The sequence below is a fragment of the Nanorana parkeri genome, unplaced genomic scaffold (assembly GCF_000935625.1).
Source record: "Nanorana parkeri isolate BGI_ZX_2015 unplaced genomic scaffold, ASM93562v1 scaffold49, whole genome shotgun sequence".
NCBI classification, from domain to species: domain Eukaryota; kingdom Metazoa; phylum Chordata; class Amphibia; order Anura; family Dicroglossidae; genus Nanorana; species Nanorana parkeri.
Window position 1 is genome coordinate 1,564,956 of NW_017306317.1, and position 63,919 is coordinate 1,628,874.

Consider the following 63,919-nt stretch of genomic DNA (forward strand, 5'->3'; position numbering starts at 1 on the left):
AAAAATGTTTTCCCTACGTTATGTTATAAAACATCTATTCTTACCCATATTTTTGGTAAAACATAAAAAACGGGGTCACGTCGAGTAAATAGACAACAAACATGTCAAGCCTTAAAATTGCGTGCGCCCGCAAAATCGCAAAAAGCGACCCCGCTGAAAATTGGCCATAGGCGACGCTTAAAACGCTTGTAGCGCTCATCAGTTTAGTGTTATCAGTAATTAATGGCCCTAAAATTATTACTCACACTCCGACGTTTGCGGTTATATGTAACATGTGCGGCACAATAGGCGCAATCATTTTCGCACGTAGGCGCACCTGACGCATATCTGCATGTGTATGTGGGGAGCGGAGGACCTAAAAAAATCTTTTTTTATTTTTTTATTTTTTTAACCACTTCCCGTCCGCCGTACGTTGAAAGACGGCCGGACGGGAGTCTCCTGGATGCGGGTGGGCTTCTTAAGACGTCCTTCATGCCCGCGCCCGCTCGTGCACACCAGGGGGCGCGCTCGAACGGGAAACCGCGATGGCCGTTTAAATGGCAATTGCCGTTTACATACAAGCGGTCCGGCGTCTGAAAAGACGCCCGATCGCTTGTATGAAGCAAGTCAAGGTGACCCCCCTCTTACCTTTTCCCGCCGCCGTCCCCGCGATCCCGGGCGTCATCCATCCCGGGCGATGTGGTCGGCTCTGTGCACTGAGAACGGAGGGAGTTCAGTACAGATCTCCCTCCGCTCTCCTCCCGGTCTCTGAATGCAGGAAGTGATGTATGTTACATAATATCTGCATTCCCCGGTCACTCTCCAGAGAGAAGCTGAGAGCAATAATTTTAGGGCCATCAATCACTGATAACACTAAACTGATGAGCGCTAAAATCTTTTAACCTCCTTGGCGGTATTCCCGAGAAACAGTGACAGCTGCTGGCAATACAAGCGATCGGGCGTCTCGAGACGCCCGATGGCTTGTATGTAAAGCTCCCGGCCGCCCGTGTAAATACAAGGGCCGGCCAGGAAGCTGCTCATCGGGCTCCGCCGTCCTCTCGTCTGTGAGTGGATTTTTCAAGCCCTGTGTGTATGTATATATATATATATAAGCCGGTGCCGGCATCTGTCTTCCGTGTTCCGTCCCTTGCGAGCTGACGCGTCGCATGGGGGCGGAACCGGCGGGAAATTCGGAAAAACCCTGGAAAAAACGAAGAAATAAAATAACGAAAAAAATCCGAAAAAAAAGCACCGAAAAATTTACGAAAATCAAAATAATCATACCGCCAGGGAGGTTAAAGCAACGCCCATGGTCAATTTTTGTTATGATTTTTTTTGCGATTTCGTGGGCGTGCGCAATTTTAAGGCTTGACATGTTTGGTGTCTATTTACCCGATGTGACCCAGCCTTTTATATTTTACCAAGAAATTGGGTAAAAATAAATGTTTCCTAAAAAAATAAAGGGAAAACAATGTTTTTTTTAATATTCGGTACTTTTTTGTTATATAGTAAAAAATAAAAACCCCAGTGGTGATTAAATACCACCAAAAGAAAGCTCTATTTGTCCCCCAAAAAATGGTATAAAATTAGTTTCAGTACAGCATTGCATGACGGAATAAACGTCAGTTGAAGTACCGCAGCGCTGAATACTAAAAAATGGCCTGGACAGGAAGGGGGTGTAAACACCCCGGTCAGCAAGTTGTTAATGCTTTATTATTTTTATGATTCCAAAAATAATTTTTTTAAACACAACTTTATTGCTATCACATGGGGGGGCTAAGAAGCCCCCTATGTGATAGCCAATTTACATGACAGTTCCTCTTTATGGAGACATCAGGAGTCTCCAAGACCCCTAATGTCAGCTAGGGACCCCCAGAGAAGCAGATGAAGCAGCTTCTGTAGCTGGAAAGTGACACTGAATGCAGGAAGTGATGTAATATACATCACGTCCTGCATTCCGGGAGTAGGACCCCAGATGCAAATCGGTAGTTGTCATCTGCCAGGCTCCCACTTGGATCAAGTGAAAGTGGTACAGCATAATCCTCAGATGTCACCAAAAGAAAAATAATCCATTGGTACAGATATTTTTGTACCATGCTATCGATATAATCAACTTGCATTAAAAATAGGTGTGCAGAATTTATCTATTTACAGTGTTTGAGCTGGCAGCCTTGCAAGGAACCCATGTTTTTCTTATTTTTGAATAGGGACAAGGTGATGTTTAGACCTAGAACTTCTTTATGTTTAAGGAGTGCCCAGTAGTGCACCAGCACACAGACAACTTTACAAGTGAAAAAGAAAAATTAAATGATAATTATAAAAAGTAAATCTGTACTATACCGTAAAAAAGAAAGAAAAATCTACTATCAATGCCTCCGACTTTAGGCCTAAAGTAGTTACAGTAGATTTTTCATCCAGGGAGAATCTGATTGCCTGATCTGATTGAAGTAAATTTTCACCACATTCCCTAAGCTAAGAGAAAAATTCCCTTGAAAAGTGGACAGTCTATTTGACTTTAGTAAATCAAACCCTATGTCTTTTTTTCAGCTTAACTAAATATGTAAATATGTTGGACCAATGTTTCTGATTTTTCTTTTGCATTAACCAATAACCTATCCAGTAACTTCACAGAATGTTTGATGCCACTCCATATTTGCAATGCATTTGTGACCTCCGGTATCTCTGGGTACACGTAAACACATGTGAGCACACGAATATTTACATATATGGGTGTATATACCCTATAAATTTCATGTTGTTATTTCTCAACAGGAGGCAAAATTGGATAAAACTTGCTGTTTTCAGAAGTTTGAAAATGTGTATTTTTATAAATACAGCTTCTATTCTGTTGTGTCCACTAGCCATTATGTTTCCATCTATTCACTATACAAGTTTCAGACATCCCATAAGGCTTTGTTTGAAATTCATGGAAACTGTCATGACTAGCACAGAAGGAAGCCAGACCACTTATCATCTAAGTTAAAACAACATTGTTGGAATATCACGGCAGGGTGGCTGTTTACTCAAAAGGCAAAGAGACAAAGACAGAGTCTTGTAGAGTTGAAAAGAAGTTGCATCTCTGTAGTTATCACTGTTGCATTGTGTGTTTCATTACAGTTTTATCGTCATGTTGTAGAGAAATTTTCTGTTTTGGAATGTCTGTTATACTATCAAATTCATATTTAGATTTTAATACATATTTATGTGGTTTGGTCTATTTGCAATATACAGTTGACAGAAATGTATACTATACTGTACATTTCAGAGATGCATCTCAATTCCTTAAAGATTCCTTAAAGTACAAGGGTGAGGTCAAATCAGCTGCACTTGATGATTTCATCAAACTGTCTGGAATTATCTAATCATACACATGCACTTTTTGTTTGTAAACCAAAGGTCCTCATACTTTCATAACAAAGAGCCAACATACTCACCTGTCCTCACTCCAACTCTGGTATTCAGTGCCTGTCAGAAGCTGAGGAGTCATCCAACTCCTCCTCCCCAGCTGGCTTAAGCCGGGAAGTTCAGTTGCTCAGTGTTCAAGCAATGTGCTGATGCTGTGCAGGTGTACTTTAGACAGCTCATTATCCTGACTACTGCTGCAGTCTGTTCCACTCTCCTTTTGGCTATTTGCTACATTTCATTCCCCTCTCCATCTTGGCAGATCATCAGCATCTGATCTACTCACATTTATTACAACTCCTTTTAAGTCTGCTAATCCTTTTGACTTCTCAAAACGGGAAGTGTAACACATGGAACGCACTGTCTACTCTGTTGCTGTGCATTGGCTACCTGTGCCTCCATATCCTAACTCCCCATACAGGATATGAGCACACCTCAGCTTCTAAGAAGGCCTCCATGTTGTACGGCCAGCACAAGTGAAGTCTGTCTGCAAAACTGGAAGTACTTCTTACTCGTTACTTTATTTTCTAAGCTAAGTGAACATACACTTTGCATTGGACATTCATTTTATTAAGTGAGCAGTCTTTACTGCCTTATGAAATCAACTTCAGTCTTTTGTTCTGTATGACTGTGTTTAGAAAGTGTGCAGTCAGGGAACCAAGCAGTTGTTAGCTGTATTGTGGCTTGTTAGGGCAGAATCAGAACAAAACACTTTTGCACTGCAGAACTGTTGGTCCTTATAAAAAGGCCACTTAGTGACATTTAGGCCTGGTTCACACTTGAGCCTGTTTACACACAGAACACACATTTCAATGCAAGTCAGTGGCAAGAGTTCACACCTTAGCTTTGCACTGCACATACAAAAATACTTGTAGCGCAAAAAGATGCAGGAGCTATTTTCAGGGGGATGCCGCATGGCTTTGGTCCCTTAGACATCACACACGGAACTAGAAACGCCTAGCCTTAGATGTATTGATGCTTTGATATACCAAGATGTACAAGGTAATAACTTTTTCCATTTTGGTATGAATAGTGATGCCAGCCAACTGGTCTAACTGGTTAAATTATAACTTAGAATTATATAGTTTTATAAAGTTAAGAATACGTCACAAATCATTATTCTGCACTGATAAAGGAGAACAGTACATTACATGTTAAAAAAATAATCAGCTATATGGAGTGGTCCCTTGTCCTTGGGTCACAGCCCAATGGTGAGAATAGACATAAGGGTCAAAGGGCACAGGTATTTGAGATATTATATGGCCAAAATTATTAACACCTAACTATGGTCTCAGGTTTATGAATACTCCAATTGCTATCAAAACCTGAAAATATTACGTACTGCACTTCAACAGTATATATACTGTATTTTGTTACCTTATTTGCTGTCTTTACAGCCCTACTCACTGATGGTCACATTTATAAACAGATGTACTCGTGTATCCTTATGATTTGCTCTCTGGAAAAAAAACCTATTTATGCATATATTTCTATATGTTTTCTTTTACTTTTTCACTTGTCAAATAAGACATGCTGTAATTTCCATTTATAACAGATAAGCAGCACAATGCAAGCATATGCTAAGACCTCCCATCTATATTTGTTGTCTAAAAACAAATGGCACACTTATTTATTTATCTCAATAGTGAGATGAAGATCCCTAATGCAGACTTTGCAATGATGTTGTTAAAAGGAAGGAATAAATGGATTGTATTTAAAATTGCAGGCTAATGCAAGCCCTGTAAACATCTTTTATGCATTGACAAGAAAGATCAGAATTATTAAAGCCAGAACAGGGATTTATGAATATAACATTACAAAAGTGGTTACATATAGTACTACAAAATGTCCATGTTTTGGTTTATGTATTGCGTCTTTCATATTAACTATGTTGTTTCAATGTAAAAGTATGTTTTTAGTTTGAATAAGAAGTGCACATTAGAATTCTAGACATAACTAATTTCATTTTTGCATTCTTTCATCTGGGGAAAGATAATTTGTGTTCTTTTCATGCTTTATACTGCACAGGAGAAAAATATGTAATAATGTTAACCCACAAATTGCTGTTGTCATGTTTATATACCTTTGCTGCTTATAACTACAATACTTTTGATATTTGACTTTCTCCTGTGTGTAAAGTAAATTAACTTTCTGTCTATCTGTATGTCTGCCTGCCTCCCTGGCTATCTATCTATCTATCTATCTATCTATCTATCTATCTATCTATCTATCTATCTATGGTAGAGCAGCGTAGGAAACTAAATATTTTAGTATTTCAGAGGCAGAGGCTTGCCAGAAGAACAATGTTCAAAGAGGGTAGAGGTGATTTTAGAGATTGAGAAATTATATAATGCAACTTAAATGTCAATGTAGGTTTTATTACACTGCGATTAAAATTTACATACATTACCCTGTCTATTCACTAGCTGTAATCAGACACTGCATGAGGGAGAACAATCAGTTTAAAAAGGCTGCATGGGACCATTAGCAAAGCTCTTAGAAGTTGCTCCATTGGCAAAGTGCCTAAACTATTCTTGTGATCCTGTTCAGGAGGTTAACACCTGCCATTCCACCACTTTTTTGTTTACATTATATTTTTAAAAAGAAGTACTCCACTGTCCTGAAAAATGTCAATCTGGCACATAGTGGCATCAGTAAACCCAGGCACTAGGTGTAATGCCAGGTGCTCTGGGTCTCAGATCTGAGGCTTGTTGTAAGTCACATTGGTTCCTCCTCCTGAGCCCAAGACTAAAATATTGTGGATCTTGATGCTGTAAGTTCACTAAAGCCTGTGAAAAGACCAGCTACACCTCTTGAGGTACACTGTAGTTGAAAAGTGTCATGGCATAGTTCCAGTTACTCTACTCAGAGGCTCTGTAGTTATAATATCCAGAAGATACAGGTGAACATTATCATAAAGATAGAAATGATAAGTCCACATCACTTCATTGCAATACATACACATAAACGCCTAATTACTTATGCTTTCTGTTTCTTTATCAATAGCATTATCAATGTTACCTAGATAATAAACTCACAACTAATTCACATACCCTTAATGCATTTTAGAATGACATACCTAGTTTTGAAAGTTAGAATGGATTTGGAAAAGTGAAACACCATCTTTATTTCTTGAGTAGCCAGCATTCAACCATTTTCAGGGTAGGATATACACTCTCTTCTGTACAGAAGATGGGAGAATTTGCATTCTATATTTGAGTAAAAAGAAATACACAAAAGGGCTTATAATATGTTAAAGTGTCACAGAAGCCCTAATATCCATTCCAACATCTCATAAAAGTAAAGAGCCAATAACATGTATGCACTGAAGTTCACTATTTAACCATGTCCACTTAAACCACAGTGGCAGCTGACCATACCCACAATTTGTTGGAGCACACTGCCTTAATTTTTTATGTGCCCTGAAGTACCCCATATCTGTTAGGACTCTTGGCACATCAGGTTGTTATCTGACTGTCAGGAGGTTCATAATCATGAGGGCCCCCTGCTATGCTAATAATAATCAATATGCCCACAGACATTACGCTGCTATCACAGTATAATATTCTCTGTGTTATTAATATTATCAGATACTGACTATTTACATAAGTGTAAACAGAGGTAAGCCGCACAAAGCTTTTATTTATTTTATTTAGAACTCCAGCCAAATGTGAGTGTAGATATAAAGAAAATGACAAAGACAATTACTTTACATTTTATTTTTCTGGTGATGTGAGACATAATAAATGTTGGTGGATCCTGTAAATGATTATTTAGAAATCATAAATACATCAGGGAATGTTTTAAACTCCATTCTTCTTGTTAACACTACTTTGTAAGTTTTATAAAGTGGGTAAAGATCCAAAGGACTCTTAAATGATTAAGCAGGGTTAGGGGGTGGGATTCCTACCTACCTTTACCAGCCGAATGAAATTACATGTAAATCCCCAGTTCTTGGAATTCCTCAATCTTACAGTTGCAACTTCAGCATGGTTGGTGTATTAGAGTTAAATTGTAATGTAGTAATGTAATACTGAGAACCTTTGGTTGGGTGGATGGTTGGTTGGTGGGTTAGTTATGTTTTTCCCCCTTTTTGCCTTTGTAGAGTTGTGTTGTGAATGCATATTTATGTTTGGATTGCATTTTGCCAGGTAAACATTCAAACATGAATACTGATCACTAAAGTCACACCGAGTACACTGACTAAGTACTAAGTGCTGTAACCCCTAAAAGCAAAACAGATTACAGTTTTAAATCTGTTAAGATTTTGTCTGATACATATGCATGTTTTTTATCTTTAACCTCCCTTGCAGTATGATTATTCAGTATTTTAGCAACCCAAAAGCGGTACATTGTTTTTCATGGAAATATGTTGTTTTACATTGTAGGCCTGTGATTCTTAGTAAATCTTAGGAATAACTCACCTAAATCTGTCCAAACAAGAGTCCAATAGACATCCCGGGTATGATAAAGTTTGAAAAATGAAATCATAAATTATAATATAACAAATAATTAGAAATAATTACACAAAACAATAATATAACAATAATACATTTAATTAAATAATGTATTCAAACAAAAAACACTGACATCTGTCCAAGCAAGGGTGCAATATTACTTCAGTAAACATCTCGGGTATGGTAAACTTTGAAACACGGGACAGCACAAAGTCTGACGTCACAATCGGGACAATGGAACCTGGTCTCTTTTCTGATTTTTTTGCCGATGTCACCGCGCTACGAGCAACAGCCTTGTAGGTGCTGACTTTCTCTCTGTTGGTGGGATGTAGTCCATGAACTGACGACCAGTCAGGCGTTCTGGGTTGACAACGCCAACAGCACGACGTCCAGATCTACTCACTGATGGCGTTTGGTGGTTCAAAAAGATTTGTACGGAAATTTTCCAGATGAAGTCTGCATGCATCACAGGCTTGTCACTTTGTTTTTTTAGCAGAACGTAGGCATTCCACAAGCACTGCTCAAGAAGATGCCTGAAGATCTTCTTATAATATTTCTTCTACTGTTTCCGCATTGCTTGATAGAAGGTCATGGCTTGGTCGGCTCTGTCGACACCTCCCATGGTGGTATTGTAGTCTATTACTACTTGCGGCTTCATGACGTCTCTCAGACCTTTCGTGCGTACCATAGCAGTGGAGGCATTATGCACAGTACTCATTAGGCACACGTCTTTTTTGTTGCGCCATCGCAGTGTCATAATTTTGCCTTTCTGCCAGGCAACTATTTCTTCAGCCTTCAGCTTCTTCTTGCCAAACACTGGCGGCAAGTCACGTCGGTTAGCCCTAACGGTTCCATAAGCATCCGTTTTGTGTTGGAAAAGGAACTCATACAGTTCTGGAGATGTGTAAAAGTTGTCCGTTGTTACACATTATCCCTGATTCAGCAATGGCCCTCTGAGTGAGAGAACGGATGATGTTGCCATTCCATAGCTGCTGTATTTCGCATCAAATTTGGTTCCTTTTCCAGTGTATATCACTGAGTTCCAAATGTAGCCAGATGACAATATGCATAGCATATAGGTTTTGACGCCAAATCGTGCTCTCTTTGATGCTATATATTGAATCCAGCTGAGTCTTCCCTTGTAGGCCATTAGACTTTCATCTATGGTGATGTCTTTCTGGCACATAGGTTTGTTGGAAATTCCTCACAATCATCTGAGATTCCTTCCAAATTTTTTTCAGTTTTGGGGCGGGATGAGTGGCTTCGTCGAATTCCTCATTGTCCGCGAAGTGTAAAAACTTCATGATGAGGGTAAACCTATACCCCGACATGACCGTGCCAAAGAATGGAGTGGCAAGTATTTTATTGGTTGTCCAATACCACTTCTGCAGAGGTTTCCCCACCACTCCCTGAAGAATTATTAGGCCCAGAAACTTCCAGATGTCATCTCTGGTCACTGGTTCCCACTTTCTGTTTCGGGAAAACTTCCGATGCAGAGTTGCTGATTGTTCATTGTACCGGTTGGTCTCTGTAACAATTTCATCAATAATCTCATCGGTCAGAAATAATTGTAGGTAGGCCAAGGGGTTGTCATGTTCCACATCTACCTTCCTACCAGATGCTCCAGTAAATGGGAATCTTGGGGGCGCTGCATGATCCGTACCACAATCAATAGGGCACCAAGTTCGCACATCACTTAGCTCGGGCACAGAATCCACGCTTTCGTCACTTTCAGTGTCTGACAACGAACTTCCCCACGCATCGCTGTGGCTCAATTCAATAAGTGATTCCACATCACTATCGCTATTTTCAAGCTGCTCAAAAACCGCTTTTGACCTCAGCGGACGCTTGTTTGATGCCATGGACGCTCTCAAGTTTTCCAGGCAAATGGAATAGTAAAAGTGCAGGCAGAACACTGGTAATATCTCTAGTAACAAAACTGAGGTGAAAGAATGTGTTACAGTAACGTAATAGCACTGTTTTCAATGTATTACAATGTATTCTGTATGTATTGGGTGCTTTTACGTTTGAATTTCCCGCTGGATCCACCTCCCTACGACACTGACGCTAGCGTACGCTGGAGACAGATGCCGGTATCGGGCGAAGAAGACGCTGCGGGGATCGTGGGACGAGGTGAGTGAATTCAGGGTATACCCGAGTGTGGCTCGGGGTTACCGCTCCTGGTCAGGAAATTTAGCCCCGAGCCACGCTCGGGAATACCACCTGGGAGGTTAAGTACAATATGCTCATGTTGTTTATAATCTGATTGAGCAATGTTAGACAATTCAGAAACAACATGTTGGGGACATTTAAATCTATTCTCAGAATAGGATGTATGCCACATCTGTAAGGTTTTCTAGTGGAAGTGGGAAAAAGTCTTAAAAGGGAAAATAGAATTGGGTCAAGTTAAGCAGCATTTAGACCTGTGTCTGGAGGTTACATCTGGTGGTACCACATTACTGATTTTTAACAAGCAAAAAAGTGATAAAAGGTAAACTAGTGCTGTTCACTACTCGCACACATAAAATATGTAAGCCATAAAGAATTACACAAGCTTGTAAGTAAAGGTAAATTCTTGGACAGCAATGGTAAATGTACATGTAACATTTATAGAAAAATCATTACACACAACACAATGGGGTTGATATAACAAAGGCAAACAGTCTGTTCATTTTGCAAAGGAATTTTCACTTTGCAAGAAAATTTCCCTCAACTTAGTGAATAACATGAGGCTCTGTTGACTTCCAACACCCAGTCATGTGCAAGTAAATACTTTTTTTTCTTGTTGGTGAACAGGTACTCTTTGCAAAGTGAATTTTCACCACAATAACTTATCTAAGGGAAAATCCACTTGCAAAGTGAAAATTCTCTTGCTAAGTGAACAGCTAATTTGGCTTCAGTAAATCAACCGCAATAGTAGTGCTTAACTGATGATCAGGCATGCTAGTATAATAGTCTATTCAACAGACTGCTCTCTGGGCACAAAGTAGACAGCATTACAACAAATGTTTTCAGTTTGTGTTGTTTTATCACCACTACTTGAGAGTTTGATTGCACCTTAGCAACATTTTTAATAGTATTTTAATTAATAAACTAAAAATGCTTCTCGGGGCGTGGCCGGGATGTGAGACTGAGCAGACGTGTCTCACTGCAGCTCCCGACATCCGTGCTACATCCTGACCCTTAGCTAGCTGACAAACCGGCCGAAATACTCACCCAGTACTATGAGCGAATCATGCAAAGTTTGGTTTGCAGTGGTTCCAAACCCATTGATATCCAGAGGTGGCCAAAATCTCTTTTTTTTCTTTAACCTTTTCAAGGCCATTTTGCAAGCTTTTGGGGAAAAGGGCATGGGTAACTGGGCACTGCTTTGGTGAACATGTACCAATAAATGCACTGTTTTTAAAAATACCGCAGGGAGCAGTTTTTTTAAAATATAAGGTTTGAATACACAATTCCTTAAATAAAACGCTTCATGGTGTAGGATATACCCCAGTTAAATAAAGTGACATTTGGTGTAAAAGTAACATCCGGTGAAAAATTTACATTTGGTCCCCCCGAAATGCATACACAGTGGTCACATAATTGGGAAGCCCAGGAAATACCTCCAGCATTAAGAACCTCTTAAAGAAAAATGTCATATGCATTTTTAATTATGTTAGGGAGTGTTAGCAGCCCCAGCCAGTTGTGTGTGTACGGGGGTGGGGGAGTTAAAGCTTCTGGTGACAGGTCCTCTTTAATAAGACATTTGGGTTCAACAGATCCCATATGTCTCCACTTTATGCTGGAGAAAGAAACTAAGAAAGGGTCCACGTTATCTTTCTCCCCCCAGCACCCAGCACTGCACAGAACTCGGAGACTACCCAAAAGGTGACGTACAGAACTGCATGCCACAAGTATTCCTATGATAAATTATTATTTACTCTTATGTAAATATGAATTATCCCTGTGACAAATTATTCATGGACCAATTTCTCCAGTTACCAGTTGCTAGAAAATTCTTTGAATGTACTTATGCTGTATCACAATTAAAATTCATAATAATTGATCATACTCCCAAGAACAGGAGAGGTAGTGGTCATGAGCTGCTTCTTAAAGAAGAACTCCAGGATTTTGTATTAACCCTTTAAAGGGTTAAGTGCTTGTTTGTGTCCAGGTGATAAAATAACACAATTATACTCACCCAAAGCTTTGAACTGGCCAGCTGTCACAGCACCCACCCCCTCAGGCATGTCTTCCCCTCCCTGCAGCATTGGAATCTTCTTCAGCGTCCTTATATCTATACACATGTATAGACGTGATGATTTACAGGACCTTAGACCGCTGCAGAGGAGGGTGAGAGACGTTGGAAGGACCGGTCTAAGAAGAAGATGGCTTGGAGTTTTGGATGAATCTACCTTTTTTTTTAACCTAGACATGAACAAGCACTTAACCTTTGCAGCGCGGTGGTAGCACTTCCTTTATAAAAACACAAAACAAAACAGAGCTTAATCTACATATATTTACAATATGATGTGGCTTATTTTGTTATTTTTTTCTGCTTTTTTTTAGGTTCAATGTGCAATGGATACTCAATCCCAGGGGTCCTCAAACTACGGCCGGTGGGCCACATCCGGGTGTCAAGGCCGGGGAGCTGCAGGCCCCTACCTTTACTACCTCCCGGCCGGCCGTTGTAAAAAACGGCCGGCCGGGAGCTCTCTAGATAGGCCACGCCCACTTGTGGGAAAGCTGGACATTCAGTCAATTTCGAAACAGGCAGCGATGCCTGTTAACATACAAGTGTATGAGCCCGCTGAGCCCGTGACCAGCATAGTGCCTCTGTCACAGGGGATCAGAGGGAGTCGGTACAAGACCTCCCTCCGATCCCCTCTCCGCTGTAAGAATGCGGAAGTGATGTATGTTACATCACTTCCACATTCTTGTGTCACTCTCCAGCTTCAGACGCTGGAGAGAAGCTGATGAAGCAGATCTCTGCTTCATCAGCTTCTTCAGGGGTCCTAGGTGACATTAGGGGTCTTGGAGACCCCTGATGTCTCCATAAAGAGGACCTGTCACATCTTTTGCTATCACATAAGGGGGTTTCTTAGCCCCCTATGTAATAGTAATAAAGTTAAGTGGAAAAAAATAGGAAACAAAATTAAAGATTAATTTTTTTAAAGTTACACATAAAAAAGAATAAAAATGTATTTTTTTTAAAAAGTGCCCACCCATACATACACGCATGCAAACATGCGTCGGGTGCGCATACCTGCGAAAACTACGGTTGTGCCCATTATGCCGCACATGTTACATATCGTCGCACATGTTACATCGCCGCGAACGTCGCAGTGAGAGCAATAATTCTAGGGCCATCAATCACTGATAACACTAAACTGATGAGCTGTAAAAGGTTTTAAAGCGTCGCCTAAGGTCAATTTTGGATATGGTGTTTTTTTGCGATTTTGTGAGATGCGCGCAATTTTTAAGCTTGACATGTTTGGTGTCTATTTACCCGACGTGACCCCGTATTTTATGTTTTACCAAAAAATTGGGTGATAATAAATGTTTCCTAACATAATGTTAAAAAAAAACCTTTTTTTGAAAATTTTCTGTAATTTTCCCGAAATATAAAAAAATTAAAACCGCAGTGGTGATTAAACACCACCAAAAGAAAGCTCTATGTGCCCCCAAAAAATGGTATAAAATTAATTTTAGTACAGCGTTGCAGGACGGAATAAATGTCAATCAAAGTACCGCAGCGCTGAGCACTGAAAAATGGCCTGGACAGGAACGGGGTCTAAACACCTGGTCTTCAAGCAGTTAAAATAGGCCCAGCCGCCCTAAACAACATATAGCAATCAATCGGCCGCCCGCCCGCGGATTCCAGGGAGAGATCATCATTCCAACCGGCCCCGTCTGGGTGTCAGGGAAGACACACAGGCTGTTCCGGAAGCTTCAGTGTTTGGCCTGCGCAGCTGCGCTCTTTCATGTCAGGGCGCATGCCGAGGCAAACCAAACGTCTTGGTTCCTTTTGCAGCGTAACGCCATTCACACCAGAGCAGCAGCTGCTGGAACGCACAGCAATTGCTCACTAAAGTTCCCCCTTTGTTCTGGGATGGGAGGGGGCGTGGCAGTGTGGCACCACAGCCACGACCCCCCCCCCTGTTTTTCAAACTATGATCCGGCCCCCAGCAATGCCTGAGGGACAGTGAACTGGCCCCATGTTTAAAAAGTTTGAGGACCCCTGCTCTATCCTTTGTGATGAAATACTTGCCATATACACAGGGGCGTACTAGAAACCTCGGCCCCGGTGCAAGAAATTATTAAGGCCCCCCCCCCACCAAAAAAACATGATTTTAATATTTAAAAAAAAAACGTATGTACGTTGTGACTTTCAGGGCTAGTTCACACCAGCCCCAGTACGTTCGGCCCGATTCGGTGCCGAAACGCACTGAATCGCATCCCGGCCGGCTTACTGCATTCTGGGGTAGGAGGGGGCGTGGCGGTGCATTGAAGTTTATGGCACGCCCCCCGGCCGCAGTGCGATCGCCTGCACCGGGAGGCGTGGCAAAACAATGCCAGCGTTATGGTCCCCTCTAGGCCCCCCCAACTAGCGGAACACAAGGGCCTGGTCGCAAATGCGACCACTGCAACCTTGGTATTTCCACCGGTGCCAGTATCTGCAATCAGTATTGGGGCATTCTCACGAGTACTCGTGAAAATGCCCAGTATTGGCACTGGTGCATCCCTACTTAATAATGTAATCTATTGATGGGACTTGTAGTCCTACAAAGTTGGTGCTATTCTGCATTGCTGTATAATCATTATACAGCAATGCAGCATACTACCAGCTATGCAGGACTACAAGTCCCAGCAATACATTCTAATGTAAATGGTATCACCAGCCTCTCCCCTGCCCCCCCTTCCTGGTCCAGCCTTCACCCACACCAGTCTTACCTGACTCCTGCAGCAACTACTTCCTCTTCTTGACCAGGGGGCACATTCTACTGACATTCTATTACACTAGTGCCCCATCTAAGGGGCGTGTCCATGATTGCCTGTGTTCAGAGGAAGGAGACGTAGGTTGGCTGACACTGACATCTAGTGGTGGAAGGGAATTCAGCTCCGGATTGAAGGTGAATATTGCTGTAAAGATTATTATGGGGTCTATTCACTAAGCTGCCGAGGGCAAAGACCGATCTGAAGTGAAGTGAGCCGAACGGCTGATTTCAGCCGTACATCGGCTGAAATCAGCCGTACAACGGCTTGCTTCGGGTCGGCCGAAGGGGTCCTGGGGCCGAAGCTAGCCGAAGGATCGGCCGAAGCTATGGCTAGATCCTTCGGCAGCTTCATGAATAGACCCCTATGTATCACCTGCCATGCTGAGCGTCAGTGACAGGTGTCACAGTCCGATGCTGAGTGCGGGTGACGAATAGATTCTCTGGAGCTGGAACGGTAGACGTCCCAGGCTTTTGGCATACACAGATCTCCGCTGTAATATTCTAGTGTTTGTCTTGTCTATTCAGCACTTTATAATCTGTCATCACAAACAGTTAACAGCGTGGTATTGTATAAACTGAGATTTCGGGTTGGGGAAGGAGGAAACAAACAAGCAGATTAAACTTCGCCTGGCGGTGCCTGCAGTGCTGTTAGCAGCTCCGCCAGGCTGACAGGTGACTGACACAGTCTCTCTATCCCCGCACAGCCGCCCATACATGCCCTTCTTCTATTGCTGCGGGTGGCAGGGAAGGGAGCCGCACTATCTGAAGGGGAGGCAATTGCGGCGGCATGAGGGAGCTACTTGCCGTCTGCTTCCTCTCTGCGGCCCCCCCAAACAGGCGGAACGCCAGGGCCCGGTCGCAATTGCGACTGCTGCGACCCTGGTAGTTCCGCCAGTGCATATACATTTACGTATTCTTCGCCTGTATAATGCATGTTGATGTGTCTCTATATTGAATACATCTGTTGCATCAAGCTGCTTGTTTGACAAATTAGCTATTCACAATATTTAGCAGTTCCTGTTTGCATGTATCCTTGTGCTAGAAAAAATGATGCTGGAATAGTTTTTGGCATGATGAAGGGCTGACATAAACCCAAAACTCTAGGTTTTTGTGAAAAACTGTTTTCTGGATTTTGTACACTAACCAATGTTTTGTTTGAAAGACAGTATAATGGTAATGGTACTACTTGATTGTACAATCTCCTTTAGATCCACAAATAACTATGTAGTAGAAGGGCCCGCCTGATTGGATACAAATTGATTGGATAGATTAAGTAGGTCCTCATATTACAAAGATTTGCTAAATGTAAAGTTGATTGTACAAAAATTGTATGGTAAGATTGCAATGTGTGTGTGTTGACCGAAACAGACATGCGCAGATATGAGGATCATTGCATAACCAAGCACAAAGCAGAGACAGACTATGTAAAGACAAATACAGCTGCCCTATTGTATACATATACACACACACACACACACATTACTATGTAAACACTACTAGAAGGTAATGATGGAGCTGAAAGGAAATATCTCTATGGGTGTCCAGGATATCGACGTTTGATAAAAGCAAAATACACTTTAAGACATATGATTGTCTATTACATCTGGAAGACCACATGAAAATAGAAAGGGTTGTTATTCATTTATACCTAGATTAACAAATTCCACTTGTTTAAAAAAGCATGTTAAAGGGTCACACAAACCAAAGTCACCCCACACCTTCACTGTTGCTGCCCTTCGATTGCTATGCAAATGTCGGATTTCTAAGTCAATATTTGCAAATTACTAGACACATTCCCATGTAACATTAGGCCACCTAGGCACTGATCACTGCATTATGTAATGAGTGTGCACATTTGCTCCATGCCCAGAACTTTATGTATTTCATTGGAGGAACTTTGGCAGGAGACAGCCAAATACACCAAATGTATCATATGAACTAAAAGATGTTGATATTCAGCTATAGCACCACTCTGCATTGTGAAACCCTGCACATCTTTCAATTAAGTCAATTGAACTCATTCTATTATTATAAAAAGGTAAAACAAACTGAAACATGATAGTCCTGTAATTCTGCACAGTATATTGATTTTCAATTTTTAAATCTGTTGTTCACTTGTTATTCAGTTTAGTCCTAGTACAGTTAAAAAATAAACTTAGTTTAGTTTTGGGTGATTACACTTTTTTAAATCTAAAATTAAGTTTTATGCCATCCAAACATTAGTTATTAGTTCAAACAAACATTTTCTTTAATCTATTATATGTACGAATATATTTGTTCAACGTGCAAACAAGTATACAGTTATTACTTTTGTAAAGAATTAAGGTATTGTTACTTAATATTACATTGTTTACTGACAGACTGTTAATATACTTTATTTATGCATGCTCTTTTCAGCAAATAGTCAGATCAATCACATTCCAAAGCTTTTATTACTACATCAATAAATAAGGTGCTCAGCCGTGTGGTATGCTTGTGGGTCATAAGGACAGGCATGAAATCACTAATTTATCATGTATAAAACTAATGCCATGATCCTTGGCTGGAGATCAGTTGATATTTCAGCATAGCATCACTGCCAGTAAAATAAGTGAGTACAGCTAATGCAAGATGTTTAAGGTCAAACAATATAAACTAAAAATAAATAAAACACACAATGTATTGATGGAGCACTTTTTCTCTACACATTTGTACAGTGTAAGGATAACAGACAGGCTTATTTAAAAGTAGGGATGCACCAATATTGGTTTTTCGGTATCGACTACGAGCACTGATATTTTTTTAGGTACTCGCTGATACCAAATACAATTCCCGGAAATCCTGTTAAGGAAGCCAGGAGGCATGTAATGACTCACCGCCCGTCTTCTGATTTAGATACCTTCCTCAGAGGCCGTAACATACAGGGGTACAGGTACTCTTAAAAAGTAGAACACACAGGGACTCATATACACACATGCACAAACACACACACACATACACACACACACAAAGCTTGATCTTGATTCAACCTCAAATACTATGTAAACTATATGTAAAAGGCAATTTAAAGATTAGATCCCCACAATCATGAAATTTCACCGGTCAGTTCACAGTAGTGAGAACTAATAAGAACTAATAACTAAAATAATAAAGAGTACATTATGTAATTTATTTTTGTTTTAATTTGAAAGGGATGTGCAAAATATCCTCTGTGACGGTTTTTATTGTGTGCATCACCAATGGGGAGATTTAACCTCTCTTTGGGGTTGATTTACTAAAGGCAACTAGACAGTTTACTTTGCTCATTTCTCAATCATGTCCCTGCAGAGAGCTGTGACTGTCACTCACCGCTTCCTGCAGGGATTCCCCTGTCCGATCTTCTAGCGCTGACTGGAGGAACGAACGAGGGAGGGGTGGGTACAGCTGGCTCTGCCTCTAGATAGGCAGAGCCAGCTGTCAATCACGCAGCTGGGTGGATCTCGACAGTAATGTCGGGATCCGCCCTGGCTGCGACGGTCTCAGTATACCACGAGCTGTAGCTCGCGGTATGCTGAGCTTTGGGTCACGGGAGGATGCTAGTTTATGTCCTCCCATAAACCTGAGGAGAACTATGGGGAAAAATAATTACCCCATAGTTCTCCTTTAAAACATTTCCTATTCTATCCCAAAAAAATGTTTGGGCTCTTCATGCCCTTTAAGCCTAATCTAAACCAGTATGGGGAGACTAGAATTGTTATGACTGGCAGGCCTTCTCCTGAAAACTAAATTTCACTTAATTTCCAATAAATATTACCCCACCCCCCCTCAACCAGTAGGTAAACAGTTGGGCATCATTAGTGGCGGCACACAATTGTAGGAGAAACAACAGTCAAGTAGTTAGGACTGTTGCTTCAAAACCTGTCACAAGGCTTTTGATAAATGGCCAACTCTCTAATCCATTAAACATGCAGAGGGGCAATCCTGTTTAATTTGGCACTGGATCCTATATTAAGATTATTGGAGTCCTTACGGGACTTTAAGGATATTAAAGTTGGAAGGAAAGAGGTGATAATTTTGATTTTGTAGATGATTTATTATTTTATATTTCTAACCCAAAGATGGCATTGCCTAATACACTCTCCCAGAAGATTGCTTACGGGTATGTTTCAGGATATTCTATACATTTGGAGAAGTCAAAAACTTTGTATCTGGAAAGGAGTCCCTGGTCCAGGTGGAATTCAATATACTGTATCATTTTATATGATGTAAAGAGATACCTTATTTGGGGGTTTATATTACTAAAATGTTTGCCTGAGGAGGTTGTTTCAAATCCGATTTTATATTTAGGTTGGACTGTATGGCACAAACTTCAAGATAGGCATCAGTTACACAGTCATCCTTTGCTCTGCTTTCAATTTTAAGGAAACTTGGATTTCCTCCATGCTTCTAGTAATCAGCTTTTTAAGGAGTGGGCAACCCAGGGACTAGCAACAGTTACGATCACAAGCTGTTTACTTTTGCAACCATCTTGTAGAGTTTCCCCATTCATGAAATGTGAATTATTTACTTTTATACAGATGCTTTCTTATGCAATATGTATTTTTAAAAATCTTTCACCTTTGAATTGGGAGAACCCCCTATATTGGCTGCTTTTGAAAACCTAATCCAAAAAAGGGTTCAATAGCTAGCTTGTTTAGGTGCTATAGATTGGATCTGGATTATGCTACACCGGTCTCTCTAAGTAGACCAATTACTTTCTGAATAAATCCACTACTGAGATTTTTCAATCTTTTAACAGCATGGAGTACAATTACAATAAAATAAACACATTTACCTATAGAGAAATGGTATTAGGAGTCTATCATGGAGCCTACAACACTCTGCATAGGTCTTATATTATAGGCTTTAGTTGCTCTTTTATATATTTGAAGTTTGGGCAAGCATAAGCAGATTTATATCACGCATTTCGGAGCTGCCCTTTTGGAACGATATTGCTCAGTATACTCTGCAAAACTAAGTTAATTATTTACCTGTGCCAGCAGCTTGGGTGATCTTTGGAATCTTAGATCTGCATGGAGTGAGAATTACTGATGGATGTAGAAAGCTACTGTCTACGTATGCAATCTTTTTATCCTGACACCATCATATACTAAGAGGATTATTTCCCCGAAATACTATAATTAAATAGAAGCAGGTTTTTTTTTCTGTGAGGTCGGTCGCTGCAAAAAATTTGACTTTGATTCTTTGTTTCTTTTACTATATTTACTATATTTGTTTGTGAGGTGAGTTTGGAATGTGGTTATATGTCCTGTTGTATACTTTAGATGTTCTTGTTTATATGTGTTTTTTTTAAATATATTGCTGTTGGTCTTTAGTAAAAAGAATAAAGATAAATAAAATACTCCTCATCACCTATGTACATACATACAGTACAATGAAATTATATTGAATCAATATCTGTAATCTATACACAGTAGTAGGCAATACCACATATAGGCTTCACCCTGAAGTGCAAAGGTGTCTGCCTTGCCAGTTACAGAAACTGACAGAGTAAATGAGATCTGTAAGACACAGTAATTATAGAAAGTAGAACTGTAAAAACACAAGCACAAGATGTCAGATGAGAAGAGCACACGGAACATATACACAGCAATCCAATAACAGCAAACACAGCTTCTTCTTAATGCAAATAATTCAACTCAATATAGAGCACAGGCATATAGAGTTATTCACTTTAAACATAAATAATTTCAAAGTAATGAAATACCAACTGGACAAAACTATTTCCTGCTGAGTGTGCATTTAATACAGAGTGACCTTCCTTTTGAAATCATCCTTTCTAAATATGAGATAATGATACATATTCATGTAGATGTGGGTCATTTATCTATAACACAGTCATGCAAAAGGTTAAACCATTCCCACCATGCCCTTCACAAATCCCTTAACACATACAGAGTCTGTAATACTAATTTCCAATTTTGTTATATGCTTGTAATTTTCTGTATCCATGGGTGCAACCTTCATTTAAGACTCAGTCTGCATTTCTTGCTCGTTTTGTAATGAACACTTTGAAACTTAAAGCGTATTTCTGATTCATTATGCTGTGAAGAAAATCTAAAGTAGCTGAGCACATGTGGATAATTGTGCACTTTCCTCAATTTGATGTACTCCATTCAACATATCATCAAATCCAACAATTTGTTTTAGGTATGATTTACTTTCCCTAATAAAACTGTAATGGTAAGGTATTCACAGGCATAGCTCAATCTACATAATCCTTAGCAGAGCTCTCTGTGTGGCCAATGTTCTTTATGTCACAGACTGTTTCCCAGCAAGTACACTACTAGTACTTCTAATTGTTTAATCAAAACTTTCCAATATTATACCCTTCCATTAAGGATTTTGGCTGTTTTCTTTTCATCTAGAATTTAACATTATTAATCCTTATAAACAACTAAGTTTTGTTAAGTACTGGTAAAGCTCAGCCACTTGCCAATTTTTGAAACATTTGTGAGCTTAGTTTACAGAAACTTTATTGCAGCATGAAGCTGTGCTGTTTGTATCATGTTATTATATTTGCACGCTTATTGGAAACAGGTAAGTCTCTTGACATCGCAAAATTATTCATTTCCAACACATGCTTGGAGGTATGATGGAGCATAATTTGTTAGGATTAAAAGCAAACAGAAACACAGTTCCCTTGTACACTTCAAGTTACTTAGTAAGGCAGTGTGAAACCTGTAAAGTCCAAAGAGCAGTAATTTCAGGCAGAAATCATCTTTTGATGATTAAGTTGAAGTACGGACTGCTACATCCTAGGGGTTAGTGCATTCTGCATATCATGATGTGTGTTTATACTGTTGAATAAACTTGTCTCCTTTATGTGATGCTGTGGAGTCACTCAGCAGACTTCACTTCTGCAATACTTCCCACTGCAAGGGAGAGGGAACCCTTAACTTATCCTTTAAAGGAAAGGGGAAAGTATTTTCAATGGTTTTTAATAATATCTTTAAATGAGATCAGCTTGATGTAAATAATATCAGTGGATGATAATTTTCTTTAAAGTACTTTTCAGTGTAAGGGGCAATTCACACCTGAATTGCACAGCCCCAATGAGATCAGCTTGATGTAAATAATATCAGTGGATGATAATTTTCTTTAAAGTACTTTTCAATGTAAGGGTCAATTCACACCTGAATTGCACAGCTGCAATGCACTGATAAGGCAGTTAATCTTGTTTACTGTGAGCCCAACTGGCAGCACCATGTTGCAGTACACAAAGTACTTTTTTAGTGCAGTGTGGCGCGATGTGGTACAACCACATCGCACTGTGCTGTGGCTGTAGAACTGAATGAAATGTAATTTGCGAAATTTCAATAAAGTTCTTAACAATAAAAGAAGAAACAGTGCAATGCATTAGCTCATGAGCACTGTTTTTCTCACCACATACCAGTGGCTGTGAATTTAGCATGGTTTTCTAGTGTGAGTTAACCCTCAAAATGCTTAATTATATATGTGCATGGGGTAGCTGTAAAAGCTCATTGCATAGGCTTATTGAAAACAATACATTCCCTGCATAGCTGATACCTAATCTGAACAGATGATAATGAGGCAGGAACTGCAGACTGTGGGACTCATTTATAACAAATTGCAAATATCGCTATCCACTCTCTGCATTTTAAATGAGCGCCTGAGTGTTTTGTCACTCTATGGCTTCAATTTGTTGTATTTAATACAATACCTAAAATATGGAAGAATTTGTAAAAGTGTGACAATCATGAAATTACTATACATTTAAATAACACAAATTTGCTTACTGAAAATACAATATACTCTTTTTATTGTAATCATGTGTAATGATGCATAGGTATCAAATATCAGCTATAATGATACATAGAAACATTTTTCTCTGACAGTCCACAAATTATGGACCTGGACATGGTTCTGCCAACCTTGATGTAAACAAATTGCCCTCAATATGCCTACCTTCTTGAACTCATGTATAGACCCTCCACCCGTATATAACTAACATACTGTCAGGGAGGGTACCATGGATAATTTTTTTTGTTTGATGGCCGGCAGATGTAATTACACTGATGTGCCCTGGTGTATACGCAGTTAGCAAATGTAGTGCTCTCTTATATAAGAAATCATGAGCATTTTGACATAATTACATCCCCATAATTACATCAAACAATCTGATCTATACAGGACCAAAGTCCTTCCATGCTCATTACCTATTAGAGGCGTTATTGAAGCTGTTAGCTGCACTATTTATATCTGATTAGAAAGGTGCTGAAAAGACATCTATTTATTGTTACAGAGTTCCATTAAAAATGGTTGATGTGCCTTTTATAAAATGTATAGTTGCATTTAAGAGCGGCATGAATGATAACAGTACTAAAATAGACTGCTATATCAAAACATTCTCTTTTTAACTTTCAGCAAAAAGCTTAGCTATAGAAAATTACAGCCATCTGTTACAAAGCTAAAAAAAAGGTTACTGTACAATAGGTAGCATGATAAATGATGTGCCCATATTAATACTAACAAAAGCATTTTATCTAAACCCTCTGAATACTATTTTATTGGTAATCTAATAAAATAAACACCTAACATAAAAAGCAAAGTAAAAAAGTAAAGCTGATGTTGCCTGTAAAGTATATAAAAGGTGTACCTAAATCTCTAAATCTATTGCTGCAGTGCATTCCATATGTACTGTATATGTACTACATATAGAATGCACTTCAGCAGTAGATTTACAATTCTGACCTGCTAACATGAATAGGTTAAATGACCCATAGTACAACTACATGTTATGTACATAACATGTACTATGGGTCACTTAACCTATTCATGTTAGCAGGGGATAATTGTAAATCTATTACTGCAGTGCATTCTATATGTAGTACATGTACAGTACATATTCCCAATTCACTGCAACAATAGATTTACAATTCACTCCTGCTAACATGAATAGGTTAAATGATCCATACTACAACTACATGTTATGTACATATTATGTACTATGGATCAGGATTTAACCTATTCATGTTAGCAGGGGATAATTGTAACTCTATTAATGCACTGTACTGGACGTGTGTGCTGTATATGTACTATGGATCATGATTTGGGAGGCACTCTTGTGGGAGGCACTCACAATTCTGCCCTGCTAACATGAATAGGTTCATGTTAGCAGGGCAGAATTGTGAGTGCCTCCCACAAGCTGAGCACCGAGACACGATGCAGCGATCCTGCCCAGCGCCGACTATGAGAGGCACTGCGTGAGGCAACAGGGATCGGAGTGAAACTGTGCGTGAGGGAAGCTGGGGCGGGGCTGGCTGTAAATCTATTGCTAAAGTGTACTGGATGTGCGTAATGTATATGTAGCACATATATACAGCACATACCTCCACAACATTACAGATATAGATTTACAATTCTCCACTGCTAACATGAATAGGTTAAATCATGATCCATAGTAGATAACATGTAGTTGTACTATGAATCATTTAAAGTCACCTGTCCCTTTTAAAAAAGTATCGGTAATTGGTATCAGCTAGTACATGATAGGAAGTATTTGTACATGTACTTGGTCTTGAAAAAGTGGTATCGGGACATCCCCAGTGGGGACAGTAGTATTAATGGATTTTTACTATCCTGACATTGACTGGCATGATGGCACTGCTGGAACAGTAAAAGGGCGGACATTTATAAACTTATTGCATGACAATTTATGGTACAGTTTGTAGAAACCCCAACTAGAAATAATGCTCTGCTGGATCTGGTAAAATCAGAGCTTATTACAAATATTCTTTTAAAAGAACATCTGGGTAGTACTGACGATAATATGATTTAATTTAACTTAAGTTGTAAACAACATTCGCATACTGGAAAAATAAAAACACTTAACTTCAGGAAAGCAAATTTTCCCATGCTGAGGGCTGCTCTTGAAGACATGGGGGTCTATTCACGAAGCTGCCGAAGCCGATCCTTCGGCTAGCTTCGGCCCCAGGACCCCTTCAGCTCAGTAGAACCGAAGGGGTGCTGTACGGGCTATTCACTATAGCCTGTACAGCTCCCGAATGTGGCCGAGCGGCTCAGTCGAGCCGAATGCATATGCCTCGGCTCGGGTGAGCAGCGCTGAAAGCCGAAGCTGGCCGAGCCTGCTTCTGACAGCTGGCTCCGGCCACTTGCAGAGAGATCAGCGTCCCTGGTTACCTGCTAACCAGGGACACTGATCTCCGAACAGCAAACTCTCCCTAGCACTCTGGGAGCCGTGTCAGAATAGAAAAAAAAAACAATTTTGCCCATTGGAATGCATTGCTAGATTCCTATTGGCTATTTCAATTTGCAATAGCCAATAGTAAACTAGCATTGTAACCGCCCTCTGCTGTAGTTCCCCATCAGGTCCATCAGCAGAGGGTGGGTACAATGCTAGTATACTATTGGCTATTGCAAATTGAAATAGCCAATAGGAATCTAGCAATGCATTCCAATGGGCAAAAATTATTTTTCTTTTTTTTATATTCTGACACGGCTCCATGTCAGAATAAAGAGAAAGAGCAGTGTTTCTCTCCTGGGCGGCCGGGAGGCTCCCAGAGCACCCGGGAGAGGTTTTTTTTTCCATTTTTCTTTTACGGCAGCAGAACCGACGGACAATAGAAAACTGTTGGGCGGAGCTGGCTGTCATTGCTAGCTCCGCACAATCGTTAAACTCAGCCGATCCAGATGTTGTATTGGCTGAGTCGAACTCCTTCTGCACTTCGGGTCAGCTGAGCATGTTCAGCCGACCTGAAGCCATGCGGAGCAAGCCGATGTACGGCTGATTTCAGCCGATGTACGGCTGATTTCAGCCGATGTACGGCTGATTTCAGCCGTACCAGCCTGAAGTGAATAGCCGAACAGTGTTCGGCTCACTTCACTTCAGGTCAGTCATTCACTCAGCTGCCTACGGCAGCTTAGTGCATAGACCCCTTAGAGTGGGAGGAAATATTTTCATCAAAAAAAACAGAACGAAAATGGGAATGTTTCAAAACAATGGTTCGCAATCATATGGCAAAATATATTCCAGTAAGCAATAAGTTTAAAAGGCTAAAAGTAAAACCCATGCAGCTCACATCCAATGTTAGAAAAGCCACAAACAATAAAAAAGGTTTTTTTAATAAAAAATGAAGGAACACTGTCATCATTTAAAAGCTACAAAGATTATAACAAAATATGTAATAAGAAAGTACAGATTGCAAAGATTCAAAACAAACGGCAGGTTGCAAAAGAGTGCAAGATTAACCCCCAAAAATTATTTAAACATAGTAATAGTGAAAACATCAGGGTTGAGCATGTAGCCCGCTTAAAAGATAACTCAATCTTCTCAATCGGCTTCTCGTGCAATTGTCTGGGACACTATGAAAGCATATTTGCGGGGTGTGCTTATCAACCAGATATCGTTTTTAAAGAAGAGGAAGCAGGAGTGGGAGGAGAATGTAATGGCTGAGGTCAGGGAAGCGGAGGAAATCTATATTATGGATCCATCCCCCACTAATTATACCCAATGGAAGGAGGCCCAAATAATGTATAAAACTGTTTCCCTACACAAGGCAGATAATAAACGCTTTCTTTCTTCTCAGCAGTTTTTTGAGTAGGGAGAGAGTGTAGGACACTTGCTTGCCATAATAGCTAGATCACAGCAAGATTCTGTTTATATTAACTCTATATATGAAAATAATGGGGTTTTAGTGACATATACGCCCGATATTTTGTCTACATTTCAAGAGTTTTATGGAGATATATACAGCTCCAAAACAACTTATGAGTTAGGAAACTTAGAAAAGTTTCTTGGAGCATCGTCTATTCCGAAACTTGAAAAGGCTGATAGGGATATGATGGACGCCCCGCTTACATTAGAAGAGCTACAGAGAGCGGTTAATGTGGCGTCTGGTAATAAGGCACCGGGTTCTGATGGGCTACCATCGGAAATATATAAACGGTATGGGCAGTTGCTTTTACCTGAATTGCTGGAGGTCTTGAATGCAGCATTTAGGGGGGAATTGCCTAAATCAATGACGGAAGCCATAATAGTGGTGCTACCTATACCTGATAAAGATAGGTTGTATATGTAGTCATATAAACCCATATCGCTACTTGCTTCTGATGTAAAAAATTTGGCTAGGGTACTGGCTGAGAGGTTGGCTAGAGTGGTCTCTCGTTTGATTCATATTGACCAATCTGGTTTTATTCCAGCTCATTCTACATCTATAAATATTAGGCGTTTCTTCTTAAATATGCAGCTGCCTGTGGACAACACAGGTAATAGAGCCATCCTGTCTTTAGACGCGGCTAAATCGGTTGATAGCGTGGAATGGCACTATTTATGGAAGGTGCTTGAGAAATTTGGATTTGGGGCAAATTATATCAGAATTATATTAGTGCGTTTGTGGTATTCCTCCCCTAAAGCTTATATGCAGATTAATAATAGTATATCATCACTGTTTCAGCTACATAGAGGGACTAGACAGAGCTGTCCACTTTCTCCGCTCTTGTTTGCATTAGCAGTGGAACCGTTAGCCATAGCTATCAGGCAAGCACCCGATATAATAGGTTTTCGGAGAGGTGAAAAGGAGGATAAAATCGCCCTTTATGCAGATGATGCTTTGATTTTTTTAGGGGATACAGATAATTCCTTAAAGTCATTGATGTCATTATTACAACAGTTTGGCTCTTTTTCGGGTTTTAATATCAACTGGGGCAAGTCAGCATTATTACCTTTAGACCCTATTTGCTGGCCTCTGGCGAGCTGTGCCTCTCAAATTAAAATAGTAGACTAATTTAATTACCTTGGTGTTATGGTGTCAGCTAATATAGCAGAATATCTTGCTCCTAATTTAAAACCCTTGTTATGTAAGTTTAAACATAAAAGTAATAGATGGCGTAAATTACCACTTACGGTTATCGGCAGAGCGAACTTGATAAAAATGATATGGGGGCCACAACTGCTATATGTGTTACATAATTCTCCTATTTGGGTCACACAAAAATGGTTTAAAAAGATAAATACTTTGTTTCGAAGCCTAATATGGAGGCGGAAGACAGCTAGAATACGGTTTAACCTTTGCATATGGGAATTATTCTTCACAGAGCTGTGAATGTCCAGAAACAGTTAGACAAGCAGTAGATATATGCAAAAAGTGTTTTTAAAAAAACGCTTTAAAAGCAGTTTAAACTTACCTGTGTCTTCCCCGCGCTCCCGTCCGAAAATCTGAAAATTCTCAGGCGGCCGCAAAGCATCTTGGGGCGGGCGCATGCGCAGTTCACATTTTCGGCCGGGAGACGAGGAGAGACACAAGGTAAGTATATGGACAGCGTGCACCCGCATGCAGACACCGTAGGGCAGGAAGTGCCAGCAAGGGCAGAGGAGTCAGCGCTGGATCGGAGACTCGCAGCAGCGCTGGAGGGACAGATGAAAATGACAGGAAAGAAGAAGAATATCGGATTAAGAGACATCATTTAAGGTAAGTGCTTTAATTAACATTGGGGGAGGGAAAAATATCTTTGACTTTAATGTCACTTTAGGCCAGGTTCTTTACTCTCTGGGGCCCATTATTACTTTGATCATTGTGAACCCTCTTGCTATGCCACGGTTTGCTATACAGCATCTAATAAAGACAATGGGACTCGGCACTTTATTTCATAGCTGTTTAGCACATAAGGTGCTTACAAGCATCATTTTGGAAAAGTGAATTTTAATAATTATTAAGGTAATAGTTGGCTGAAATTGGTGTTGCACATTTGTATATTGAACACTTGTATATCTGCAATCCTTCTGGTTGTCAGGAGTGGTTTTTGTTGTACAAAGCAAGACATACAATCATACACAAGTATGAAGATCTGATGAAATGCAGTAATTCATAAAAATACTAGCAGTGCCTACATGCTTTTGATCATTTTGTTTAAAATTAGAACATTTGCAGCATATATTTGTGTATTTAATCACATTTCTTGTGATCAAATCAGTCATAATTTTTTCTTCTGTTGTAGGCTTTAAAAATAAGATCTTACTATATTTCAATGTCTATGACATTTTTTGCCCACATTATTACTAATATTCCTGAATTGGTGCTGGAAGCTTAAAGCAGTTTGTGTAAAGACAGCAAAACATTAAAATATTTTCGAAGAAACAAGCATAGCCATTCTGGTAGTAACTCATGGGTCTGTATCAAAGAATGCTAATGGTTATTTTGATGTTAAATTAATAGGCATCTCACATCGACAAGCTCTTTCATACTATATGAACCAAATAAGTTTCCTATTCAAGATACTCCTAATGAACACAGTACATCATGTATTGATACAATTTCACATCAGTTACTCATAGCTTCCTTATTATACTTTATCCTGGAAAGCAACATGACATGACATTAAACATATTCATGAATAGTTTAAAATGTACAGTTTTTCATTATTTCATGTCGGTGCAATTTGTTAAATGCTTATTCATAGTGACTAAATCTTCACTAATGCATATAATGCTTTATAATTAACAATGTGTATAATTATGCTTCTTACGATGTGCTGGCTTCACTGCAATTACATTGTTAAAACTTTTAAAGCATGCCAGCATAATTTTATACTAGCTAAAAATATAATGTGTAGTTTACTTGCTTAATTTTGCATTCACCTGCTTACCTGAGATTAATGGAAATCAGCTGCCACTGACAACGCTTAGTATTTTGAAGTTTGCAAACTTCCCCAGAAACACACAGCTGAAACATTTGTGCCCAGTAACCACTTTAAACCATTCCTAATAATCAATAGCCCAGATGCTAGACTTTGAATTAATACTGAAGATAAGAGATAAGTTTCGGATTTGGGTCGACCATGTTTTCAACCCGAACCCAAGTCTTTTGCAGTTTGAACAAATGGTGAAATAATGTAGCTGCTTACATCTATAGCAACAAAATACCAACATTGCACTTCCTGGCCTCTAAACTGTGGCCAGTTGGCTAAGAAAGGGCCATTCATTTTCTTAAGGTGCCAGCCCCTCCCTGTAAAAGTCAGAGTTCCACGCAACCTTGGTTACAGTGTGTGTCGGAGGAGACATTAATAGTTAGAAAAAGATAAAATACTGTTGGCTGAGACAGTTAGGTGTTGCTGCTAATTGCTGGAAATGTGCATTGAATATATTTACATTAAGTCACAGACACACTGGGGTGAACTTACTAAAAGTGGAGCAGACACAATATGGAGCATTTATTTTGAATGAGCCCAACAAAATCCTTCTGTCTCGTCATGTAATCACAGGCAGACTTGATGATGTTGAGATCAGGGCTCTGTGGGGGCCAAACCATCACTTCCAGGACTCTTTGTTCTTCTTTACACTGAAGCTGGTTCTTAATGACAGAGGCTGTATGTTTGGGGTTGTTTTCCTGCTGCAGAATACATTTGGGGCCAATCACCTGCCTCCCTGATGTATTGGCATGATGAATAACTATCTGCTTGTATTTCTCTGCATTAAGGACACCATTGATCCTGATCAAATCTCCAACTAAATTTGCAGAAAACAATCCCACACTTGCAAGGAACCTCCACCATGCTTCACTGTTGCTGTAGACACTCATTATTGTACCGCTTTCCAGCCCTTCGGCAAACAAACTGCCTCCTGCTACAGCCAAATGTTTAACATTTTGAATCAGTCTGGAACACCTTCTGCCAAATTCTCTTGTAAAGCAAACTGTAAAACACATGCAAAAGTAGATCCATTGTGATTGAAGCACTAACTGGTGTAGCATTTTCTATAATGTTGTTGGTGCAATAAGGTTTGCTGATATTTGACAGCTAACAGCAATTAACACTTTTTTCCACTTTAAATTACAGAATTAATTTAGTGTAAAATCTATTCCCCCCCCACTCATAATGTTAACCCCTCCCCTCTGTATTCCTTAAAAAAAAAAATTTTAACATAATTTAAGAGTAAAACAGATGTGGCATATGCAGTGTTGCTGAATGCTGCACTGAATGATGGATGTGTAGTAAGTTTTCAATAAAATGTCACTTTGCTCTCTTTTTGCACTTCTCTTACTTAAAATCTTTGGAAATACATTGAAACATATAGAAGAGTAATGACATAAAAAGATGGTCCATCAATCATAGATCTACAGTATGTTTATCCCAAGCATGTTTACATTTTCTTACTCGTTTCTGACTCACTACCCCTGCTGGAAGTCTGCTCCAGGCTTCAACTATGCTTTCAGTAAAACAATACTTGCTAAGGTTAGTTTTGAACTGTTCTCCAGCTAATTTAATGCCATGTCCTTGTGTTCTTGATCTTGGCTTCATATTGAAAATACTGCCCTCATCAAACCTTATTCTTGGCCCTTAATGTATTTAACCCCTTCGTGACTGACGACGTACAGTGTACGTTGCCAGCATCGGGGCTGTTTAAACAGTCATGTCCCCCCTTTTGCTTCTTGCCTCAAAACTCTACATATTATATTACTGAAGTCTCTCCTGATATGTTTTATCCCTTGGGCCCTTCACCATTTTTGTTGCCTGTCTCTGGAATCTTATCCTAATAATACATTTTACACATCTTTATACATTATCCTTGAACAGAAAAAAATTTGAATTAATTTGCTCAACTCTATGTCCATTTATGGGTCCGTTATGGGTGGGGAAGGAGTTTTTGTCCTTCCCTACCCATAAAAGCTGATGACATTAGTTCACATTAGTTAAATTATTTAGGTAACCCCTGAATGGATGGATGTCTTACAGAAATGGATAAGCAGTGAGACATCTGCCTGTTCTTGACCCTTTCACCCAACTCACTGTACCTTGTGAGTCAACTGACAGGAACATGTAGTGCAAGTGTTTTTAATCTCAGTGTGTAAGAAGCACTTCACTGATCTGTTTCCAACTATCTTAGCTGTTGCTAAATGTTAAAATGTTTTGATGACATTGCCTTGCATGTTCCACCATCCTCTTGCGATTTTATGCCTGTTCATATCAGGTGTCTGATGACACAACAACCTTTTACAAGAATTGCAAGTATTGCTAGACCTCAGCACACCTTAATACTATGCGATACAAAACCTTTGCCATTAGTCATAGTGCCTCTCATTCTCACCAACCATCATCTTACTCAATACATAAAAAGTGCACTTCAGTGTTTTACCACCACAGCTTTCTTTAGGTTTTCTTACATTTTTCATTTATTTCCAAATAGCTAATATTTAACATGAGAAACTCTTAGTTCCCCAAAACTCTGGAAAAATAGTTCTTTATTTTTATTTGGTTATTTCGCTAGTAATACACATCTACTCCTAGGATGACAACTCTCACTCACCCTTCTGTATCAGGTCAACAGAAACAAGATAGGACTATGAAACCCCCTATTCTCCATAACATAGAGGGAATGGTGCTTCATTCCTCAGAGATAGCTAAAAGCTGATACCAATCAGCACAGGTAAAAAGCACAGGAAGTTATCAGCCCACAAGATTTCTGGAAATCAACAGGTATTTTGTGAATACCAAAACAAATACCAAATTTATCAAAATGCTTTTAAAGATATATATTTAACAGACTAAATGGGGTCCCAATAATTGAATTTCTTTGTTCAGGTTTACATACAATTTAAGGTGTTTTTCTGAGTGGAATGGGCTTTAAATGGCTCTCAAGGGTTACGGCAGCCCCTATAAGCAAAAGTCTCTTAAGGGTTGCAGAATTTCCTTTTAAATATTCTGGACTTAGCCTCGTTAGTTTTGTTTACAGAAAAGTGTCAAAAAATAAATAAATAATGAGAGGCACAAAAAAAGAAACAATACAATTTAAAGTTGCACCCACAGGCAGCAAATGTTAGGGAAGGTTAGTTTTAGGATTTTGATAGGTACAGGCTAACAATCAAAGCTGAAAGCAATAGTATATTTAAGACTATTTCCCTTCCTATTAATTATAGGGGTTTCAAAACTTACTGATCTATATTTAGTTCTAAACTACAGTAAACCGTAATTCACACAGCCACAGTTTAAAGTGTATTCCCACTTTTGCAGCCAAATTGGGATAACACCTATTTTATATTTCTTACATGTTCCCATTTACATACCATAAGCTAAACAACATTTTTGAAAAATGCTTCTTGCAGTTTAAATTGCTTTAACTTGTGTTAGAGTTTCGTCTACTTGCTTTTCCTTCTATATTAATGTTAAGAGGGCTCCTGAGGGACAAGGGGCTTCTCCATTGTATGTGAATGGTGTTAGTAAGAGAAACAAAATCCTTAAATTTCAGTCCTAAGTCTCTCTATTTGGACAGATCACTGTGAAGGTGCTCCGAAAAACCTAGAAACAGCCATCTTGCCTCCTGCAAAAAACATCTAAAAGGTCATTTTTTGCTATGTGAATAGATACACATAACAAACATTAAGGGGTCTATTCACAAAGCTGCCGAAGGATCTGGCCGTAGCTTCGGCCGATCCTTCGGCTAGCTTCGGCACCAGGACCCCTTCGGTTCAGGAGAACCGAGGGGGTGCTGTACGGGCTATTCACAATAGCCCGTACAGCTCCCGATCACGGCCGAGCGGCTCAACAAGCAAACAGAAAATGTTACCCAGTGTGGGAAAATTGGTGAATATAGGCAGATTAGTTTTTCAAATGTGAAATTGATCTAGATGAAGCAAATCCTTTTAAAAGGTTAATTTTCTGTGCTAAAAATAAGATATTAAAAGGCTTCAATGTACGGAGCATTAAATTGCATATTATTGTAATTTTTATATTATTATTACTATTTTTATTGTAATGGAGTATAGTTTTCTATATTTGAGCCAAGTGCACAAGCTACTAAAAATCCTTTATTTAAATCATCAATTTGTGGATTACATATTGTGGATTCTGAAAAGAAAATGTCACATGCATTAATATTCATATCCTTTCTTGGATAGATCAAACATAGCATTCCATTTTCAAAAGGAAATTTACCTTAGAATTCCCCAAAGAGAAATGTTGTGGCAAAAAAAAAAAGAGACCCGTGTCAAATGCTCCAGGCTATAATTCTGTGAGTCCTGGGATAATGAGATTAAGTTGAAGAAGTATAGCCTTTAAGAATATAGGATTTAGGCCACGTCTTTTAAAAAATAAAGAAATGATAGGTGCTTTTGTGAAGCAGAAAGGGGTCCTTCCCTAATGACAAGCATTCAGACATCTCAGCATGGCAGGTCAAGTTGCAATTTTGCTGCTCTTCCTATGGGAATAACAAAAGGTTTGATTTTTCTTTCTTTATATTATATTATATTGTCGTGCTGGTCAAATAACAGTTTTAAGAAAGTCTATATCAAATGTTATAAAAAAAAGAACATGGTAATTTATTCTACCTTAACCCTTACTAGTATATTGTAGAAAAGAAAGTCTTATATATCAGAATTGTTAGTTCAGCATAAGATAAGAAATACACTTGAAGCCTAGAACTATAAACATCAGTGAGAATGATTACATTGCAGTATGACACTGCGTATATCAATGTTACATGAATTATCTATACTATTCAAACAGTGGCGAAATTACAAAGGCTGCAAAAGCAGAAACGCGCCAAGGTCTAAAGAGTATGAAGATGCCTAAAGCCCCCCAAAAAGACATGATATCAATTGCCACGACATAAATCTCAAAATTTGGAGGCCTCTCCACTTCATTGTTCTACATTCAGTTACTTTCTCCTACTCATGTATGTGGAGATGCTTTCAGAGTACTGGTATGATGATGTAATAGAAAGGCAATTATGTTACTGATTAAGAGGGTCCATTATTCACAGTTTAGAGGTTCAAGGGCCTTTTTTCACAGACTGCCTCTGTTCTTTAAAATATAACATATACACCATTAAAACAATGGATTGAACTCCCAAATACATTGCATCTCAATACATTTTGGACACCACCAATTTAAAAAAAAAAGATTATTTTGCAGGAAATGCTACATAACAAACATTTTTAATTAATGTATGTCTGGACAAAATATATTCAGAAATTAGTAGTTTAAGCAGAATGCTCCTTAAAAATGTATTTGTTGCAAAACCCAAAAAACATATTCAGTACATCTCTTTTATACATGCACATTTTCCCATGTTATGTCTCTTTAAAAATGCTGCAAGTACATAAACATATATGAGGATCCTGCAGGAATAAATTCAGTTCCTTACTTCTTGAAATGGGTTGCTAACACTTCCCCTGCTACATTGAATTCCCAAGTAATGTTATCAGCACTGCCCAAATTTTCTTTGCCTGCCCCTAGCATGTGCTGAGTAAAGAGGGGGGTAGAGCCACTGAAGTGCCAGTTTAGTTTTGTTAGTCAACTCCACACATAGCTGATCAGTCGAGTGGAAGAAGAAATTAATTAGAGAGAAATATCTTCTAGAGCCAGTAAAAAGTTCAGATCAGTGGGTCTTGATAGTGGTTCAATCATGTCTTTAAACCAGTTGAACAGGAGAATAGTAATTGAAAATTATTTGCAATCATTATCTGCATCCCCACAACTCCACCTGTGAGCTTTAAAGGAGAACTATGGGGTTAGGGCTTTTCCCCATAGTTCTCCGAAGGGTAACGGGAGGACACAAACTAGCGTCCTCCCATTACCCAAAGCTCAGTATACCACGAGCTGCAGCTGAAACGGATCCCGACAATTATGTCTGGATCCACCCAGCTGCGTGAGTGACAGCTGGCTCTGCCTATCTAGAGGCAGATCCAGCTGTACCCTCCCCCATCCGTTCCGCCAGTCAGCGCTGGAGGATCGGACAGGAGAGGGGAGAATCCAGTCACTCCCCTGACACGGCTCTCTGTAGTGATAGAATCGAGAAGTGTGGCGAGCATCGGTATGTGTTCGCTCACTTCCCGATCTACTGACCTGTGACAGTTTCATTTTCACAGGTCGGCTCAGATTATGAGGCTGAGTGAAAAGCACTCACCTCATAATTCTCCTTTAAATGCCTGTTAAGAAAAATATGAAAATGATTGAGCAAATGTTATTTTCTGCATACTTTCTAATTTTAGAACATGAGAAAGGTCCACCTGGAGGGTAGTAACACTTGCAGTGCTTATGGAGCCATGAAGAAAAATGGGCTTGGTTAATTGCACTGATTATTGGGTGTTGCTTAAAAGGGACTGGTAAAAAGGTCCCTGAGCCTGCTTGAAGTGCACACTGTACATATGCTGCAGTAGTTGTATCCACAAATTGACTCTGTTACAAGTGACAGTCTCACTGATACACGTAACCTTAGCACCAAGGAACATTTAAAAAATGGACAGGAAGCCTCTGTACTGATTGCTCCTGTTCATTCATAAACTGAGCACATAGTGAGCTTACTATGTCGCCACTTATGAATGAACAGGAAGTGATATTAGCATTTCCTGATCATCCCTAACTGTGGACATAGCTTACTATGTGCTCAGTTATTTATAAACACTAGTGATCAGCACTGAACACTAGTGTGTGTTCTGCACACGCATGGCGTCACTGCTCTCTCCTCAGCCCCTGCCGGCTGCAGGGGTCCATGTCCCCTCCAATCCCCGCTGCCTCTGCTGATACAGGCAGGGGAAAGCAGCAGGGATTGAAAGGCACAGAGATTGGAGCATACAGCCAGCTCCCAGCAAGGAGAAGAGCAATGAAGAGCGGCAGAGAAGAGCTGCGGGTGGTGGCAGGTGGCGGCGTGGAGGGGGAGGGCGGATTTTTAATAAATAGCTTTTATCATCAGCTATTGATGACAGCTATTCATTTACAAGGGACTGTCAGGGGGACCCTTCTGTTATAAGTTCATGATTGCAAAAGTGACCATGAGTTTATAGCAAGAGGGTAAAAGCCAGCGACAGAAGGCATACTGAAGGTGGCTAGCTGGAAACGGTTGTGCTCTGCCATATGCCTTATGTCGTTGTCAGGAAAGGGGTTAAAGATGAAAGTTATTTAAACAATTTGGTTTGACTGATGAAGGGGATCCTGTGAAACCCCAAAACGTTGTATAGAGAAAAAAGACACAAGTCCGTCCAGTTCAACCTATAGACATAAGAAAAAAAAAAAAAAAACTAAAACAGAACACTATGCCCGCAGTTACCCACAGTTGATCAAGCGGAAGGCATAAAAAACCCTATAAAGCATGGTTCAATTTGCTCCAACAGGGGCATAGATTCCTTCCAGACCTCATAAGGCAATACGTTATTCCCTTAATCAACAATCTCAGGGGCTTATTTTACTTGTAAGAAGTTAATATGTAGTTGTATTCTGTGCATTTCGGAAATCATCCAGATTTTTTTTTCCGTTAACTAAAACTAGCTCCTGCGGGAGTTCCACATTTTCACAGCTCTAGCTTTGAAGAAGCCTTTCTGTATGCAAAGATACACCTCTTTTCCTCCAGACACAAAGCCTCCCTTGTCCTTTGCAGTGACCTTAAAGTGAATAATTTTGGCACCAAGCTCACTATTTGGACCATTTAGATATTTATACATGGTGATCATATCATATCATATTAATTGCCTCTTCTCCAGAGGGAACAAATTCAGTTCAGCTATTTTATCCTCATAGTTGAGCTCCTCCATACCTCTTATGATTTTAGTTACCCTTCTCTGGACTTTCCCCAGTTCCACAGCATCTTTTTTTGTGAACTAGTGCCCAAAACTGCGGCTTGACATTGCATGCTATTATTGAGTCTAGGGTGCATCACCCAGATTTTTCTCCATCGTTGACTCCTACAAATATACTCCCCCTAGAGTGTATGAAACATGTTTTTAGTTTCCAAGTGCATAACTTTACATTTATCACATTAAACCTCATTTGCCAAATAGATGCCCAATCACACAGTGCGTTCAGGTCTGCTTGTAAGTTGGAGACATCCTATAAGGACTATATTCCACTACATAGCTTGATGTCATCTGCAAACACAGAAATAGTACTTTTATTCCCCAACTGAACCTTGGGGGACACTACTAACAACCTCAGCCCATTCAGAGTATGTATCATTGATCACCACTCTTTGAAAACAGTCTTTAAGCCAGCTTTCTATTCAATTAAAGATTGAATACTCTATACCTACAGACCTTAACTTATACATTAGCCTCCTGTGGGGAACTGTGTCAAACACCTTTGCAAAGTCCAAGTATACTATATCCACAGTCATGCCTTTGTCTATTTTATTGCTTACTTTCTCATAAAAAGAAAGTAGATTTGTTTGACATTTTCTGTCTTTTGTGAATTCATGCTGACTATTATTTTCAAGCAAAAACAAGTTATGTGATCCCTTATTAAACTTTCAAGTATCTTCCCAACTATTGAAGTTAGACTTACAGGTCTGTAATTGCTTGGTGAAGACTTTAATTCCTTTTTAAATATAGGCAGCACATTGGCCTTGTGCCAATCCATTGGTACCAAGCCAGTCATTAGAGAGTGTCTAAAAATTAGATACAATGGCTTCGAAATTGTAGAGCTCAATTCTTTGAGGACACATGGGTCTAAGCCATCTGGTCCAGGTGCTTTGTTCAACTGTTGCGTTAATTTTGTTTAACTGTTTCTGGATCATATCAATTGTGAGCCGTTGTGATTCAATATAGTCTGTGGTACTGCCACTGCCCTTATTGACTTGAGTTCCACCATGTCCCTTGGTGTACACAGAGCTGAAGAAATTATTTAATAGATTTGCCTTCTCTTTGTCCCCAGTTACCAACTTTGAGATATTTTCTAAGAGGCCTACATGCTCAAACCTGCTTTTTTTTAACTATTAATATATTTAAATAATTTTGGGGGGTTTGTCTTGCACTCTTTTGCAACATGTCATTCGTTTGGAATCTTTGTGAACTTTTTTCCTGTTTACATATTTTGTGATATTCTTTGTAACTTTCAAATGACGACAGTATTCCTTCATTTTTATATTTTGTAAATGCCCCTTTGTTATTTTTTATGGCTTTTGAAACCGTGGATGTGAGCCAGATGGGTTTTACTTTTAGCCTTTTAAACTTATTGCTTAAGGGAATATATTATTTTGCAATGTGTTTGATTTGAAACATTCCCGTTTCTGTGTTTTTTTATAACATTATTCCCTTCAGTCTAAAGGTGCCCATACACCTTACAATTATCTGCAGATTTTCTGTGGTCAGATGGAAAAAGTGCAACAGATTGGCCCAGGTGGAGATTACTCCATCCACACAGTTAAGTGTAGATGGAGGAATCTGTTGCACCTTTTCCATCTGACCACAGAAAATCTGCAGATAATTGTAAGGTGTATGGCCACCTTTAGTTCTGAAGAGCAGCCCTCAGCATGGGAAATGTGCTCTCCTTATACATGTTTAGAATGTTTTTTAATAAACTAGCTTTTTTAGCTAGATTTAGTGGCAGAACCTGACTTGGGAAACATGCTTATAATGCTTTTATTTCCTCCTTATAAGCCAAAGTGAGATTTTATTTATAAGCTAATCTGCACTTAATTTTTATTAAATAAAGCTACCTTTGGTTGCCTCTATTTATATTGGAGAACATGATGCACTAACACTATCCATCAATATGAAAATGTTAAAGGGATTTAGGGCTCAATCAGATTCATCAGTAGTGCTTGATTGCAGTATCAGAAAAAATGTCAAAGGAACACAACAGAAAACAGTAGGTCCCCCTGCACTCCTTACAGCGCTTCCGGTCCAAGTGAAAATAGTGGTGCTTGCAGTGACAATCACGGATGGCGCCGTGTACAACAGTCAATGAACAATAGAAATCGCCAGCACTCCGTAAATGAAATTCAAAAAAAGTCAATTTATTTGGACTAAACGTCACACATATCGCATAATGTGCATAATCCAATGTTTCGGGACCACGCAGGGTCCCTTCATCAGGGCAGAGATGTGACCACAGATTTCTGAAGTTGAAGGTGGAACTGGATCTTAACAAGTGAGCCCTGTCTCCTGATCTTAGGAACACCTTTAACCGCCTCCCGGCTGGCTGTTGTAACAATACGGCAGGCCTGGAGCTTTCTAAATCTGAACGGGCATATTTAAACGTCCCGCCAGCCTGTTGAGTGGGAAACTGCCTAAACTTAAAAACAGGGCGCAATGCCTGTTTATATACAAGTGATCCGCCGGCTATAGAGCCAGCGAATCGCTTGTTTAAGGTGCCAGTCCATGCTGCCTCCCCTCCGCGGCCCCCCTCCCATTTTCCCGCTGGTCCGGGGCTCCGCTGTTCCCGGTGCGAGCCCGGGACCAGCATGGTGGCTCTGTGAAAGTTACACATGAAAAGAAAAACCCACAAAAATGTTTTTAAAGTCCCCACCCATACATACACGCATGCAAACATGCGTCGGTTGTGCATACATGCGAAAATTACGATTGCGCCCATTATGCCGCACATGTTACATATCGCCGCGAACGTCGGAATGAGAGCAATAATTTTAGTGCCATTACTCACGGATAACACTAAACTGATGAGCGGTAAAAGCTTTTAAAGCACCGCCTATGATCAATTTTTGTAGTTTTTTGCGATTTCGCGGGTGCACGCAATTTTAAAGCTTGACATGTTTGTCTATTTACCCGATGTGACCCCGTCTTTTATATTTTACAAAAAAATTGGGTAATAATAATTGTTTCCTAACATAATGTGAAAAAAACATTTCAGTAATTTATACTTGGTATAGTAAAACATAAAAAAACAGTGGTGATTAAATACCACCAAAAGAAAGCTCTATCTGTCCCCAAAAATTGTATAAAATGCATTTCAGTACAGCGTTGCTTGATGGAATAAATGTCAGTCAAAGTACCGCAGCTCTGAATACTGAAAAATGGCCTGGCCTGGAAGGGGTCTAAACACCTGGTCTTCAAGCGGTTAATTGAGTTTTCCTGGATCCACACCTTCCTATTCATTTATTAATACTGCTGATGCACTCACTCTTCAAATATATCTTTAACCTACTGTCGTGGCTTGGTTCACCCAACCCAACTAAAAACAACTTTAATTATGTATCTCTTATGTCAATAAAGGCAGACTTCCTATTTACAATTATATTACCACCAGTGATGTCCCGATGCCACTTTTTCAGGCCCAAGTACAAGTACAAGTACTTCCCCTCATGTACTTGCCGATACCAATTACCGATACTTTTTCTTAAAGGGACAGGTGACTTTAAATGATCCATAGTACAACTACATGTTATCTACTATGGATCATGATTTAACCCATTCATATTAGCAGCAGAGAATTGTAATTCTATTGCTGGAGTGTAGTGGAGGTGTGTGCTGTATATATGTACTACATATACATTACACACGACTAGTACACTATAGCAATAGATTTACAGCCAGCCCCGTCCCAGCTTCCCTCACTCACAGTTTCACGCCGATCCCTGTTGCCTCACGCGGTGCCTCTCGTAGTCGGTGCTGGGCAGGATCGCTGCATCGCATCTCGGTGCTCAGCTTGTGGGAGGCGCTCACGATTCTGCCCTGCTAACATGAATAGGTTAAAACATGATCCGCATTACATATGTCCCGTACACTGCAGTAATAGAATTACAATTCTCCCCTGCTAACATGCATAGGTTAAATCATGATCCATAGTACATAATAACACCATACAGTTTTATCAGCATTCAGAACGAAGTTGTAAAATCCTTGTGTGTTTTAAGCAGGAAATCCCCAATTGTATATTAAGGATCAAAGTATACAACTTTACTATAATTTTTAGAGTGTCATGCTGCATTTACTAACAGCTGCAAAGCATGAAGGCACATGTTCCCATATCAAACAAACCATATGGGAACTGCCGGAATACCACTAAAAGAGTTTCCATGTCTCTTTTTAAAAATATACCAAAGAACACCTATTGCATTATTTGTAATATGTTGCTTAGATTTCCAGATTGTAATACATTTTTATATATTAACCATAAACCTTATTGCTTTAAGTGGGCAATTTTCTGTTTACCTGAATTGAAATATGGATGATTTCATATTCATCACAGAATTGACCTTTCATGCTCTGCTAAAATGATAGGTATTTTTTATAATTGGGAAATCTAAGCTTCACAGTAAATTCAAAAGACATGTAAAATATATTAAGTCAAATGCATACAGTGAATTATATTACAAGGAGCTTGTGATTTTAAACTTCAAAACCATAAGCAAAAGCAACTAAAGGTTAAAGGCTAATATATCTAAGAAGCAGAATATTGCATATCCAGCATTTTCACTTTATTTAAATATTGATGTTCAGTATGAAATACAATAGAAAAAGCCTAGTATCTTAGATAGTCATTCCAGAATCTAGCCCTTATGCTTCCATGGGGTCAGAATGGACATCTTTTTAACTAAGTTGTTTCTTGACATCTTAGATTTCTTCTGTCTGCCTTCTGAAAGTGCAAAGTTTTTGTGAGTAATAGGGAAATAGAAAATCCTCAAAAAACTGAAGACAGGATGGAGACAGGAATTATTTAGAGGAATGCCAACAGGTACATTCTGAAAAATATGGTGGAAGCTTGAAATCCAATAGGAAGGCAGTAAAGAGACAAAAGGCAGTCTCTTTTCCTGCTGCCCGCATCATTGAGCTCATCTGAATTGAAAACAAACTACTGCCTAAAGAATCATTAGAATCCAGCTCTTCTGGGTTTTAATTTTTGGTGCCCTGCTAAACTCTTTGGTTGCTCCTTCTGGCCCTATGTCACTGTAGTGTACAGCAGTTGAATAGGTATCAGCATATTAAACCACAGAGCACAGTGGCAGACAAGGAAACTGACAGTCCCAGAATTGTTGGATTTGAAAGATTAATTACAGCAAAAATCTTGCGTGGGTTTTCTCTGGTTACTCTGGTTTCCTCCCACACTTCAAAGACATACTGGTAGGTTAATTGGCTACTCTAAAAAAAAATGTCCCTGTATGTATGCATGTGAGATAAGGACCTTAGATTGTAAGCTCCTTGAAGGCAGGGACTGATGTGAATGTGCTCTATGTAAAGTGCTGCATAAATTGTCAGTGCTATAGAAATACCTGTAATAAATAAATAAAATAAATAATAAGTTTGAACCATCATATTTGCAAATGAGACTTTTTTACATTATTGGTTTAGTGAAAAATCAATTTAAAGAAGAACTCCAGGATTGTTCATTAACCCTTGCAGCAGGGCTACCCCGCACTGCAAGGGTTAAGTGCTTGTTTGTATCTAAGTTAAAAAAAGGTATACTCACCAGAAGCTCCAAGCCAGCTTCTTCTTAGACCAGTCCTTCTAACATCCCTTCCCCTCCTCTGCAACGGTCTAAGGTTCCATAAATCTGCTGAGGAAGATTCCAATGCTGCAGGGTGGGCGAGACAGGCTGGAGGGAGCGCTGTGACAGCTGGCTGGCTTGGAGCTTCAGGTGAGTATATCTTTGTTGTTTTAGCACCTAGACACAAACAAGCACTTAACCCTTGCAGTGTGGGGATAGCCCCAATAGAAGGGTTAATAAAACATTTCCTGGAGTTGCTTTTTAATTTAGGAGAGACACAGAAGAAGCTTTTCTGGCAAATAAACCTAAAAATGTTTTGTGGTGTCTGTTCTTAGGTTGCACCCAATACTATTGCCATCCAGTACCAGTGCCAGCCTGTGTCAACCAGTGCCAACCATTACCTGTACCAGTGTCATCCAATTCAAGCACTACCCAGTACCAGGCAGAACCAGTGTCATACAGTACTAGTGCCAGTGTTATCCAGTACCAGTGCCCTACAGTGGAAGTTCCAACCAGTGTCATCTAATACCAGTATCATTCAGTGCCAGCCATTACCAGTACCAGTGTCATCTAGTGCAACCACTATCCAGTACAAGCCAGAACCAGTGCCAGCCAGTACCAGTGCTAGTCAAAACCAATGCCTGTACAGCTAGTACCAGTGTAATCTAGTACCAATAATTGTACAATCAGTACCAGTACCAGTTTTTTCTAGTGCCAGTGTCATTCAGTACCTTCTCCATCCAGTGCCAGCCAGAACCAGTGCCAGCCAGATCTAGTGCTTCAAACAATGTAAACAATGGCTGCAATTAACAGCTGGTTTTCCCTTTTCTCTCACAAACTGATTAGTTGTGAGAGGAAAAGAAGATCTCCCTGATCGCCAGGCAGTACCAGTGCCATCTAGAATCACTGTCATCCATTATTAGTGTCATCCGGTACCAGCACCATCCAAAACCCATGCCAGCTAGAGCCAGTGTCACTCCCAGTGCTATACAGTACCAGTGCCATACAGTACCAGTGTTATCCACTACAAGTGCTATCCAGTACCAGCCAGTGCCACTGCCAGCCTGTACCAGGGCTAGCCAAAACCAGGTAGTGCCAGACAGTACCAGTTTCTTCCAGTACCAGTTTCATCCAGAACCAGTGACATTCAGTACTAGTGCCAGTCATTATTGATACTAATGACATCCAGTACCAGTGTCACAGTGTCATCCAGGACAAGCACTATCCAATACCAGCCAGAACCAGTGTCAGCCAAAACCATTGCCTGAACAGCCAGTACCAATGTCATCCAGTACCGTTGTCTGTACAGCTTTTGCCAGTGCTAGCCAAAACCAGTGCCTGATTACCACCAGTGTAAAGCTGTATGTGAGAAATATTCTATTAAAATGACAACTTTGTAACAAAAAATATTTTACTTTTTTATTTGTAAAAAATTGGAAATATAGCAGAATATATTTTACCTAAATGTATGAATAAGGATTATTTATTTGAAATGTGTTATAATAGAAAGTAAGAAAAGTTTGCTTAAAACATTTCTAATCCCCCGTAGTGATTACATGTGGCTATGGATAGCTGAGCAGCTCTACATGCAGACTGTCTGCATCCAGGGCCGCTCATTGGTGCCTAACTGCAGGTATGTTCTCCATGTGCAAATACATGTGGATAGCTGCAGAGCCTCTCAACTTGTCATTGATATGCACAGGCTGAGCATCCACCGCTGAACGTAAACACTTTGCTGTACCCACTCCAAAACACTGTTCTGGAAAACACTGTTTTGGGCAATGTACTGAGAGGACCAGCCATGTGAATGAGCCCTAATGAAAGGTTTTTTTTATTTATTTTATTTTTTTCTGATTATTAGCAATGGAGGTAAATGGCCTTTACTCCTCTATAGCTAAAGTAGAATTGTATTTAATGCACATCATAAATCAATCAATACATTTAACTACATCTGTTTTTTGGTGTCAGGAAATAAATAACAATACATTATTCAACATCATACAGTGTTTCATCCTGTAGCATATCATAAATATTAAATCAACTTGCTTGCGCAAATCATGCATTCAGCTAAACGTTACAGACAATGTAAGACAATGTATCGACAAGAGTGGGCACACCTGCAAAGTTTCATAATAAATGTTATATTTATCATACACAGACTGATTTTGTTTCAAATGTAATCTATCAAATCAGTGATATTTATCAACAACAATAAGAGTGAAATATTTCCTAGACTGGATATTTTTCTAATTTCTCATAGTACATAGTCTCTTGGAAATTCGTTGATCTGTCAGGACAAACCAGGAGTAACATTGGTCTGTGTGTGACTAGCTTTAGAATTACCTTATTACAAGGTCACAACATAACAGAAAAGTGACATTAGTGACCCTATTGTAGAGATTTTGAATAAAACTACACCTGCAAAAAAAAAGTGTGTAACGATTCACCTTTCCTACTGCCCACATTGCCAAATGCTCCAATATTGGGAAAACTTTTGGTGAAGATCACACTAAATCAACACTTCTGGGATGGGAGACCTCCCGAGTCTCGCACAGCTCTCAATGGTTCCTCCTTCTGACCTTCACCCATTAAAGGGTATAGTAGTGACATGGGGGCGACCAGGAGGAATCAGTTTTAGGGAGATTTGCGGGGGGGACCCTGGAGACACGTATTTCTTAAAGTGTCTGCTTTTCTGAAGACTTTCTGAGATTTTTCAGGATTGGATTGGAGCTCAGCGGCACAAGCAGCAGAAAAGGTAAGTATTTACTGGCTTCTTTTACACTTAATGGTTCATTTAAAATCATTACTATAGCAAAAGGATCACGGTAACCGAGCCACCAGTATTGTATAATGGACAGAATGAGAATTTTAATTCAGAATCCTCTGAGCTGATTCAGCAGTTAGTATGCCCTTCAAACTTTGAAAGAATTACTAAGTAAACTGATTGATCTGTACTGCTCCTATATGAAGAGGTGACAGCTAACTGATGTTTCATTGTAAAAGATGTTAATTGCAATCAGTGATAGTGATATAAAGAAAACATAAAAGAAGCTCTGATGATATATCTCAGTGCCTATGTCTCTGGGGACCAGCTCAGAATCTTGAGTTGACATGAGTGCTATGATAAAATATGCATCAGTGAAAGTTAAGAATTTTCTAAAACATCAAATAAGTATTCTTTTTATTTTATTACAATCATTTAATTCCATTAGATTGTACTATGATAATATGATGATGTTCAGATATGAAAGTATAGTGTTACTTGCCTTGCCTTTTGGACCTCGAACATTAAAGTGATCTTAAAATCAAAAGGGTTTTAAGCTATTTCAAATGCTGATTAAATAATTTATAATTAATGTTGTTCCTTGATGTTTAAATGTTTTAGGTTCCTGCAGCATCAGCTTGTCCCCTGAGCACTGGCCCTGATATCCTGTTTTAGGGTGGCTCCTTTCCCTTGTGGGTCCTATGGAGCCACCCTTGTGTGTGCTAGTAAGCTGTGTGTGTTTCCACAACCACACAGGCACAGTCATGCAAGCCTCTCCCCTCCTTCCTTCTCTTCCCTCCTCCCTTCTCCAAGCTATATATATGGGCTGCTACTGGAGACTGTGCTCTCACTTTTGATCTTATACTGGGCAGGAAGTCCAGGGAAGCCGAGCTGAGAACGTTGGAGCCAGCTGTTTGGAAACATGATGACTGTAAGTGATTGGTCAAAAATGTAAAGACATACTTTGCTAGGTACAGCATATTTTCTTATTTTAACACATTATTGAAAAACATTTGAATGTTTAAAGTGAAATTAAAGTCACATCCCCCCTCCCCCCTTGAATGCTGCTTTAAAGAATTAGCTTTAGTGATGCCTCTTGATCCAATCTACTTTTTCCAGTAGTTTTCAGCAGTCCCACCAGCACTGGTGCTGGTCTTTGATCCAGCAAAGACTGCTGTCTCTTCCCTGTCCCACGGTCTCTGTCCAGTGTGCACGTTCACGGCTGCGTACATTCACTTACATTGAGTCTCTCCTTCTATCCGCTGATGATCTCCACTGCGCATGCACCTGCATGCATCCTTGCTTGTTGCTCAAGAAGCTGGATTTTACAGCCGGGAGCGAGCGGCAGAGACAGGTACGTTTTTACCTATTTGGTAACTTTTTTATTTTTAAAAATATTTTTGCATATATCTACTGCTTGTTAGGAGTAGATATATGTAAAAAAAATTGACTTTAATATCCCTTCAATACTACAGTACTTAAAAATGTTGAATGCTCATTAATTTGCTTTATTCAACAGACAGACTTATTTATATTGTTACAGTTTTACTTATGGCGTCATCTAGGGAAGATCCTACAACTACAACACCAATGCTAGGCAACATTTCATGTCTGGTACATAGTTGCACAACGAAAAACAAAATTACAGCTTCCTTATGTGTCCTTGTGTATTGGGCTAGTGGATTACAATTCTAGTCGATGTAATTTGAGATGTCTGAGAATTACAAGTAGTTGAAGGCTTGCTGGAGTACACACTAGAAATGTAGATATATGGACAAAGTTCATACAAGATGCTGCATGACACCCTTATCAGTGTGCATTGAGATGGACAATACAGTAGCCATATACCCGTATCATGATCGGAAGCTGCCATGCACAGACAGTGTAAATCCCTTCCTCTGCACACAATACAAATTCTTGAACATTTCTGATTTGTGAATTTCTCAAAATAGCTAAGTGTTGTTAAGAGAATCCCTAGACTTGAGCAATTATCACCAGAATAGTGTGCTTGGTCAGTGTTCCTGGAAGAGGCAATGCTGATTTCTACTTGGTTTTAGTCCACCGTTTTAACAAGCAGCACAGATTTGGAGAGATTCTTGTTAGAAGAGATACTTTCACCTTGATACTATCACATTGATACTGTCACCTTTCCTATTCACTGTTTGTAAAGTGCTCCAGGCACCATTTATACTGACCTTACCAGCACTCCCTGACAGCCCCTGTCTCTGCTGCAGCTGGCACTGAAATCCAAGGTGTCGGCTAGTTTGGAATGCTAAGGAGAATAGCTATGTCACTACCCCAATTATGTGACAAGCCTAGAGATTAGCTGCTAGATCCTTTGGCTTTAGATATATTTTAAAGACCAAGCCTGAGCAAAAATAAAAGAAATTGAAGTGTTCTATGTTAACTAAGTACTTTTCTCAAATTTTTCCTCAAACACATCTTGTGAACGCATCCAGCAATATGCAAATGTCCTTTCTCCTGGAACGCTAATTTCCTGCCATCGGGATCAGAAAATTATGTTTGTTTCTCTTTGGGTGATCAGTCCCCTCACCTTCCTTATATACTTCCATGACTGTAAAAAGTGGAATACACTTGGTTAGGACTCCACATCATGCAGACAGTTATTTGGACACCTAAAGAAGGATCCAGTTTAATGAAAACAGAAGAGGAGAAAAGGTTTAAGATCCAAACATCACGTGACTGTAGCTATTGGTAAGTAAACAGGGCACTTATTTTTTCATGCCAACAATAAGTTAGAGGGGGGTGGTAAGGGATTCTTGTTTTGCCCAGAGTTGGACTTTAAAGGAAACCAATTTACCCAGTAGAGATCCTCTCACTTTGACATTACTAGCTGCATGCACCTTTTAGATCATTGATGTAGAAATCAGTGCATTCATAGACAGGCAACTACCATTTTAGATTGAGGTATGGCAGAAATGGCAGAGCAGAAATGTATCTTAGCTGAGGTTTTCTTTAACGAAACAAATAGATTTTATAGAGCAATCTAAAAATTGTAAATGCATTGTGAATAAAACAATGCAAAACAATGGGGTCTATTCACAAAGCTGCTGAGGGCAGCCGAGTGAATGACCGATCAGAAGTGAAGTGAGCCGAACACTGTTCGGCTATTCACTTCAGGCTGGTACGGCTGATTTCAGCCGATATACGGCTGAAATCAGCCGTACATCGGCTTGCTTCGTGTGGATTCGGATCAGCCGAAGTGCAGAAGGAGTTCGACTCAGCCGATCCAACATCTGGATCGGCTGAGCCGAACCTCCGGCAGGCTTCTCACTGCTGTTCGGGCTATTCTGAAAGATCCCGAACAGCAGTGAGAAGCCTGCCGGAGGTTCGGCTCAGCCGATCCAGATGTTGGATCGGCTGAGTCGAACTCCTTCTGCACTTCGGGTCAGCCGAACATGCTCAGCATGTTCGGCTGATCCGAATCCACACGAAGCAAGCCGATGTACGGCTGATTTCAGCCGATATACGGCTGAAATCAGCCGTACATCGGCTTGCTTCGTGTGGATTCGGATCAGCCGAAGTGCAGAAGGAGTTCGACTCAGCCGATCCAACATCTGGATCGGCTGAGCCGAACCTCCGGCAGGCTTCTCACTGCTGTTCGGGCTATTCTGAAAGATCCCGAACAGCAGTGAGAAGCCTGCCGGAGGTTCGGCTCAGCCGATCCAGATGTTGGATCGGCTGAGTCGAACTCCTTCTGCACTTCGGGTCAGCCGAACATGCTCAGCATGTTCGGCTGATCCGAATCCACACGAAGCAAGCCGATGTACGGCTGATTTCAGCCGATATACGGCTGAAATCAGCCGTACATCGGCTTGCTTCGTGTGGATTCGGATCAGCCGAAGTGCAGAAGGAGTTCGACTCAGCCGATCCAACATCTGGATCGGCTGAGCCGAACCTCCGGCAGGCTTCTCACTGCTGTTCGGGCTATTCTGAAAGATCCCGAACAGCAGTGAGAAGCCTGCCGGAGGTTCGGCTCAGCCGATCCAGATGTTGGATCGGCTGAGTCGAACTCCTTCTGCACTTCGGGTCAGCCGAACATGCTCAGCATGTTCGGCTGATCCGAATCCACACGAAGCAAGCCGATGTACGGCTGATTTCAGCCGATATACGGCTGAAATCAGCCGTACCAGCCTGAAGTGAATAGCCGAACAGTGTTCGGCTCACTTCACTTCTGATCGGTCATTCACTCGGCTGCCCTCAGCAGCTTTGTGAATAGACCCCTATGTTTGTCAGCTTGCTAAAGAAAGGTATAAGCCAAATCCTCCATCTACAAAAATCTAGCATTCAGTAAAGACAAAAAACCCTACAGATTCTATTAGGCTTAGCATGCCACACTACAGCAGTTATGCCAAAATCATTCCAAAGAGCATTAAAGGATGTTTACAATACTCATGCAGGCTGACAACCATTCACTTTTTATGCTTTATATAATTTCCTCTGTAGATTTGTATTTATTTTTTTTGCATTTTTCATGAAGCACAATTGTTTACTGTTTATTATTTTAAGAAGTACAACATTCTGCATTAGGCATTTAATGTTTTGTTAATAAAACACAGAAAATAAATCTTTGTCAACTGTTACTCTCAATTAACTCCCAAGGACACTGCTATATAGCCTAATGCATTTCTATCAAACTCTAAATGTAATTTAATTTTATAACTACAGGTTGTTGATGTAACAGTATGCATCAGATACATTGACAATAACTCAATAAATAATTTGCCCACTTAAATTGTTACATTTTTTTAAGGATTCATAAGGCTTTTGTGTGGCACACTGTATTTGATAAATACCATGAGTTGTTTTTTTTATAAACTTAGCCTGACAAAAGGGTAAATAAAATGTAAAGAATGCAATAATTTAAAATAAAATTGCATCTTCCTATTACAGTATTAAACAGAGGCACACCATATTAAACAGAGGTATACTGCCATCTTAATGCTGATGTGGCCTCAGCAAGCTGTAAGCTTTGTTTGTAAATCACTAAACGCTCAGTTTACCAAGCTATGATAGAAGAATAAAGATATTTATTTCAGCAATATTACTGTAACCTTCATATTTTATTGGACTCAGCTGAAAAAACTGATACTATTTTGAAAATAAGGATTATTATCCTGTTTTGTTATCTTTGTGGTGATCTTTGTTATCTTTTATCATATTATTGTCATAGGCAGATAGTCATTCTCTGTCAACGTGATTACATGATTGGGAACCAAACTGATTGGTTCCTAAACATTGATAGGGAACAAAGCAGTTAGAAGCAGTATGGTTGTCAAACAGAGAAAATAGTATAATGCTCCCCCAGAACAGAGCATTGTGCTCAGAAGTGTTTGTCTACAGATTATACTTGGGAACGTGTTACAACCTGACTCCAGCTAAATTTTGTATTTAATTTTAGGAGGCATGTGGAGGAAGTAATATTTCACATATTTATTTATCTATTTATTCATTATAGCTATTTATATAGTGCCAACAATTTACAAGGCACTTTTACATACTGCGCATTCACATCATTCACAAGCAGCTTATAACCTAAGGTCCCTATTTCACATGCATACATACAGGGCTTATTTAGATGGGAGCCAGCTAACCTTCCAGCAGGACTTTGGAGTGTGGGAGGAAATTGAAGTACCCGGAGGATTCCCACGCAAGCACAGGGAGAACATGCAAACTCCTCGCAGATTCCTGCCTGACTCCATTGAGGATATTTTCTCTCACCTCCTAAACCTATGACATTAGAAAAAGAAATGAGGATGTTGACATCATCAGGACAGAGAAGTATAGTCAACTAAAAACTATTGTCAAACATTCCAAATTCTTCACAAGTCAGCTAGAAATGTGTTGTTCTCTGTATCCCTTTTCCAATCACTTCCTGGTCCCTCAATGGGGAAACAAACAGCAATGAAAACCTGGCAGAAACTTGAACTCCTCCCAACTGCATGCAAAAATAAACAAAAAAATGGTTTTGTTTGGAGTAGGACTTTTTTGGCACACTGACTATGACAGACTATATAACATATAACTATATGTGGCTATATAACAGACTATAAAGGACCAAAATGGAGAAAATAAAAGAAGTTCATGGTTAGGGTACGCATACACTGAAAGTGTGAATATAAAATATTAATATGCTTTAAATTTGATATGTATACATAGGTATCTGGCATTGTAGTTAGGACTGACCGTGGAGTGGAAAAAATGAAATAATATTTTAAATGCTGCAAAGTTTGTCTGTAGAATTGATTCTGTGGTTATTTTCATGTGGCATTCCTGGGCCACAGAAGATAAAAACTAGTGGAATCTGAAAGACAAAATTGGCACAATTTCTTCTAGGTAATGATTGTTATCCAGGCAGTGCTAAAGCAGATATAAGGCTAAATTAAAAAAAAAAGCTCAGTAAGTAGTGCACTGGGGCCCGAAGGCACATACAACATTGGGGCACAAAACTACCCATCTCTTCTAGGATCATCATTGTTACAAAGAACATTTTCTTATTTTCTTGTCCTTATTCAATGCATAAATAATCTTAAAAGAGATGACCACAGTTCTAATAATGATGGTAAAAAATATGTGGCTAACAACTAAACAAGGAGAAGCTGCTTATTTGCCTCGCTGTCTATATACATGTGTCTACTATGCCTAATGTAAAATCATGCCCTGTGTAAGATAAATCTAAACTGATATCCATATTTTTACAAATCAGTTTAGCTGCAAGTTATGAAAACAATGTGTATCAAGAGTAAAACAATATGGTCTAGTCATGTCTCAGATACACCCATTTGTGAAAACAGAAAGTCTTCATTTTTTTGCTAGCCTCCCCCCACTTTCCTGCACAAATGACTTTAAAATGCCATTGATTAATAAACTATTCCCCACAAAAAAAAGCTTTTTAAAATAAAATACTTACCTCCCATTTCTGATGTTTCTGAGGTCCAATGACATCACCACACCTCCTATCAAAATCCCACAAAAACGCAATGGTCTCTTTTCACGGAAGGTCCACTTTAAAAAGGAAAATATAGTTTAATTGTTGCATTATAATTTATTATCTTTATTCACATTTCAAACAGTATTTAAACAAATTATCCAAACAGTGCAAAATGATGGTAGATCATCACATCTATCCTTCTTTCCTGATAATCCCCTCATAATGGTGCTTAGTATAAGTATATTGGGTACCTAAGTGTATTTATGGTTTGTTACATTGAACTGGACCATTAAATAACAACTAAGCACTCAGCCAGAAAATCATTCAGAAAGCTAACAAAAAAGCAAATTCACTTTAGTTGTGCTAGATTCCCATCTGTTAGCTTAATCTCTGTAGCATGTGCTAGGATATTAGATTTTTTTTCTTTTCCAATTGAATTTAATCAGATTCGCTTGCATATCATGTCAAATAGAACAAGTAAGGATTTATTTTGAATCTACAATATCGTAGGCTAAAGAAAACATATTTGTACCAAGATAAACTACAGCATAACATTAACATTTTTACTAATTGAACGCAAAATATTACATTAAGAATACACTTAAAAGGATGTCTATGCAATTTACAGAATTTTTACTAATGAGTTAAATTTTTTTGTACATTAAATCACTAAAAGCAAAATTCCATCTGCTAATGAGTATTAATAAGACTGGTATCAGCTCATTGCTAATAGAGAGTATGCTCAGGCATTGCCCTTCTAAGTGACTTGATCAAGCAGAAATTTCTCAGCAAGCTCCATATTCCCACTGAATGGTTGCATCCAGAGTAATGTAATAGAATCAGTCTGGCTGGCACTCACAGAGCAGTGTGAAGATACATTAACAACTGGCATTTTTTGATAAAAGGTATGTGTGCCAGTATCTATAAAATGTTATACACATTTTATTATGTTGTATAATGAATCTGCATTAAATATGGAAGATAAATATCAGTCATATTACTGATTATTGACAGGCAAAACGAATGCAGACTTGGTACTGTATTGTTCTGGTCTGCTAAATGCACCCAAACAAAAGATACCTGCAGTACAAGACTTCAGGCTTCAAATTACAATCTGGAATGCACTTTGGGGCTCATGCGGTGCCAACATTTAAAGCCCAATTGAACTTTCAGTTCAAACAGCTAAATACATTCCAGCTGCATCAAAAAAAAGATGTACAACGTCTTATAGTTCTTTTTCTGTAGAAAAGCATCCACAGTCTGAGTAGAAAAGCTTTTCACCTGTCAGCATTTTGTAAAGAAGGACCCTTGCTTTGTCCTTGGAAGCTGTTATCTCTCTATAAAGGTCAGAAAAACCACAGCTGAGTAAGAGAGCTCTCAGCACAGAGAATAAGCTTTGCTGATTGCCGAGTCATAGGTCTGACACAGCAGGAAGTATTTCAGACCTCTGCAGGGAGACCACTGCTTCAACACAGAGAGCAAGGGGATCCCGAGGTCTTCTGCAAATATGTATTAACAAAAAATTGTGTAGATTTTGGGTCCAGTTTGGTTAGATGTAAAATAATCTACTTATATATTCTTGGGTCGAAGTAGATTGCCAAGGAGAATCTGATGGAGATGCAGGGAGCACAGTGTTCATGCAGAGTCTACTATAGGTCAAGCCAGGGATGCAGCTGTAAGGCAAAACTACTAAGCACTGTGCCACAATGCTACTCCAAGGTGAATATTGCCTCTTTTATCACCCAGGGCTTTAATGTTTTGTGGTTGTTGGTTGGCAGTTATTGCTGCTGCTAAGCTTACTTACTTAGCTTACTTAACCTTAGTTTCTAAGTCCTTTCTTAACTCTGTTCTCCCCTAAGTATTCATTCAATGCAGAGGAGTCAATGTTATTTTAACAACCTAAATCAGTAGCCGTACATTTATGGACATGAAATTTTAATGACCACTAATCTTTCCAGTTTTTATATATCTTTCTGTAATACAGCACTATCCTGTTTTTTTTTTCCAATTCTACATAGTTTTGGATGATCAGTTGTCAAACAATTATTAAACTAAGTGAATACTTTTTCCTTTAGTATTTGCTTCTCCAAATTCATTAACAGGCTATTATAATAAAGAATATAAAATGTGTTTCCAAAAAACAAAATATGTCATATCAATAGAATTTTCCAGCATCTAGATTTAAACTTTTCTGTTGCTTTCTGTTGTCTTGTTTGTTAGCCACAGTCTGCTTTAGGATTTTTTTTATTTTATATTTTTGTTTGTCATCCCTTAAAAATACAGGCATATATAAAAGACACACAGGATTATTCACAAAAAGGTGAAGAGCCTGGAGAAGGCAGGAGAAGTGAACAATCTAGGCCAAAATAGCTGATTTGGAAAAATTCTCCAATTCAGATCACTTTCCAGTTCAGCTATGTTGTCCTAGATTGTTCACTTCTCCTGCCTTCTACAAACTCTTCAACCTTTCGTGAATAACCCTGACAGATTATTGTAGAACTGTATTCATCATTAAGAAGGCTATTCACTAAAGAGCCGAAAGATTTAGCTGAACGTTCAGCTAATCTTTAGGCCTGCTTCGGCTGCAGGAAACCGTCGGTTCAACCGAATTGCTTCTGTACGTGCTATTCACAATATCCTGTACAGCAGCCAAAAGCAGCTGAATCACACAACTAAGACAAACTCACATGCTTCGACTCAGCACAGCCATTCAAAAACAATGTATGGAGTTCCCCACAAAAGTCATACCAGACCCTTTAAGGAGTCATTTTCGGAACGTTCATTTGAATATCTATTGATTAGTATGGTACAATTGACAGACAATGTTCCCAAACATTTTGTAAGGCGCATGTTGGAATTGTTTTTCAATGGAGTGAATTTCTAACAGTGAATGTGGTTTTAGTTTGGAAACTCCATTCATTCCAAAATAACATGTTAAATAAAAACAAAAATTAAACAAAAAAAATCAAAAGGTTCAGACGTGTTTTTTCGTACAACGTTTTGTTTAAAAAATGTACCTGTGTATACCCTACTTTAATTGCAATAGAGAAAAGCAGGTCTTCTGCCATGCCAATCAGGGCTGTTCTGCATTGCAAAGCTGCACATTTCAGAATTAGACGGGCAGAAGTACAAATATGACAAATTTGGCAGATCTCTTATATTTTTTTATTTGTGAATTTTACTCTTTGTCTATAATTTAGCTTTAGCATGCCTTCAAATATTTTATACACAGCAGATGTTTTTTTCATTGTTTAAAATTTATTACTGTGCATTAGTTTTATCCTATACTAAACACCAGCTGAGCTGTATACAAGTGTTGAGGAACTATTCTAGTAAAAAGAAACTTTAAGAAGCTAAATAGATTAATATAGTTAGTATATGGTGTATCTACTGTAGTATAATACATTTACTCTAAATACCTCAATAGGTCTTCATATTTGTTTCCCATAAACACCTGCACAGAAGGTCTTAGATGAAAGTGCAGCAAGATGAGCCAATTCAATTCTAGTACATTGCACAATGCTGTAATAGTGGAGGTATGCTGAAAAGGACAAGCGAAAAAGTAAGCTAAATTTCTACAGCTGTTTTTCCTTTTATTTTCCTTTGTACTGCCAGAGTAAACATTAATGAAAAACTTGACCTTAGGAGAATTAATTTGAATCGTTGTGGCAAAAATGTCCTTCCCAAAGGACCACACTTATGTTAGCTAGTGTGTTTCCTCTATGTGCTTCCAAATTAAAGTGCAACATTCTCTTTTTATAGTGTTTAGTGTGGAATCTCAGCCTGATTACATTTTCTGTGTTTGTATTCATATGTAAACCATTCACATTGGCTTAATGGGCTTGTAAACACGATTTGTTGAGCAACACTATTCCTTTGGGAATGTTTCTAGTCTCTTCTCACATATGGCCCGCAAATAGTCAGATGGTAGCCTGAGTAAAATATCGGAAATTTCCATTATATGTAAATTTCCAATGCAAAACCAGTTGGGTTCTTGAACAGACTAACGCATCACACATTGTGCTTTTATTCCTTTTTAGCAGTATAGCTTTCATTCAGTTTATGATTTTTTTAATTACATGTATTTTCAGTCTTTTCAAACAGTAATATGAGCTGGCACATTGAACAGACATTCAGAATCTAAACATTGCTAATTCTAAGCTTTCTTTATATTAGCAGACAGTACAGTCAAAATTATTTGTGGTACCCTTAATCACATTCAATACCTTTACCTGCATCTCTGGATTTTTTTAACCTAAATAAATGGTAACATTGTTCATTGGTGTGCACTGACACACAGTAACGAATCATTTATTAGCTTTTATTAGCCTTTTCTTCTTCTTTGAGCTACTAAAAACTAGTTACTGTGGGTTCCAGCATACTATAGCCACCTGATACCAGGTGGTTATGACCCATAGCCAGACTGCTGAAAACAGTTTGTCTATGGGACACAGTAAGACATTGCAGACATACTTGTTATACTACTGCAAAAAAAGAAAAGGATATTGGTTTAGTTGGAAATCCCTCTAAAGAGTAGCTTCCGAGGATTTTTCAATCACATACCCATATACTGTACATAAAAAATGAGTGTCAATATAATTTTCCCCACAACCCCTCCGTTATGCTGGGGACTCTGTGGGAAAGTAGAATCCCTTTCTCATATCTGGTGGTTCTATTATAAACTAACATCATACTGGAAAGGACTCTTCCACCTTTTCTCCTCTGTTGTTTTTATTTCATGTGATCCTAATCCTTCTCCTGCTCTTCTGGGAATAGACATAGATTCATGGCCCCCTAACACCCACACTTTTGTATCCCATACCTTTATGGCTGCAAGATCAACTTTAGAAAGATTGTGGTAATGAAAGGAACCCCCAGTGCCCTAATCTATGATAGCTATCCTAAACACCAACGCTCATTTTGAAAATATATCAAATTGGTCCTGTTGGCTCACCCACAAAGAATGCACCATTCAAGTGTCTTAACCCGCTAACCATATCCTTCTCTCACACTACTAGCTATTCCCTAGTAACATTCGAAGAAATCAGAATTTACAGATGGATAATGAGATTTTGTCAGATGAACAATAAAAAACTATTAAATGCAATATAAGCTTTTACTCAGATGGTGGGTTAGATTTCAGATGTCCGACAGATATTTAGGTTGCGGTACAAGCAGGATGAGATTAGGGCTGCAGCTAACGATTATTTTCATAATCGATTAGTTGGCCGATTATTACAATCCCAGCAATAATACATTATACATTGCAATGGAGAACACCACCAGCTATAGGAGGAACAACAAGTCCCAGCAATCGTACATTATGCAGGGTGTTTAATGTATTATTGCTGGGATTTGTTGTTCCTCTATAGCTGCTGGTGTTCTACAGTGTGCCGCTTTTTTTTTTAAACAGGAAACATTAAAACAAGATTGCAATGGACTCACAATGTGATTGTTTCAGATATAAGATGAGGTTCTCTCACACACAGTGAGGTTTTATCGCTCACACAGTGAGGTGGACTCTGATACAGGATGAGGTTGCATCAGTTGCATCAGACATCCAGTGAACTTGTTTGGACATTCCCTAAGTTTTCCAGACATATGGCGAGGTTGTGTTGCATATCAAGCCTGCATTAGACACAGACTAAGAGTGCATTTGGGAAGAGAATAATGACTTAAAATAGACACTGCATTCTCCATTTTCATGGTCCGTCACATAATATTGGTAATCGATTCTTTCCTCTATTGCCCCATCTGTTAATATTGACCAACACTGTGAATTATCTCACTTGTTCATCCTTGATTGCTTTGCCTTTCACTTTTCACAAAAAGTCTTGGACAGTCGAGTCTGTAGCTGCATGGACAGCATCTACCGTAGCTAAGTGGCTAGCACTTTTTCCTTACAGCTCTGAATTGTGGTTTTAACAGCTACCTGGATTACCGTCTTCATGGTGATTTTACAGTCTCACTGTTTTTCTCCAAGTGATCCAGTTTCCTCCCACGATCCTAAAGTTTACTGTTAGGGTAATTGTTATCCTTTTAAACTGTCCCTATTGAGTATATAAGATTGTAGAAACAATAGACTGAGTTTAGTGGTCTACTTGAGGAAACAAGTAATAAAGTTAAGGGATCTATCTCCCCTAACTGTCTTGCCCCCTCTTTATAGACATGCAGCTTCAAATTACCTTACTATTTGAGTACCGTAAATAAGACATTTTAGGTTGTTTCTTCATTAATTGCTAGGCAATAGAGTTGTTTGTAACAGAAGAGATTTACCACATCTCCTTTGCTAGGAAAAGAAACCTTCTCCCTCTCTCCTAGCAAATACTGTATACTGTTGGGGATAAACTGAGTGTACACTGCAATGCAATGCTCAATTGAAGACTCAAATCATTGTATCTCTTAAAGTGCTGCACCCACAAATGTTATGATTGGTGATGATTGTTGCTCTAAAATTCCTTATTGTACTTTTTTCTCTTAGTTAAATGCTCCTAATTCAACTCCAGTGCTATATGCAGGCATAGCTGAGTAAAAGCCACACCCTAATAACGAGTGTCCTCACACAAACTTGTATTACTAGGATGTGTGTCAAACTAGGTCTGTTACTGAGTGCTGCTTATTGAGTACACTAGGACTAACGCTGGTGCCTATTGGAATTCACAATCCTATTTAAACACCTTGCACAACTACTGTTTCAGGAAAGTGGAGGTAAGACTATAAAAAAAATGTAGGGTGTTAGTACAATGTCTATCGGGCTGATTTTCTGTTTCAGTGACTTTAACTGGGCTTTTACATTTATGCTATTTGTTATGAAGTATGGTTGAAAATCTTTTTGCGCACAACCTCACTAATGCTATTAACTCTAATACCAGTAATGCTAATTCTGATGATTCCACGCTCTGATTTAAGGCTTTAGAGAATGTTTATAAGGAAGCAGTACTGTTACAGTAGTTCTTTTTTTTTTTCCTTTGCAGTTTGATAGAGTAGAATAAATGAAAAGACCCAGATTTAACAACACAGGAAAAATGAAAATAATACAGACAGCTCACAAGACAAGAACCCACATGTTACACTTACAACTCACTGACACCACGCTGATGTTTCATCTGGAAATATTATACTGGACTTGCAAGTCATCTGTTGCTGAGCTGCCATATCTCCTTTACAGAAAGATGGATCTGCACTTGTAAAGATGAGCAGAAGAAGCAGACTTCATAATCAATTAGAATCAACAATGATTTAGAGTTGAATGTAATATACAGTGATCTAACAGCCAGCATTCCCCAATAAATAAATACTGAAAGGCTGTTGATATGCCAGGGTCAGGACTCAGGAGGTACATGAGAAGAAAACTTGAAGAATTAATAAACCCTTTCAGCTCTTTCCTGTTGTATAAAACATTTTCCTTTTTAATATTAATTTTTTTTTTTGGTATGTCAGTATAACCAGTCTATTTTACCAAATGAAAGCAAAACGAGTGCTTTAGGTACTGAATGCGCAAAACAAGTAGCAACGACTATGTTGGAGCTGCATGAGCAAATTAGACTGCAGTGATTATTCATTTTATTAGATTATTACTTTCTCTGGTTACTTGAAATTCGTTTACCATACAGTGATATCCATTTGGCTCTCAACAGCCCTGCTAACAACCGAAGAATAAGTAATATCAGGTAAAAGAAACATGAGCAGGGGTGGAGATTGCCAAAGTATCGTTTTTTTACATTTCATTTTTTTAGGCTTATTTAGAGAGTAAACTTTTTTTGGCTTTACCTTTCTTTTGGATCACAAGAGTATGTTTACTCATGTACACCTGCAACCCAAAGTCAGCATATAGTTGGCTATTGCCCACTATACTACTGCGATCAGTGGTTCATGATTGCTCAGCTCTCAGTGCAGAGAGTCGGCATGTGACAGCTGCAGAGTCTAAGTATTGGGAACAGTACATTTTAATCTTCCCAAAACTTCTTCTTTAACATGACATTTACTGTGCTCCCTCTTTTCAGCTGCCATCTGTACCTTGTGCTGTTTACAGTTATGCAGGTCACACTATTAGAAATGGGAAATTGGCTGTATGAAGATGTCCATATCAGACCTGCATGGGGCAGTTCACTATAGAATACAGTGCACTTCTATAACGCATTCCATGTGGTCACTGTATTTTGTCTTGTGATCCTATGTCACCTGACCAATAACAACACAAGGATGCTAGCCTGCACTTCACTGCACAGCTCTGCTGTGAATCATCTGGACCACCTTTAGCCTTGATTATGGCACACACTGTGGCATCATTTGGATAAGCTTATGCAATGTCCCAACATTTTTTTCCATCCAGAGCTGCATTAATATTTCATGAAGATCTTGTAGTGAAGATGGGAGAGTTAGACCCCGGCATAAAGTCTTCTCCAGCACATCACAAATATTCTCAGTGGGGTTAAGGTTGGGGACTATGTGGTGGCCAATCCATGTGTGAAAATTATGTCTCATGCTCCCGGAACCATTCGTTCAAAATAAGAGCCAAATGAATGTATATATAACATATATAATGCATCTACAAATAACTGTGACACTCTTTTTACTGGGATTTTTTTGTCTTTGAATGTTTTCTTTTGAAAGAGAAAGCGCTTCTTCTTCAAAAAAATTTGGGGGGGCCAGAAGCAGGGGATGAAGCTGAGCTTAGAAAATATCCTGCATACCCATGCCATGAAGACCAAACTGGTCATTACATACAATGCTCTTTGATCGCATAGTAGCCGATCCATCTATTCAGCCAGTGCTAGTTAGTAACCTTCAGCAGAAGCAATATTCAGCTCCCAATTAAAGAGGTTCACATAAGCTGAAAATATGTACATTTACTGACAATTTTATCCCACCTGGAGTTATAATCCTTTCTTAATCCTTTCAGTGCAGCCGCACACAAGTTCTACAACAACACCTTTCTTCTCCCAACCGACCATAGCAAAAGGTTTTATGTCAGGAGGCATTGAAGATTTTAGCAACACATTCAGCACAGCTTAAAATGAATACGCTGCTTTACAGCCTCCCCATATGCCTGGGGAGTCTATTTGTTTGGCCTGTGGGCTAAAGAATGTTCCCAAACCTCTACCTCTATGGTAAAAGACTGAAGATACAGCAGCATTAAATTAATTTTGTTTTTGTTTTGATTAGCACAAGGCTGGAAATGAAATGGGTGCTAACTGTTTTGTAGTTAAGGATAAGAAGAGTAAGACCAACGTTTCTTTTTTGTTAGAATTATTGAACATAACAAAAAATATAATTAACTAAATACGTTATTCATTTTCTTCATTTACAATGTGCAATGTTTTATGCCACTGAGACATACACATTATTAAAGCAATAGAGAACAAAATAAGAAAAAACACAACTACGAGGAAAAAATAAATGAAGTAGAGAATGGAATTTACAACCAAACTATAACATTTGTGAGTTTCTACTATATACTGGTTTGTCAGTATTCTATATTTTTAAGATATATAAAAGCAGTTATTTTAATGTACTATAGGTATAACAAAGTGAATATTTCATTATATTTGGTGTAGATCGGCACAAGCAATTCATTGCAGCTTATCTATGTATCAGATTGTTTATAGTGAGAAATACTGTATATCACCATTATCTGTTTGGTTGCTGAATCAATAGCCATGTATCAGATATTTAAACAAATACAAATTTCACTGAGGGTAAAGCTGGACTGAAAAAATACAGCAACCGTCAATAATAAAACCCTAAAACAAAAAAGAAAGCTTGCATTGTGGTCTTGAGTAAATTCACTTAATAGTTTTATGTGTCAGGAATCATTGTACATATAATTTAGAATCAGAGTGCTTGGCTCCTTTGTGCTTTCTATTTTCTGTGAGACCTTGGCAGTGAGAAAACTGCTTGTGAAGGATTGTCGGTTTCTAGCCAGTGCAGGCAAGCTTTCCCTGTCAGGAACAGTAATACATGCAGACAAGTGCACATTAATTTTAGATTATTCATTCTGACAAGGATGTTGATGGGGTGCTTTTCTGTATGTGTTGGTTTAGGCAGACACAGAAGGGAGCTTTAAGGCATGAATAAAGTCAGAACTTTTAATGCCTACTGCCTGTTTTAGAGGAGGGAACTTTTCATGATAAATTGTCTTTTTTTTTTTTTAAATACACCCACAGACTTGTCATGCAGCAGGAATAAAGGCATGTATTCATATTTGCAGCATCAAAGATGTAGACATGTTTGAGTGTGGTGATTAGAGATCAGAGAATTGACCTGGGTTCAGATCATGGATCCATCGTAAAAAACAAAAATTGTATACTTTACCAAGAAGCCCACTGAGATCTGGGGGGGGGGGGTCTTAAAAATCAATTCTATCAATTTTCCAGGCTAATAGACAAGACGATGTCATAAAAAGGGCATTAGAGAGCTGAGCACTGCCATGGGGGATATGTAACAATGCAAAAAAAATAATAATGTGTAGAGGGGGTCCTCCTTTTTATGTGACTTCAAGAGGAATATGGGAAGAACACCTTTCCCCTGTTACATGCATGGTTACATGCTAAGATGTATGCAATGTTACATATAAAGGAAATATATAATTTATTGTAAAGTTGTAGTAAAGATAAATGTAATGTCAAAATAAAGGTCTTCAAAAAACATTCCAAAACCACAACCCAACATCCCAGAAGCTAGGCAGTTTTTACCCTGAAATAAGTGCTATATTTCAAGGACAATAGTCACACATATAGCACAGTGGCTGAAGAGTATGTAAGCAGATGTATTGGTCTTCAATGTAAGAGGGAGAGACAAGGAAGTTTTTATCATTAAATAAAAATTTGAGTGTATTATTTCAGAGACAGCAGGCAGAAATATTTTACAGACTCGGTGCACATTATGTAAGCAGTTTTACTAAACCACAATTTAAGAAAGATATGTTAGGCAGGTTTTATTGTCAAATAGAAATTAGAGTGTATTATTTCTGAAGCAAAAAACAGAAATACTGTATAGACTCCATGTACAATGTCAGTCTTTTCACTGGACCACAATTTCAGAGATGGAGATCAGATAGGTTTAAAATTAAATCAAAAACAGAATATATTATTTCAGAGACAACAGCCAGATTTTTGTACAGACTCCATGCATTGTATTTAAGCACTTGTAGGTTGTATTTTGAAGAGGACATACACCAGCCAGCTTTTAATCCAAAAATGCAACATTATATTCCACAGAAAAGCCTGAAATAATGTACAGA

The 63,919-nt window shown here is 39.0% G+C and overlaps 1 long non-coding RNA gene across 1 annotated transcript; it reads right to left on the reverse strand.

Annotated features, from left to right (window-relative positions):
- Positions 1-8,151: 8,151 nt before the first annotated feature.
- Positions 8,152-17,763, reverse strand: LOC108802131. Its single transcript, XR_001942199.1, has 3 exons — positions 17,752-17,763; positions 9,306-9,308; positions 8,152-8,236 (listed from the first exon to the last, which is right to left on the reverse strand). It is a non-coding gene; the product is annotated as an uncharacterized LOC108802131 (long non-coding RNA).
- Positions 17,764-63,919: the final 46,156 nt, after the last annotated feature.